This window comes from Armigeres subalbatus, chromosome 2, assembly GCF_024139115.2.
Source record: "Armigeres subalbatus isolate Guangzhou_Male chromosome 2, GZ_Asu_2, whole genome shotgun sequence".
NCBI lineage: Eukaryota > Metazoa > Arthropoda > Insecta > Diptera > Culicidae > Armigeres > Armigeres subalbatus.
In genome coordinates this window covers 111739184-111790632 of record NC_085140.1, presented here as the reverse complement: position 1 = coordinate 111790632, position 51449 = coordinate 111739184, and the positions used below count along the sequence as shown (strand labels likewise).

The 51449-nt window shown below is 39.8% G+C and overlaps 4 protein-coding genes across 5 annotated transcripts; 3 read left to right on the top strand and 1 right to left on the bottom strand.

The window, feature by feature from the left end:
• Positions 1-7168: 7168 nt before the first annotated feature.
• Positions 7169-8509, top strand: LOC134214953 (uncharacterized). Its single transcript, XM_062694226.1, has 2 exons — positions 7169-7317; positions 7378-8509. The coding sequence occupies exons 1-2, from the start codon at positions 7297-7299 to the stop codon at positions 8059-8061; spliced, it is 705 nt and encodes a 234-aa protein (XP_062550210.1). The 5' UTR covers positions 7169-7296; the 3' UTR covers positions 8062-8509.
• Positions 8510-22241: 13732 nt separating this feature from the next.
• LOC134210681 (putative transferase CAF17, mitochondrial) lies at positions 22242-23483 on the top strand. Of its 2 annotated transcripts, none has more exons than XM_062686876.1 (2): positions 22242-22378; positions 22460-23483. In XM_062686876.1, the coding sequence occupies exons 1-2, from the start codon at positions 22375-22377 to the stop codon at positions 23476-23478; spliced, it is 1023 nt and encodes a 340-aa protein (XP_062542860.1). In that variant the 5' UTR covers positions 22242-22374; the 3' UTR covers positions 23479-23483. The 2 variants fall into 2 exon arrangements, with proteins under 2 accessions (XP_062542860.1, XP_062542859.1); XM_062686875.1 differs by having other exon boundaries at positions 22448-23483.
• Positions 23484-24357: 874 nt separating this feature from the next.
• LOC134210682 (U6 snRNA-associated Sm-like protein LSm5) lies at positions 24358-24993 on the bottom strand. Its single transcript, XM_062686877.1, has 3 exons — positions 24822-24993; positions 24562-24758; positions 24358-24459 (listed from the first exon to the last, which is right to left on the bottom strand). Exons 1-3 carry the CDS (start codon positions 24865-24867, stop codon positions 24424-24426), a joined length of 279 nt encoding a protein of 92 aa, XP_062542861.1. The 5' UTR covers positions 24868-24993; the 3' UTR covers positions 24358-24423.
• A 9383-nt stretch (positions 24994-34376) lies between these two features.
• Positions 34377-50268, top strand: LOC134210680 (uncharacterized). The gene is made up of 6 exons (XM_062686874.1): positions 34377-34555; positions 34859-35333; positions 44225-44575; positions 44646-44951; positions 48640-49215; positions 49367-50268. The coding sequence occupies exons 2-6, from the start codon at positions 35256-35258 to the stop codon at positions 50186-50188; spliced, it is 2133 nt and encodes a 710-aa protein (XP_062542858.1). The 5' UTR covers positions 34377-34555; positions 34859-35255; the 3' UTR covers positions 50189-50268.
• The last annotated feature ends 1181 nt before the right edge of the window (positions 50269-51449 follow it).

Below are 51449 nucleotides of genomic sequence, written 5' to 3'. Positions count from 1 at the left end.
TTGATTGATTTGGATTGATTTGGATTGGACCTGGATTGGATTGACTGACCTGGATTGGATCTGGACTGGATCTGGACTGACCTGACTGGATTTGACTGGATTTGGATTGGATTTGATTGGTTTGGATTGATCTGACTGGACCTGACTGATTTGACTGACCTGGATTGATTTGGACTGGATCTGGATTGGATTTGGATTGGATTTGGATTGGATTTGGATTGGATTTGGATTGGATTTGGATTGGATTTGGATTGGATTTGGATTGGATTTGGATTTGATTTGGATTATATTTGGGTTGGATTGGGATTCGGATTGAATTTGGATTAGATTTGGTTTGGATTTAGATTGAATTTGGATTGAATTCCTATTGGATTTGGATTGGATTCGGATTGAGGTTGGACTAGATTTGAATTGGATTTGGATCGTATTTGCATTGAAATCGGATTGCATTTGGATTGTATTTGTCAAGGTATTTGTATTGGGTTTAGATTGGAGCTGGTTTGGATTTGAATTTGATTTAGATTGTACTTTGATTAGAATGAGATTGGATCGAGTTTGCAACAGATGTGTAGTGGATTTGACTGGATTTGGATTGGATATGATTTGGAATTGAATTCTCCAGTAACATTTTGGTTTTATAATGGTTTTAAGGCACACTTGTAGAGTGGAAAATGGACTTCAAGAGCGTTATAAAACTAAAAATGTTACTTGGGATTGCAATTTGATTGGATTTAGATTGGGTTGAATATGGATTGAATTTTTGATTAGGATTGGATTGAATTTTGATAGGGAGTGATTAGGATTTGGATTGGATTTATTTTAGATTTGGATTGGTTTGGATTGACTTTTGATTGGATTTAGATTGAATTTGGATTAGATTTAGATTGGATTTGGATTGTACTGAATTATCGATTGGATTGGATTTTGATGGAAGGTGAATAGGGGTTGGATTGGATTTATATTGGATTTCGATTGAATTTTTTATTGCATATGATTGGGATTTGGATTGGGTTTGAATTTTATTGCATGTGACTAGGATTTGGATTGGATTTGAATTGATTTGGATTGGATTCGGATTTGGATTGGATTTAGGTTAGATTTAGATTGAATTTTAATTGGATTTGGATTCGATTTGGAATGGATTAGATTGAATTTGGTTTGGATTGGATTTGAATAGGATTAGGAATGTATTTGGCTGGAAATGAACTGCTAATGTGTTGGAATCTGGAGATCTTGGAAACACAAGAGTTCGACCGCAAGTGCATTGGATAGATGGATGCGTATATCATGTTAATTTGTTATGCATAAAGGAAGAACTTAACCCTTAAATGCGCAATGTTGTTTTAAAACAACAAACCGAAAATACGTTTAATGTTAATAATTTCAATGGTTATTTACGTTAAAAATATTTCCGACGATTTCTAAAAAAATCGCCTTGCGCCTTTAAGGGTTAAATCATCTAGAGGGTTTACCAAACTTGGAGAATAAGGTTTTGAATGTTTTGAGGATTTAACTAATTTCCGTAATTTTTTAACGAGGCCAGCGGGATAATTGATTTTTCGTACAAGGTTAAAATACTTCAAACTTCCATTTACTTCCGCTATATTCACTTATGTATCAACAGATACGTATTTCGTTTTCTACTTGAAAACTTCTTCAGCGTTTTGTTATTTGTTATGTAGTCGATAACAAAACACTGAAGAAGTTTTCAAGTAGAAAACGAAATACGTATCTGTTGATACATAAGTGAATATAGCGGAAGTAAATGGAAGTTTGAAGTATTTTAACCTTGTAACATTTTCCCCTAAGACGCTCAATATTAATTATTTGATTTTCGTGTCAAAATCACTTCACTCTCGCCACTAGAAAATAAACTGGGACAAAATCCGTGGACCAGATGACCAGGCTATCTTATCCATTAAAGATCCCCAGCTTTAAAAAAAAATCAATAAAACTTAGTTATGACAATAAATAAATTACAAATTTAATTTGTCAGCCTTTGGATAACGCAGAAATCTCCGGAATCTTAGTCGTTTCAATGAACTGAAGTAGGAATGTGGGGATATTAGTGATTTTTATGATCTTGGTACAAAATTAAAAGTGTGCAGCTCCAGAATCTAGAATAAAAATGGGACATCAGATTCCATAGTTTTCTCAAAATGTATGGATTTATCATGGAATGCGGGACGTTTTCCGGGACACCTGGCAATGCGGTAGAGGTAGGCTGAATCCGGAACTATCCCGCACAATCCGAGACGTCTGGTCACCTAACCCCATATATTGTCGGCGTAGCACCAACTAAGAATTCGGAAGTCGGGACTTCCACCCGAAGCCACGAGCCCCGCCCTGTGAGGTTAGCTAGTGGATAAGGAAGTGGGAGGTAAGTTAGAAGGAGTGTAGCCAATAAAATGGTGAAAATCGTTGAAAAGTGCTGGTGAGTTTTTCTTAATTCAAGCGCGAAGATTCCCTGTCCAGCGGTAAACTTACGAAAGTGTGCCGACCCTGAGGCAGTTAATTCAGGGAGTCTGGGAAGTGCTCCCGGTTGGTTAGACCGGCAATTACATGGTACTGGATGGTGGTGGAAGAATTTGTGTATCTTGGAACATTAGCGACGTGCGGTAATGATGTTACCCGCGAGGTGAAAAGGCGTATTGCAGCTGCAAATAGGGCTTATTACGGACTTCGCAACCAGCTTCGTGGAAGGCCGCGTACACGATGGCTTTTTGCAGTTGAAGAGGACCTGAGAGCGCTCAACGTTCAGGGCGACTGGAAGCGATTAGCCCACGATAGAGTCCAGTGGAGAAGGATACTCCATTCGGCGAAAGTTCATTGAAGAGCTGTAGCCCATCAAGTATCAAGTAAGTGAACACAGACTAACAGACATACTTACTCGTGAAATGTTCATCGTTCACTGATTTACTTAAATAATTAATTAAATAATCATTAGTTGGCCAATCGACCACTCGTGGTGTGCACATCGAAATTGCTCGAGTTTTGCGTGTGCTCATTACCGCCATCTAGTTCGCGATTTGCCCAGCTAAGTGAAAACAACAGCTATCGTTAGAGCTTGTACGACGATATATTTGATGTTGAAGTTTGTACGACTAAATATGTATGAATGTGCAATATGTTATGTCTGTTTGCCGACCAACTGGCACAAGCTCATACAACCCTACTCATCGAGCGTAGTTGCTGATGAAGCAAGTGTATAGGAGCCAGACAATACTGAATACTCATCCTACTTGGTTGGCATTGTGCAAAAATACAAACGCTCATTTTTTTCTACTCAATAGTGAGTAGTTTTCTATTGCCATCTCTTTTTTTCCCACAGAAATTTTACTCACTTTTGATAAAAAATGGAACCACTCAAAATTTGAGTAGTTCCACTTTTTTTCAAAAAGTGAGTAAAATTTCTATGGGATAAAAAGAGACGGCAATACAAAACTACTCACCGGTGAGTAGAAAGAAATTTCTGGATGAAATAGTGGAGGAATTCCTAATGAACTTTCGGATGAATTCCTGAAGGAACTTCCGGAGGAGTTCCTGGTGGAGCTTCCGTAGGAACTTATGAGGAATTCCTGGAGAAACTTCCGGAGGAAATCCCGAAGGAACTTCTGGAGACAATCCTGAAGGAACTTTCGGAGGAAATCCTGAAGAAACCTTCTAATGAATCCTTCAAGGAACTTTCTGAGGAATCCTTCATGGAACTTCCGGAAAAATCCACAAGGAACTTTCGTAAGATTTCCTCAAGGAACATGTAGAGACATGTAGAGATGAAAGCTGCGGGGAATTCCTGAAGGAACTTCCGGAGCAAAACGCTGTTATGTCTTCTATGTTGGACTATTCAGAAGGAAATCCTAGCATTAAGGTAGCTTCACACCTCGAGAATTTGATCCACGGATTTTTCCCCCTGTATTTTCATATATGTTTTCAGGTTTTGGGCACGGAAAATCAAAATCCCTGCCCCATTGAAAATTCGGTGGAAAATATTCCCGAGGTGTGAGGCTACCTTTATCAGGAGGGGTGGCGAGGAAAAAAAATAGCGTATCCTGTAGAATTTTTATTACATGCTTCTGAGTGTTTAAAAAAACAAACTTTTGCAGAAATAGTGATTGGAATATCAATATGATTTATTAGATGAATTTTTGTGGAATACAAAATCTCCTTTACATGAATTCTATACGGAATTCTTTGTATAAAAATGTGCACGGCATTATAGAATATAAATAATTAAATACATATATCCGCCGCCCAAAAGTAAATTCCATTATCCGCAAAAACAGTTCACGCACTTGAACATTTTTATTTATCATGATCTGATTAGTCAAGGCCAACGCACTGCTAGTGCACTGGATGTCCTGGATCATATGTTTCAAATCAAAACAAACACGATGCTACGCATACCAACATATCTAATGACAGATGGACCTGAAAATGTTTTTTTATTCAGGGTTCGGGTTGGCACTGACCCAGGTTTAAAAACGAATTCGACATAAGAATCGCTAAAAATCGAGATATTGACCTCCCACCGATTCAAAATTAATCGATTATCACAACGATGAATTGATTAATAGAAGTAATCTATTGATTTACGACAATAAAATTGAATATGTGATAAAATTTCTTTCGAACCATGTGTCGTCTAACTACACTTTAAATGCATATCTTTTTACACTGAGGCTCCCGGAAGGTAATCTCTGTGTTTGCGGGGCATATTATCAGGATATTGATCATGTCGTGTGGGCGATTGAAGAACATCGTGGCCCCAGATTTGCAATAACTGAACATCTCCGGGTCCAAACCAAAGGAAAACAACCAAAGCCTACTGGGGTAGTATTGGGGGCCTTGATCTCGAATACATGTTCCTTGTCCACCATTTTTTGAAAGTTGTCCCTTCCGTATGTCTTTTTCTTGTTTTTATCTCCCAAGAAAAAGTTTGTCCTGTTATATGTGTGAAAAATCTCCAAGAATACATAACATATTAACTCTATGTGAACATCTGCATCGTAATTAATTCTTTTTCTTCTATGGCACTATATTTCAACTGGAGCTTGGCCCGCTTTTCAACTTCTATTATAGTATTTGCTCAGTTATTAATTGAAAGCTTTTCCATGCCCGCGATTGCATGAATATTTATCTTGAGTGGCAAGGCAAGTAAAATGGATACACTATGCCCAGGAAGTCGAGAATATTTCCCATTCGAAAACATACTAAACCGGACCGAGAATCGAACTCACCATCTCCGGATTGGAAATCCTATGCTATCCTATACTCCTCCAGGTTAACTGGTGACCCAGTTACTCGTTATTACTTAAGCACCCTAAATTCTTTTAATTTCTACTGTGATATTGTATTCCCTAAGAGGCTGTCCATATACCACGTGGACAGTTTTGGGAAAATGTATATGAACAACTGTCCACGCTAGGGGAGGGGGTATCTGAAACTGATCAAAACCTGTCCACGTGGTATATGGACAGCCCCTAACCTCGACCAACCGCGACCGCGAGTTTTTCGGCGCCCCAATATTAGCATTACTGCACATAACATATAGGCATCTTTGCCATGGAATGTGGTCCTTCCATGATTTTGAAATGCTAGCGAACCTAGCGGTGGAAGTCAAGCTTTACTGAACAACGCGCATAAGACAGAGCAGCATCGCATGCTTTGCCGCCTCTTTCTACCGCCTTGGATATACGAGAGTGCCGTTCGTCGATTGTTGATACACAAAAAGCCTACTTTGAAACTTGCAGTTTGTTCTATGATATCTATCTGTTTTGTGATTACTGTATAAGAATCATGAAAAATGATATCGAAAACATGATTTCGGCTCCGTAACGCTTCACAGGCAAATGAGCTTTCAAAAAAAACGATAGATTAAAAAAAACTAATCCAGTTCAATCAAGAGCTGATAGAGAAACATAGTGACTAATATAGTTCATACCAATGAAAGTTTAATCTATAGCAGTCAAGAACTCCTCAAACAGTATAATTAATACATCACGAAATACCAATTCCAGGAAATATCGAGAAATTCTTCTTTTACGAAGCAACTCGGAAATTCGTGACAAAAGTTTTTTCTTCAATGGATTCACTTCACAAGCATACTTGTAGCTGTAACGGCTGAAATCATTTCTAATTCATCACCTGTTTCTATCCAAGTTCTATATTGATACTTGTTATACATTGCCGGATGGTTATATATGAAGTTTTCACTACTTGAGAAAAGTTTACATCCTGAATTAGGCAGTAATATCCAAATCTAACTGACTGTGATAGATTACAAAGACCTAAACATGTTAAACACAAATTTCATAATGAGAACATAGGGATATTTATCACATCCGACACTAGCGAATTAACGATATGAAGAACGCAGTTCCACATATTTACAATTCTCCTAAACTTCTCCAAGGAATCAGAAATTGTCTCATATTCGCTTGGTTTCCGATCTAAATAAGGCAGATATGCTTCTATGCACCGTAAAGATGAATAACGGATAGTGGAAATTTTGATTATCGTCTCGCAGAAGTATTGTTTACCTGTGATCGAAGGCCGAGAAAAATAAAATCACTTCGATTCAAGTACTGCTAATAAGTTGGGTAAATATCCTCTGTTCCGCGGTGAAATCATTGAAATGATTTATACGCACCGTGGAATGGCGTGACATGCAATCTACGATCGACCAGTTTGTGAATTTCACAACTCTCCACCGATCAATACAAAATATCACGTGGCAATTGTGTACTGGCAGAACTACACAAAATATAAAACATTGAACAGATGATATGAAAAAAAATATGACACCTAAGTGTGCATCAAAGCAAGCAAGAACAAATGGATAACCTGGCATCTTATCAGAATTATCTTACCTGGAATTGGCCTGAGATTCCCAAGTAACCATTAGCACTATATTACGCCAAACAGCCATGTAGGGCCATTATACAGCTATTTTAAAACTTATAAGCATTAAATTAGCACTATATGGCCGATTTGGCGGAATATAGTGCTTATTGGTTACTTGGGTTAAGAAGTCTGAAAGTATTACCAATCACCCACATAACGGTACTTCTAAATGCATAAACGAGACACATTTCGGTTTGATATCACGGCGCATTTGCGATGTACGATCATGAACCAACAAACTGATTATCACCGGCTAGAGTTTTGCTGGTCAACCCAATCGGTTCAGTTTCATCCTACCGTTGGTAATGTGCAGTTGCTGAGGTTCTATAACACCTTTCCTAAGACGTGATTTCTCCAGAATTTGCAAAATACGTTTAACTAAAAAAAACGAGAATGAATACCCAATTAGTAACGGTGAGATTTATAAAAAAATAGGTAAAATGTTAAAAATAATAAACATCCTTCGATTTGCAGTTAACTTTATATCTATCGGCAATGGCTGTTGGTAGTCCGGTCCCAAATGACTCGATCAATCCGATAATTGCTAGCTTGGATAACTATTTTGGAACCCTTGCACAAAATCTTATCATTCGCCGCGAGGTGAATGAAACAGAAAAATATCAATCTGTGGATGGTCATACGAAGGTGCAAATCCAGCCAGCTGGATCTGCCACTCTGCAAGAGATTCTATTCCATCCAACCAATCAACATCTGGTGGCAACGAATAATACTGAATTGTTCAACAATGGGACCAACAAGGTACACCTGATCAAGGTAGATCTCGTAACAAAGCCCACAGATCATCCGGAAACAGTTGATCCCAAAGCCGAATCACCGGAAACCGCCACAACTCCACAGACCCTGAAGGGCGTCCCATCTTCTGTCGTAACAGGCACCACCGGGTCCAGCACTACAACTGGTTTGGTGTCAGAAACGATTAGCGGTAATAGCGCAGCGGGTTCCGGCAGTGGAACGACACTTAGCACCAAAAATTCGACACCTCTCGTCGAAATTGTCACGCCAGTAGGTGACGCGGCGAGTGCGAACGCTACCGCACCACCCACTACAACGTTGGAGGCCGAATCTGAGTCGAAGGAGATTCGGGACAAGGTAAAGGAGGTGGAAGCTGAACCGGTCATTTTAACTGTTGGTGTATGAAATTCCTAGAAGTGATTGAAATTACGTAATTTATAAAACTATTTGTACTTTATACTCGTGAAGTTAAATTAGAAATATAACAGCAGAAGTCATCTTTAGCTATGTATACGTTTCATAAGACATTTGGACATTTTTTAGCAAATTGTAGATGAAAACCCAATAAAATTATCTTGTAAATTGGAACAGGTCATAAGAACATCACTGTGCTCTATCAGTAAATAATTTTTACATTCATTTTATTTTTGTAGTCTAACAGATACAAATATTTTGTAATTTTAGGTATATTTTAGTTCTTATGTTTAGAACATGGGAAAAACTAAAGTATTTAACTTTCATGTTATTTTAAATTGTTGTGAAATAGGCATCCAAAATGGAAGATCGTAATAGTTCCATAAAGTGCTTAATAAAGATTTGTCGAGATAGGAAATCCGACTCTGATCATCTGTTGATGACTGGTGTAAAATTTGCTTGGATTATCTGAGGGATATGAATAGCCCATGTATTGATGAAATAGGGATATGTGCTGACTATCCAATTCTAGATCATGAAGACATCCGAAGACTTAAACATATTGGAACGAGATATGGTAGTTCAAAAAATCAAATCATTCGATTGTGCCACATGTTCTGAGTATTCTCCGAAAATTTGAGGTGTCGAAGCGTCCATGCACATGCACATCTTTTCAGAGTGGGTCTCTCGAAAGGCAATCTCTGTGTTTGCGGTGAGGATTATCAGGATATTGGTCACGTCATGCGAGGAATATTGTGGCCCTAGATCTGCGCTAAATGAACATCCAACCAGGGATGCCAGTGGATATTTTCAAATGTCTTCACAGTCGAATAAAAATGTCTTCAAATGTCTTCAATATCAAAACTACGATTATCAGCGAAAAAATGTCAAAATCCAATAGGTTTGTAACTTCAATCTTTTCCTTGTTTCATGTATCGTTTATTTTTTAACACTCAAATTGTTAGAATTCAAAAGAATACTCTTTTAAATCTTCATGAGTAAGATTTTCTAATTTGTCTTTAAATATAATGTCAAGACAGACAGCCTGTCTTGGTAAGAGTAGTCACCATGCTACTACCCAAGCCGTTCCTGGGTGGACGTTAGGCAGAATAACAGCGATTTCAACAATGCTGTTCTCACAACTGGCCCTCTACTAAAATTTCAATTTCTGTTCGCTTCATACTCGTCGCTCGCTTGTGACACCTATCCATACTGTTCTTCATTGTTGCGCTCCCTCTTACTTTGAGCTTTAGATGTTGTACTCACCGATAAATGCCAATAAATCAATAATGATTGAATAACTGAAAGGGTTTGCAGTAGAGTTTCTGAAGAAATTTCTTAAGAAACTTCAGGAGGAACTTCTGGATAACTTTTTGGAGGAACTTCCTGAGGTATTGCTGCTGAAATTTCCGAAAGCATTCCTGGATGAGATAACAGAGAAATCCCAGAGGTATTATTGGAGAATCTTTCGGCAACATTATTGGAGCACCATCAAGAGGAATTCCTGGAGAAACTTCCGAAGGGATTCTTGGCGGAATTTTCGTACGAATGCCTGCAGGAGCTTCGAGGGGAATTCCTGGAAGAAATGCTGTAGAAAGTCATGAAAGAAACAAACTAAGGAATTTCTGGAGGACTTAACGACGGAATTCTTGGAGGATCCTACGGAGAAAATTCTGGACGAACTTATGGAGGAGCTCCTAGAGGTACTTTCAAAGGAAATTCTGGAGAAATTTTCTGAAAGATCTCTGAAGGAATTGCTGGACGAGCTTCGTGTGGAATTTCAGAAAGAATTCCAGAGATGGATTTACTGGAGAAATTCTTAAAGGGATTTCCAGTTAAAATACTGGCAGAGTGCCAAAGATATTTCTTGAAAAATACCAAAGGAATTCAAGGAAGAATTCAACAAGAAAGTGTAACGAGTTAACCCTGAACTTTCTACTGAGTCTTTAATAAAACTCTGGCGGATTTGTTTTTGAAACTCCTCTGATTATTTTTCAAAAGATTCTCCTTTCCAAATTAAAAATAATTTACCGTGGCTATTCTGTCGACATTCGTAAGAATTTGCTATGGAAACTAAAGAAAATTTTCTGAGAAAATTGAAAATAATTTCTTGTTGAACTTTCCGTAAAAATGTGGTACATGGAAAATCCGAAGAGGCAACCCTGAAATTTCAAATACACATCTGGAGTACATCTCACGAAAACAGACAAATTTCTTGTGGAAATGAAAATGAATTCTTTGTGGGAGTTCAGATGATTTTCCCGCAAATAAAGATGAATTTCCCGTTTCAATTTTGGGGGAATTCCCTTATTTGCCCATACTGAAATTATTATATATTTCCAAGATAATTTGAAAAGAATTTTCAATTTCAATTCTCTTGAATTTTCATGAGAAATTCCTCAGAATTTTCATGGTTAATTCTTTTTATTTTACACGAATAATTTTTTTAAAACGAATTTTCACTGAAAATTATTTTTAAAATCCAAAGAAAATTCATCGAGTTCTTTAAAATTTATTCTTATTCTCGACGGGTATTCTGGAAATACCGAAAAGATCAGATGAATTATAAAGAAATTAAAAAAAAAATGGTTCTGGCCCAAAAAGTCATAATAGAATTCTATCTTTCTTGCCGTTTGAAATAAATTAGATCGGTCATTGCGTTCTGATACAATGATCGAAATACCTTTTTAACAGACACGTTGAAAACGCCACTGCTACCAAGGAAAATTCAAACGAATGCTGCCATCAGGAATTTTTTTAAGCAGTACATAACTAAAAAAAAGTACGTTTGACGTCTAATGCACTTGTCATGAGACGAGTTTGTACCATCCCATTTTATTCCACCACTTGATTGTACCTTGACTGATACGTATTTCGACCTCAACAGTAAGGTCGAAATACGTATCTGTCAAGGTACAATCAAGTGGTGGAGTTAAATGGGATTGTACAAACTCGTCTTATGACAAGTGAAGACATTTCACTAAAAAGCTCAAAATAATTTTCTTAACAAAGTCTAAAATGCGTTGCAGTTATCAACCTTATCAACCGCCTAGTGTAAATGTGTTTTTACGTTTGGAATTTAAAGCCCGAGGCATTAGTCTATTATGTATAACTTTTGTTATTATCTGCATATAGAAGTCGCAAAATTTATAAGTTAGTACTCAAATTATATTTATTCGCTGACTTATTGATTGTCTACAAGTATTTTTAAATAAGAAGGTAAGTCTTCAAATATTTTAAAAAGTCTTCAAAATGTCTTCATGAAATAAATGTCTTCACAGAGATTCAAATGTCTTCAAATTGAAGACATGTCTTCAAATCTGGCATCCCTGCATCCAACAACATCCAAAGCCTATTAGAGAAGTGTTGGCAAGTCCTGACCTTGAATGCATGACCCTTGTCCACCAATTTTTGAATGTTGCATATCAACTGTAGGGATCCTACATTCAGAGATATGCGAAAGCGGCCATCTTGAGCCAATCGAACATTGAGAGCTGTCAGAAGCTGAGCCAAATGAACATTGTTATTGCTGCGGATTGAAAGGTATTGCGATTAAAAAGGAAAAAAAAATACGAAAAGTTTTGTCGAATAAACAATTTGTTTTACATTGGCAAGATGAAGTCGTCTAGTTTATGCATGGTACTTTGTTCATTTGTATTGTACTTTTATTCTAGTGATAATGCACTGTTGGACGTTAGATAACGAAATCTGAAAATGCCATTATGCGCAAAGTCATGTTCGAGCTCCAACATTTTGCGCCACGGCAAGTGCTGGCAGCGTTTGTTTACGAAAGTAACAGCGTTGCTAAATTGTCTGGAAAAGTATTCGCACATCTCTTAATATAGGATCCCTAATCAACTGTAATCATTGTCCACGCATCTTGTCTGTCAAATCCCATCACGAAAGTCTTCCTCTTGATATTATAGATAGTAGAATCTATAGATGAGCGAAAGCATGGCTGAGTCGATTTTTTTGCCCGTGCACACGCGCATATGACGTCACAGCCCTTAACATTTCCATTGAAATCGTGACGTCATGCTCGTTTGGAGACACGTTTGACAGTTCGTTTGGAGACAGTGGATTTATCTTCGCTCATCTATATATTCCACTATCTATACTTGATATTTATTTCAATATCTGTCGCTACTATAGACACTATAGGTTCCATAGACGAGCGGAGGAACGGTTGGGTCATTTCGATTAAGTGTGTTTTTCCACTTTTTCACTGTGTACCACGTGAATTTGACGTCATACGCTCCGTTGCTTGGATTGCAATCGTGACGTCATGCTCGTTTGGCTACACTAACTGACAGTTCGTTTGGCTACACTCGCCTTCGCCTCAGCTCGTCTATGGAACCTATAGTGTCTATAGTCGCTACCCCTTTCGTATGTGTTCCTCTCGTCGATGTCTCCAAAAAAAAATCAGAAGGGTTATTTACAAGATACGACCGCTCGACGTAAACTACGTAAAACAGATCTTAAGATAATTAATTCGCTTATAGCTTAGAGTGACTGAAATTTTGACTTTTTCGCTCCCCTGTGCTTGAACGATAACATTTGCTGTTTTGATGATCCTCCTTTATTTTCAACTGAATTGTTTGGAAATTAGCTGAGTACGAGCAGTTTGAATTTTGTATGGAAATCGCCCCGAAAGATCGTTTCGTGAGGCAGCCCATTAACTATTTAGAGGGAGATCCCCCCCCGCCGGCACTTCCCAATACCGGACACTTCTTAAAACGGCATTTGCAGAGGTCCCAACTTCACCTTAATAAGTACACGAGGACGCTATTGAAAAAGCTTTAACGGCATGGAATATCAGAACTTTATGTGGTAAACTTTGTACAAAATTTGAAATTGAATAAAAATGCTTAAAATTTTGATGTTTCGCGTTATTTTAGAAGGTTTGAATCAACGATATTAAAATATTTTAAATAATGATCATGATTTGATAGATGTACCATGTAATTGTGGTGCAAATTCAATGTCTGTGTGTAAAGATCGTTTCGTGAGACAGCCCATTAACTCCTCGTTTTCGGAGGAGCAAATCTTGGCGAGTGTCTGTCTCCATGTCAGGATCGGCTCACAACAGCGTCTGTTCTCCATGTTAGGGCGGCAGATCATCGTCCGAGTGCCAGCGTGGGACTCTAAGTGAAACTGTGCACCATGGTCCACCGGGAATAAGGAGGAATGATCCTCCGGAAATTTAGGGGGTTAGGTGTCAGGCCCTGCAAGCCAGCCTGACATAAGCAACAAACAATCAACGAGATAGTACGGACCGGAACCATCGGCGACCACTGCGACGAAAAGGGACTAGCGATTGAAAACTCGGTTCGTGGAACTGCAAATCTCTCAACTTCATCGGGAGCACACGCATACTAGCCGATGTGCTCAATGATCGTGGATTCGGCATCGTAGCGCTGCAGGAGGTTTGTTGGAAGGGATCAATGGTGCGAACGTTTAGAGGTAATCATACCATCTACCAGAGCTGCGGCAACACACACGAGCTGGGAACAGCTTTCATAGTGATGGGCGATATGCAAAGGCGCGTGATCGGGTGGTGGCAGATCAATGAAAGAATATGCAGGTTGAGGATCAAAGGTCGGTTCTTCAACTTCAGCATAATCAACGTCCATAGCCCACACTCCGGATGCACTGATGATGATAAGGATGCATTCTACGCGCAGCTGGAACGTGAGTACGACAGCTGCCCAAGCCACGACGTCAACATCCTCATAGGAGATTTGAACGCTCAGGTTGGCCAAGATGAGGAGTTTAGACCGACTATTGGGAAGTTCAGCGCTCACCGGCTGACGAACGAAAACGGCCTACGACTAATTGATTTCGCCGCCTCCAAGAATATGGCCATTTGCAGCACCTACTTCCATCACAGCCTCCCGTATCGGTACACCTGGAGATCACCACTGCAGACAGAATCACAAATCGACCACGTTCTGATTGATGGACGGCACTTCTCCGACATTATCGACGTCAGGACATATCGTGGCGCTAACATCGACTCTGACCACTATCTGTTGATGGTGAAACTGCGCCCAAAACTATCCGTCATCAACAATGTTTGGTACCGACGACCGCCGCGGTACGACCTAGAGCAACTGAAGCAACCTGATGTCGCCATTGCATACGCGCAATACAGTCAAAGCAACCATTAACGACGCAGCGGAGAACAACGTCGGGTATATGGGACGAAGTCGACGGAACGACGAAGAGTGCAGACAGATTCTGGAGGAGAAGGACGCAGCGCGGGCGGTCGCGCTGCAGCAAGGTACTCGGCAGAACGTTGAACGTTATAGACGGAAGACGGAAGGCAGACCCGCCTTTTGCAGGAGAAGAAACGCCGCCTGGAAAAAGCGGAATGCGAGGAGATGGAACAGCTGTGCCGTTCTCAAGAAACACGCAAGTTCTACCAGAAGCTCAACGCATCCCGCAAAGGCTTTGTGTCACGAGCCGAAATGTGTCGGGATAAGGATGGGAGCATCTTGACGGACGAACGTGTGGTGATCGAAAGGTGAAAGGAGCACTACGAGGAACATTTGAATGGCGCCGAGAGTACAGGCAGTGAAAGTCAAGGCAGCGGAGAAGATGACTACGTCAGTTCAGCGGACAATGGAAGCCAACCAGCCCCCATCTTGAGGGAAGTTAAGGATGCCATCCAACAGCTAAAGACCAATAAAGCAGCTAGTAAGGATGGTATCGGAGCTGAGCTCATCAAGATGGGCCCGGAAAAGCTCCTGCACAAATTGATAGTCAGAATCTGGGAAACTGAACAGCTACCGGAGGAGTGGAAGGAAGGGGTTATATGCTCCATCTACAAGAAAGGCGACTAGCTGGAGTGTGAGAACTTTCGAGCGATCACCATTCTTAATGCCGCCTACAAAGTGATATCCCAGATCATCTTCCGTCGTCTGTCACCATTAGTGAATGAGATCGTAGGAAGTTATCAATCCGGCTTCGTTGACGGCCGCTCGACAACGGACCAGATCTTTACTGTGCGGCAAATCCTTCAAAAATACCGTAAATACCAGGTCCCAACGCACCATCTGTTCGTTGATTTCAAGGCGGCATACGACAGTATAGACCACGTAGAGCTATGGAAAATTATGGAAGAGAACAGCTTCCCTGGGAAGCTTACCAGACTGATCAAAGCAACGGTGGATGGTGTACAAAACTGTGTGAAGATTTCGGGCGAACACTCAAGTTCGTTTGAATCGCGCCGGGGACTAAGACAAGGTGAAGGACTTTCGTGCCTGTTGTTCAACGGTGTTATGCGGAGAGCCGGGTGTAACATTGTCGGCCGAACATTTGCAAAGGTGGCAGAACTGTACACCCGCCTGAAACGCGGAGCAACAAAAGTTGGACTGGTGGTGAATGCGTCAAAGACAAAGTACATGATTGTGGGCGGAACCGAGCGCGACAGGGCCCGCCTGGGAAGCAGTGTTACGATAGACGGAGATACCTTCAAGGTGGTCGAGGAATTCGTCTACCTCGGATCCTTGCTAACGGCTGATAACAATGTTAGTCTTGAAATACGAACGCACATCATCTGTGGAAGTCGGGCCTACTACGGGCTCCAGAAGAAACTGCGGTCAAGAAAGATTCGCCACCGCACCACAGTGTTTTATTTCGTCATTTTCACGATCGAAATTCAAAAACTCGAAAAGTGTTGATTTTGGATATAGAGTTTGTTCACAGAAATTTCAACATATTTAGGAGCGCATCTTTCGATAAAAATAGTTTGATGATTAATCCCCCTAAAAGTGAGTTGAGAAAATTATTTTTCCACCAGAATGAGATAGACACGTAGTGTCTTCCACAAAGTTGTAGTAAATATTAATACGAGCAACTTTGCTGAACATCCAGAGTTTCTATCTCTCATATATAACAAACTTAAGTCGTTTTATGTAAAAACCCCATTAAAATCTTATTTTTTATTCTAACTCTTTCCAATGATTTTTCCCATTTTCCGTCTATTCTACAAAGTTGTTAAACAAGCAAAATTACATGTTTTTGCTGAACATTGTAACATTCCATCTCACATACAACAAAAGTTATCTTTAAATTAAACATATTTTTAGAGGTATTTCCACCTGTGATTACTCCCTTAATTGCAAAAAGTCGCAAATTTCTTCACGATATGCTAAAAATCGCTTATTTCATTTTTATACTGACATTGAAAACTTCACAAACTGAAACATTGAGTCTTCTCGAATGCTGTGTTAAAAATTTGTAAACCTATGAAAAATCATAATATTTGAATAACTTTTGTTTTATAAGAGATAGAAAGTTACAATGTTCAGCAAAAACATGTAATTTTGCTGGTTTGACAACTTTGTAGAAGAGACGGAAAATGTGAAAAATCATTAGAGTTAGTTTAAGTTAAGAGAATGATTTTAAGAGGTTTCCACATAAACCGTGTTAAGTTTGTCGAAGCGTTTCTATTTGATTGAAACAGCAGAAACATCTGCTGCAGGTAATTTTTAGGACAAACGAGGAACTGACGCATCGATCACTGATATCGTTGGATCCCGTTGTATCAAAAGCCAAGAAGTCGAAGGAAGGTGCTTCCAGAAGATACTAAACTATTTTATTGAAAGTGTGAAAACGATGACATATAGAACAACGAATACAAATCCTGTTGAATTTAGAAACAACTTTTCCTTTGGTATTACAAACTATGCATTTCACGTTATAACAAATGCGGCGATGAAGCTTAGTTTCTATATTATTGATATAACAAACTTAACATGGTTTATAAGGAAATCCCCTTAAAATCATTCTTTTAACTTAAACTAACTCTAATGATTTTTCACATTTTCTGTCTCTTCTACAAAGTTGTCAAATCAGCAAAATTACATGTTTTTGCTGAACATTGTAACTTTCTATTTCTTATAAAACAAAAGTTATTCAAATATTATGATTTTGCATAGGTTTTCAAATTTTTAACACAGCATTCGAGAAGACTCTTGTCGACAAAAGTTTTCAATGTCAGTATAAAAATGAAATAAGCGATTTTTAGCGTATCGTGAAGAAATTTGCGACTTTTTGCAATTAAGGGAGTAATCACAGGTGGAAATACCTCTAAAAATATGTTTAATTTAAAGATAACTTTTGTTGTATGTGAGATGGAATGTTACAATGTTCAGCCAAAACATGTAATTTTGCTTGTTTAACAACTTTGTAGAAGAGAAGGAAAATGGGAAAAATCATTGGAAAGAGTTAGAATAAAAAATAAGATTTTAATGGGGTTTTTACATAAAACGACTTAAGTTTGTTATATATGAGAGATAGAAACTCGGGATGTTCAGCAAAGTTGCTCGTATTAATATTTACTACAACTTTGTGGAAGACACTACGTGTCTACATATCTCATTCTGGTGGAAAAATAATTTTCTTAACTCACTTTTAGGGGGATTAATCATCAAACTGTTTTTATCGAAAGATGCGCTTCTAAATATCTTGAAACTTCTGTGAACACTCTGTCAACACTTTTCGAGTTTTCGAATTTCGATCGTGAAAATGACGAAATAAAACACTGTGCGCACCAAATGTGTCAAGTACAAGACGCTAATAAGACCGGTTGTCCTCTACGGACATGAAACATGGGCAATGCTCGAGGAGAACTTGCAAGCACTCGGAGTATTCGAGAGACGGGTGCTTAGGACCATCTTTGGCGGCGTGCAAGAAGGCGGTGTGTGGCGGCGAAGAATGAACCACGAGCTCGCCCAACTCTATGGCGAACCCAGTATCCAGAAGGTAGCTAAAGCCGGAAGGGTACAATGGGCAGGACATGTTGCAAGAATGCCGGACAGCAACTCTGCAAAGATAATGTTCGCTTCCGATCCGGCAGGTACGAGACGGCGTGGAGCGCAGCGAGCGAGATGGGCAGACCAGGTGCAAAACGACTTATCGAGCGTGGGGCGTATTCGAGGATGGAAGGATGCGACCTCGAACCGTGTATTGTGGCGTCAAATTGTTGATTCAGTGTTATCTGTTCAGATGTAGACTAAGGCTTTGGTCCGATTCGTGAATCAAAATCAAATTAAACTTAAAAGTGACAGTTCGGAAATTATGAAATCCCCCGCTCATAAGAATGGCTGGTGCTACCCAGCAAGACCAACAAAACATCTATCAGAAATGATTCAATATCTGTCAAACGTAATCTTGTTCTGCGAGCAGGGTTATTTTTTTTTGTGGTTTAAAATTCTGTTTATTTGTCAGTTCATTAACAGTTAAAAGAGTTTACAAATTTAAAAATTAACGTCCAAGTGAAAGTTCAATGAATTTACATCTACAACATCGTTACTTAAATTAACAAAATTGATGTAATTAATAAACATTCGTAGGATCGCTACTCGTTTTCGTTTGTTGATACCTGCCAGTGCAGGTTTCGCTAAATCTTCGAATGAGAGTCTTCTCCATCCATCCATTAGCCCGGTTAGTCTCTGCTGTAGGACCGTCCACGCCGGGCCGACACGAGCACAAGAGCAAAATTTGTGTTGGAGCGTTTCTTGTTGTTGGTTCCCGCAATGGGTGCAGTTATCATTTGCTACACGCTGCATTGTGTATAGTAGCTTCCGATGTTCGATTTTTCCATTTACAAATAAGTACATTTGTGAACGATGGGCTGAAGACAGCTGTTTGACGGCGATGTTTTGCCATGCGCGTGGCCAGTCGATCATCGGACTGTTTTGTTCCACCTTAGGCCGTTCCGTTTGTTGAACGAAATGTTGGTGGATTTGCACGGCGGAGGAGTTTTGTTGAATTTGTGGGGGGATTTGGGATAAACATGTAAGGATTATTCTGATGTCGGGATGATCTATTGGAATTGCAGGGCGAGGATCAGCGGGGAAGAGGAGGGATCTATAGTACGGAAGGGAATCAATCTCTTTCAAATGTCTGTTCGTGGCCAGACTACGACTTTTAATGGCGGGAATGTGTAGGTTCAAACCACCATGCTCCCTTTTCCTGGTCAACTGCATGATCGGCACGCGAGCGACTATTCCTCTCCACAGGAACGTCCCCATCGTCGCTGTTATCTTCGCCGTGTGTATTCCTAGTGGAGGCAGCACCGACGAGAGGTACCACAATTTGGAAGTGCCGAAGGTGTTCAGCATTATTATCTTCTGGTGCAGCGTCAGCGTACGATGAGACTGCAACCACATTTGTTGAGAAAATTTACCCACGGGTTATTTGCAAATTTTTGAACTGTCATTTTTAAGTTTAATTTGATTTTAATTCTCGAATCGGACCGAAGCCAAAATGAAAAAAAAATGAATGTATTTTTATTAGGTTCTGTCTCATTTGGAGAATTAAACTTAAAAGTGACAGTTCGAAAATTAGAAAATCACCCCGTTATAGGAATGGCTGGTGCTACCCAGCAATTCCAATAGGACATCGATGGAAAATGATTCGATATCTGTCAAAAGTAATCTTGCCCTGCAAGCAGGGTTATTCGATAATTATGGGAATGTCACTTCTAAGTTTAATTTCAGTATATCCAATTGAGACAGACCCTTAAGGCTACCTTAGAGCACCTCCACGGGAGTCCCCATCTGGGTCCCTATCGCTATTTCCGGGCCCCATATAGGGACCCACTTCTACACCGGTAGTATCTAAACGGGAATGTAAAATAAGAACGCAACTCAAAATTAGCCGTGAGTTTCCAAATTTAGCGCCCCACACTGGGTTGCTAAATTTCTATACAGGGTTGCTATTTTGTGAAACGTCACTTTGGTGGGTCTCGTGGCCCAGTTCAACTCTGCCAGTGTTGATATGTTTATTTTGCGTAAAAGCACAGATAACAGATGTTGAGGCTAGCATTCCATATGTGTGTAAACATCCGCAACCGTTAAGCCCCAAACGCAATACAACGGAACGGCGACGGAAACGGCAAATTTGACAGAAAATATATGGGCTAACTGTCAAATTTTCCGTTTCCGTCGTCGTTCCGTTGTATTGCGTTTGGGGCTTTAATTCAAATGTATTTTAAATTGGGACCGCGTTTGGCAATCGATTGGAGATGGCGCAAGAATCATTGTTATTGAAAACGCAGCCCGATTGCGGCTGTCAAATGCATTGGCTGCATTCGACGGTTGTAATTCAGCTGCATCCTTATGTACTGCCGCAATCAGTTGAGTAGATGGCAGTAGTGGGCCAACGTATATCAATTCAAAAGTTTACACAAGATTTTCAATAAAATTTGTTCTAGCTTCAATGTCTGTTATCTGTGGTAAAAGTAATTATACTAATGAACCAGCTACAACGAGGCGCGCACCGGTGCTCGCCAAGGATTTTTGTGAAAGAAAATCCTATTGATTTTGTTTTGCAAGTTATTTCCACAGGAGGATGCCTTCCAGGAATGACTCAGAAAGATTCTTTAACAATTTCCATTATGTTCTCCCAAGAGTTCCTCTAGAAAATGTTCCGCAAGTTTATCTTTTCTTTGGTTTATTTATACAGACTGTTTTTTTTTTAATTTTTTCTACGAATCCCCGAAAGAATTCCCCGGCAAAACTTCCTGAAATGTTTGGGTTCTTTTAAAAACCTTTGCAGAAGTTCCCTCAAGAGTACTGCTATAAGGTTCTGCAGAAGTTCTTCCAAGAATTCCCTCAGAATTATTTAAAAATTTCTTCCAGAAAACACCCGGGAGATGTTAAAGAAAAATTCCGCGGACCACATTCCCGAGGTGTGAGGCTACCCTTAGGCTTTGGTCCGATTCGCGAATTAAAATAAAATTAAACTCAAAAGTGACAGTTCGGAAATTATGAAATCTCCCGCTCATAAGAATGGCTGGTGCTACCCAGCAAGACCAACAAAACATGTATCAAAAATGATTCAATATCTGTCAAAAGTAATCTTGCTCTGCGAGCAGGGTTATTTAACAATTTTTAAACTGTCACTTTTAAGTTTAATTCGATTTTAATTCACGAATCGGACCAAAGCCTTAAGCCCCAAACGCAATACAACGGAACGGCGACGGAAACGGAAAATTTGACGGAAAATAGCCCATATATTTTCTGTCAAATTTGCCGTTTCCGTCGCCGTTCCGTTGTATAGAGATGAGTGACGTTTAACGCTCGCACACTGATGTGCAATTCGGCATGTGTAAATACATGTTTGTTTTCCTTCTGCTCATAACCTCAAAATTGATCGAGTCATCACAATGGTTGCGAAGGAGTCAAAAAATATATGGAAATATACTCATTTTTACCCAAACTTTGCTGAGTAGCACTATAGATAGTGGAATATATAGATGAGCGAAGATAAATCCTCTGTCTCCAAACGAACTGTCAAACGTGTCTCCAAACGAGCATGACGTCACGATTTCAATGGAAACGTTAAGGGCTGTGACGTCATATGCGTGTGCACGGGCAAAAAAATCGACTCAGCCATGCTTTCGCTCATCTATAGATTCTACTATCTATAAGTAGCACCATCTAGGAGTGTTTGTTTTCCTTTTATCGCCACTCACACATTCGGACGTGAGAATCTCAATTGCGTTTGGGGCTTTAGGGTCTGTCTCATTTGGAGAATTAAACTTAAAAGTGACAGTTCGAATATTAGCTAATAACCCGGTAATAAGAATGGCTGGTGCTGCCCAGCAATTACAATAAGACATCGATGCAAAATGATTCGATATCTGTCAAAAGTAATCTTGCTCTGCGAGCAGGGTTATTTGATAATTATTGAAATGTCACTTTTAAGTTTAATTTAAGTTTAATTCTCCAAATGAGACAGACCCTTAGTGTAGAACAACAAACTAATCAGATTAATCCACTCCAAATAATCTAAACGTTGTTTCCACCTGAATTTTCAGGTACATTTTACGTGCACACGTAGCTGCAAATGCTTCAGAAAATTCAGGTGAAACTTACGTGTCCGGTGAATTCTATCCAAAACTCAGGTAGAACTTACCTGATTTTCATGTAGAATGAAATTTCTATCGGAAAATCAGGTAAAAGTTACGTGAATTTCAGGTGGAAAAAATCTACGTGTTTTTTCAGGTGGAAAGAACGTGCAGATTTTTTTGGGTGTCGGCATCTGACGTTTGAAGCTTTTTGAGGATTCGGCGAGGATTCACCTTAAGAGGAAAAACCAAATTAACCCAAATTTGAGTTGTCTCAAACGAGCGTGTTCCATACTGATTTATTGACAGTTTTCCGGCAGCAAAACAAAACAAATTCAAACAAGAGAATTTAATCAGCTGGAAGGTCAAAATCTGGAACAGGAATATTATTTAATCTGTTAAGTGTCTAGTTATCATAAGCTTTATTCATTTACACAGAAATGGGTGAGTACAATAAAAATTATTTACGCTCATACATATAAAATATATAGCCAATCTTCGTCTGACTGTTAGTAACTATGCCAGGGCGCAACAGTATATTGCGAATTCAGCTAATGCTCGCCAGAAATGTTCCGATTCAGAATGTACATCAAAGGCGATGGCTTGGGAGCGTGGTACTCGAACCCTTGAAGAAACGATCCGTTTTGAGCGTACAAGGAAGTGATGCGATCCCCTTCATGCAAGGGTTGATAACCAATGACATGACTCACTTTGCGCGCGGTTCAAACTCAATATATGCAATGTTCCTTAATACTTCCGGCCGTGTTATGTATGATTCTTTAATATATAAAAGCATCAGAGATCCAGACGAACACTTTTTTATAGAATGCGATACGAGTACCGTGGACCAACTTGCAAAGCATTTGAATTTGTTTCGTGTCAGGAAGAAGGTGCAAATATCAAAACCAGATTTGCAACCATGGGTGGCATTTACCAACAGAAAAGAATCACAGGATCAGAGTCTAACAGCTGCATTGACAAAAGGGAACATCGATGGTGCTTTTATTTATAAGGACCCACGCCTAGAGGAACTCGGATATCGTATTCTAGTGGGAAGCAGTACAGGACTTGATGATTTAAAAGCAATGTTTCCCGTAAAAACTGTTTTCCTTGAGAATGGTTCATATGTCCAACACAGGTACGGCCTGGGTATAGGAGAAGGCGTAGAGAATCACCCACCTGGCAAATGTTTTCCCTTGGAAAACAATAGCGACTACTTGCATGGCGTGAGCTTTCACAAGGGCTGCTACATTGGTCAAGAGCTTACCGCTCGGACACACCACACAGGAGTTGTACGGAAACGATTAATGCCCTTGGTTTTTGATCAGCCGGTCCGGGAGGGTCAATTTACGAGCGATGCTGAAATCAAAACCAAGGATGGTCAACCGGTTGGGAAGTTGAGGGGCTATTATCAGACCGTTGGAATAGGTTTACTACGAGTTGAGAAGGTTTTGTCCAATCAATCCCTAATAGTAGGCGATACAGTTCATTGTACGACTAATAAACCGGATTGGTGGCCAACTGAACAACCTAAAAAGCACTGAATCAAGTAATAACATTTTTACATACATTTAGTGACATGGATTATTCTTACAATCTCTTTTTCAGAAAAGCACAACAAACAATCTGACTTGAAAACGTCAACCGGACAGTTTTCCTGTGAGTTGTGCAAGTGGACTGAGACATTCGATTATTATGGCCGAGATCCTCCATTTGTGAGAAACATCGCATTTCACGAGGATTGTTTCATAATGAAAGATCCATTTTCACCGCCACCGTCCGTGGGGCAAACGTCTACCGTAGAACACTTCATCGTAATAGGAGCCAAATGTAAATTATGTTCAAGAGTTGTGTGTAATGACTGTAGTTATCTATATACGAAAACTTATTGCAAGCATTGTAGCTTGATGAATATCAATTTGTTTCCGCTAGATATTCAAAGTAAAATTAAAAGGCAATTTCAAAAATGAAACTGTTGTGCTTATATGATCCGAAATCCGAATACTGTATTCAATAACGGTCGTTAGCTAAATTGGGTGTTATACGTACAGGACTCTATTGTTAACCAGTGTTGTTTAACTGAACAAGAAAATAAACCACCAAAAAATAAAATCAAGGTAGCTAGAGCAATTTGTTTTTTTTTCTCATAATTTTTTGTGTAAACTATAATACAAATTATGAACGATAGCCAATTTGACCTCCCAAATACATAAACCCCGATAGAAAATTGCATTTACGTGGAAAAGAATACCATTTTCTTTTGTTAAACCGATTAAGGTCGCCCCGAAAATTGATGAAATCTGTTCGTGTGATACTGAAATTGTTTTCAGTATTTTTTGTAAGATTGTTTAAAGTTATCCTCATGACTTGCTTGAATATCATAAAGGATATTTCTTTCGATAGTAAAATGTTGAACATGAGTATAAATTACAAAAAATCATACCGTCTTTTCAGTCCATACAATGAAAACAATTCACACTGCTGTACACTCAGTTAGCCTCCGGTAGGTCTCCTCCAGGAACAAGCTACGAGAAGCAAATGAAAATAAATTCCATTAGTACCGCTGTAAGAAAAGAACACAACCAACACGATTGCCGGTGGTTCGTGTCACGGATGAATCTACTCACCATGGTTATGTTGTTGCCGTTCAAAAGAATCTGATCCAGCTTGGTGATTCGTCTTCCCTCGGAGGTGTTCTCGTACTCTGTCACATCCTCCAGCAGCATATTAACGAAATCATCGAACCCAAGCAGCGTGCCGACGATTTCCTTGTCGTTTTTCATAATGATGTGTATCCGAGAACCGATGCATTTGTCCACCAGTTCTAAACGATTCGTTATAACAAAATTATTTAATAATGTAATTTAAAGCAAATATTTGTACTCACCAAGTGGCAACAACGTGGACTGGTTTGGGACGGTAGTTTGAGCCATTTGTATTCACTTTAGCTTTAGTTTTAATGGAAATTTCCAAAATTTAACTCCGGAACTATTAAAAATATTACTTTTGGCGGTGCCCACGATTGTTGTGTTGTTATTTTGAAACAAACTTTGTTTACCTGCATGCTGATCAAATCAAGCTTTTCTTGCAAGAAGGGCATAAAGTACAAAACATTCAACACTGAAAATAATTGAAATTATTTAATCTGTTCACGTATTTAATATTATATTAGATTTTTTTAAAACTCTTCTCAAAAATTCTATTTATTATATATAGGGTGGGTGTACCAATTATCGCCATACATAAGAACAACTATTTTTTTTTAAATAAGTAAAAGGCATGTTAATGCACGCCCGCATAAATCCAAACGATAGCCGAACCATTATTGGAACGGTATACGTTCCAGGTTGAACCATAATGATAATGGTACTTAACCATAACCGTACTGTAGTCTGATAACGTTTTGACCATAGTGACTATGGTTTTCGTAGACCGGACTGTATGAGCAACGGGTTGTTAAGAATGTTAACCGTAAGAGAAAACGATTTTCTTCATACATTTTTGGAGGAAAGATTGTATCAGTACTATATTGATTATGGTTCGTAGACCGTAAACTTCATTTATTAAGGTTGAGATAATTGTTTTACCATGTATATGTATTGTTCGAAGAATTTACTGTTAATGGGTAACGATATCAACTATGTCCATGATATATTTGTAACTGTACGAACAACGGTAAATTTGTATGCGGGGGACTTTATATATCAAGCAAAAGGTTTTACTTCCTGCTGCTTAGAACAGCTGTGAGACGATCCCCACCAGTGCGTAAATAAAGCCAAAATAGCAACATCTATCATAACGCGAACTCGCACCGGTCGTTGGTACAGTAGACGTTCGATAACTGCAAGTCATTTAACTGCAATGCTTTTTAACTGGCTACTACTACGAACGGCTACTGTATTACAAAAGTTGGAGCGCGTTCTGAAAACAAAAAAAAATCCTGATTTTATTTATTTCCGTGTTTGCCTCAATAGAGATGAGTGACGTTTAACGCTCACACACTGATGTGCAATTCGGCATGTGTAAATACATGTTTGTTTTCCTTCTGCTCATAACCTCAAAATTGATCGAGTCATCACAATGGTTGCGAAGGAGTCAAAAAATATATGGAAATATACTCATTTTTACCCAAACTTTGCTGAGTAGCACCACCTAGGAGTGTTTGTTTTCCTTTTATCGCCACTCACACATTCGGACGTGAGAATCTCAATAGCAACCGGATATTCGCGAAGTCGAAGCAAATTCTGCTCTTCCCTCCTATGGGAAATCCCATTGGTATCTGTCAGAGTTTGAATGAAACATGGCCGCCATCTCCTCTTCTCTGTTGCTCTACTGTAAAAACCCATAAAGAACTGTCATTGCTTGTGTGAAGAATTTTGCTTCGACTTCGCGAATTCATCACCGGTGCGAAGCATGATTGCACTTCAACAACCTTGATAGAAACAACCGGAACGAGAACAAGTGTATAATAAAAATATGAACCCATTTCGTTCCTATACTAGACACTCATTTGGATACACATCGGTGGAGATCGTCTGAAAACCACAATAAAATTAGCTTAATCATTAAAATTGATTAATCCATAATAGGAACGCATGCACCAGTTGTGGCACTATTCTTAATTTTGGTTCCTTATTTGGCAAATCCCATTGTTTTCTTATGGGATTGGCCAAAGGAACCAATAGTGCGACAACTGGTGCAAAGGACTTCAAAAATTAAGCAAAATCAATTTTTATAATTATGCTTTGCTTGTTTTGGAGGAGATCAAAGGTTTTATCCGTTTTATCGTATCATGTGAATATGCTTTATCGATATGAACTTGGTTTGCAGTGATTTGATTGGCCATTTGGCATATAAAGCACTAGTGCGACAACTGGTGCTATAGCCACAACTGGTACATCTAGCCTATCATATATACGAATCATATAATTGCAATCCCAAGGTTCCAAAATGCTGTCCACGTTATGTAATTAATTTCTATAGGTTCACTCAAGCATTCACAATTTTTCAAATATTTACTATACATACATATACGTAAATTTCCGATTCCTTAATCTCAATCTACAATAGAGCTAATAAACTAATTTACTACTTCGTGCTACTTCTGTTCAATCTACTCGATTAATTAATTCAAATTTGTTAAATTCATAGATGCATTTTGTAATACAGGTTTGATCATTTAGTAGATTTTTAATATCACTTTTATGGTAAACTTCCTCCGGAAGTTCCTCCGAGAATTGCTCTGGAAGTTCCTCAGAGAATTCCTCCGGAAGTTCCTCCGGGAGTTCCTCCGGAAGTTCCTCCGGGAATTCCTCCGGAAGTTCCTCCGGGAATTCCTCCGGAAGTTCCTCCGGGAATTCCTCCGGAAGTTCCTCCGGGAATTCCTCCGGAAGTTCCTCCGGGAATTCCTCCGGAAGTTCCTCCGGAATTCCTCCGGAAGTTCCTCCGGAATTCCTCCGGAAGTTCCTCCGGAATTCCTCCGGAAGTTCCTCCGGAATTCCTCCGGAAGTTCCTCCGAATTCCTCCGGAAGTTCCTCCGGGAATTCCTCCGGAAGTTCCTCCGAATTCCTCGGAAGTTCCTCCGGAATTCCTCCGGAAGTTCCTCCGGGAATTCCTCCGAAGTTCCTCCGAATTCCTCCGGAAGTTCCTCCGAATTCCTCCGGAAGTTCCTCCGGGAATTCCTCCGGAAGTTCCTCCGGAATTCCTCCGAAGTTCCTCCGGGAATTCCTCCGGAAGTTCCTCCGGGAATTCCTCCGGAAGTTCCTCCGGAATTCCTCCGGAAGTTCCTCCGGAATTCCTCCGAAGTTCCTCCGGGAATTCCTCCGAAGTTCCTCCGGAATTCCTCCGGAAGTTCCTCCGGAATTCCTCCGGAAGTTCCTCCAGGAATTCCTCCGGAAGTTCCTCCGGAATTCCTCCGGAAGTTCCTCCGGGAATTCCTCCGAAGTTCCTCCGAAATTCCTCCGAAGTTCCTCCGAAATTCCTCCGGAAGTTCCTCCGGAAGTTCCTCCGGAATTCCTCCGGAAGTTCCTCCGGAATTCCTCCGAAGTTCCTCCGGGAATTCCTCCGGAAGTTCCTCCGGGAATTCCTCCGGAAGTTCCTCCGGGAATTCCTCCGGAAGTTCCTCCGGGAATTCCTCCGGAAGTTCCTCCGGGAATTCCTCCGGAAGCAGGGGGGTAGTAAGCCTGTCATCCACGAACAAATCAAGCGTACCTAAGATGTATGATCCGGGCCTCGCCGCTTGGGAAAGGCGGGCCACCCTGGGCCACCCCGCTTGGCAAGTGTAACATTTTTCGAACTGGAATCTTGTAGGATATTGGTTAACCTACACTACTGCTGACTAACGAAAAAATTGTGGGATTGTTTATTTACATTTGCTTCATACTACATGCAGAGGAGGCGCGATGCACCGCATATTACCCCCCTGTCCGGAAGTTCCTCCGGGAATTCCTCCGGAAGTTCCTCCGGGAATTCCTCCGGAAGTTCCTCCGGGAATTCCTCCGGAAGTTCCTCCGGGAATTCCTCCGGAAGTTCCTCCGGGAATTCCTCCGGAATTTCCTCCGGGAATTCCTCCGGGAATTCCTCCGGAAGTTCCTCCGGGAATTCCTCCGGAAGTTCCTCCGGGAATTCCTCCGGAAGTTCCTCCGGGAATTCCTCCAGAAGTTCCTCCGGGAATTCCTCCGGAAGTTCCTCCGGGAATTCCTCCGGAAGTTCCTCCGGGAATTCCTCCGGAAGTTCCCCCGGGAATTCTTCCGGGAATTCCTCCGGCAGTTCCTCCGGGAATTCCTCCGGAAGTTCCTCCGGAAATTCCTCCGGAAGTTCCTCCGGGAATTCCTTCGGAAGTTCCTCCGGGAATTCCTCCGGAAGTTCCTCTGGAAATTCCTCCGGAAGTTCCTCCGGGAATTCCTCCGGAAGTTCCTACGGAAGTTCCTCCGAGAATTCCTCCGGAAGTTCCTCCGGGAATTCCTCCGAAAGTTCCTCCGAGAATTCCTCCGAAAGTTCCTCCGGGAATTCCCCCGGAAGTTCCTCCGGGAATTCCGCCGGAAGTTCCTCCGGAAGTTCATCCGGGAATTACTCCAGAAGTTCCTCCGGGAGTTTCTCCGGAAGTTCCTCCGGGAATTCCTTCACGAATTCCTCCGAGAATTCCCCCAGGAATTCTTCCGAGAATTCACCCAGGAATTCCCCCAGGAATTCCTCCGGGAATTCCCTCAGGAATTCCCCCGGGAATTCCCCCAGGAATTCCTCCGGGAATTCCCCCGGGAATACCTCCGTTCTTTGCTCTTTGTTCTTTGTTCTTTGTTCTTTGTTCTTTGTTCTTTGTTCTTTGTTCTTTGTTCTTTGTTCTTTGTTCTTTGTTCTTTGTTCTTTGTTCTTTGTTCTTTGTTCTTTGTTCTTTGTTCTTTGTTCTTTGTTCTTTGTTCTTTGTTCTTTGTTCTTTGTTCTTTGTTCTTTGTTCTTTGTTCTTTGTTCTTTGTTCTTTGTTCTTTGTTCTTTGTTCTTTTGTTCTTTGTTCTTTGTTCTTTGTTCTTTGTTCTTTGTTCTTTGTTCTTTGTTCTTTGTTCTTTGTTCTTTGTTCTTTGTTCTTTGTTCTTTGTTCTTTGTTCTTTGTTCTTTTGTTCTTTGTTCTTTGTTCTTTGTTCTTTGTTCTTTTGTTCTTTGTTCTTTGTTCTTTGTTCTTTGTTCGTTGTTCTTTGTTCTTTGTTCTTTGTTCTTTGTTCTTTGTTCTGTGTTCTTTGTGCTTTGTCCTTTTGTTCTTTGTTCTTTGTTCTTTGTTCTTTGTTCTTTGTTCTTTGTTCTTTGTTCTTTGTTCTTTGTTCTTTTGTTCTTTGTTCTTTGTTCTTTTGTTCTTTGTTCTTTGTTCTTTGTTCTTTGTTCTTTGTTCTTTGTTCTTTTGTTCTTTTGTTCTTTGTTCTTTGTTCTTGTTCTTTGTTCTTTTGTTCTTTGTTCTTTGTTCTTTGTTCTTTGTTCTTTGTTCTTTGTTCTTTTGTTCTTTGTTCTTTGTTCTTTGTTCTTTGTTCTTTGTTCTTTGTTCTTTGTTCTTTGTTCTTTTGTTCTTTGTTCTTTGTTCTTTGTTCTTTGTTCTTTGTTCTTTGTTCTTTGTTCTTTCTTTGTTCTTTTGTTCTTTGTTCTTTGTTCTTTGTTCTTTGTTCTTTTGTTCTTTGTTCTTTGTTCTTTGTTCTTTGTTCTTTGTTCTTTTGTTCTTTGTTCTTTGTTCTTTGTTCTTTTGTTCTTTGTTCTTTGTTCTTTGTTCTTTGTTCTTTGTTCTTTGTTCTTTGTTCTTTGTTCTTTGTTCTTTTGTTCTTTGTTCTTTGTTCTTTGTTCTTTGTTCTTGTTCTTTGTTCTTTGTTCTTTGTTCTTTGTTCTTTTGTTCTTTGTTCTTTGTTCTTTGTTCTTTGTTCTTTTGTTCTTTGTTCTTTGTTCTTTGTTCTTTGTTCTTTTGTTCTTTGTTCTTTGTTCTTTGTTCTTTTGTTCTTTGTTCTTTGTGTTCTTTTGTTCTTTGTTCTTTGTTCTTTGTTCTTTGTTCTTTGTTCTTTTGTTCTTTGTTCTTTGTTCTTTTGTTCTTTGTTCTTTGTTCTTTGTTCTTTGTTCTTTGTTCTTTGTTCTTTTGTTCTTTGTTCTTTGTTCTTTGTTCTTTGTTCTTTTGTTCTTTGTTCTTTGTTCTTTGTTCTTGTTCTTTGTTCTTTGTTCTTTGTTCTTTGGTCTTTGATCTTTGTGCTTTGTTCTTTGTTCTTTATTCTTTGTGCATAGATATTTATTCTGTGTTCTTTGTTCTTTGTTCTTTGTTCTTTGTTCTTTGTTCTTTGTTCTTTGTTCTTTGTTCTTTGTTCTTTGTTCTTTGTTCTTTGTTCTTTGTTCTTTGTTCTTTGTTCTTTGTTCTTTGTTCTTTGTTCTTTGTTCTTTGTTCTTTGTTCTTTGTTCTTTGTTCTTTGTTCTTTGTTCTTTGTTCTTTGTGCTTTGTTCTTTGTTCTTTGTTCTTTGTTCTTTGTTCTTTGTTCTTTGTTCTTTGTTCTTTGTTCTTTGTTCTTTGTTCTTTGTTCTTTGCTTTGAATGATTATGTAAAGTAAATTAGACTGAATCCGACTGGATCCAGCCTTTGCAAAAAATAGTGCTTTCAACTCGATTTTTTCAGTACTCATAGTATTAATCCAAATCGGCAAGCCTCGGTAGATGAACGTACATCTCCTGCTAAAATAATCATCTTTTTGCATAAATTACTATTATGCAACTCGTTTGAGTTTTATAGTGGTAAAGCACTTTCTAGAAACTAGTTACTATTGTCGGAAATAAAAATCTGAAGGGTTATGTACAAGACACGACCGCCCAACGTAAACTACGTAGAACAGTTTGGTGCATTGAGGAATGTAGACATATTTTAAGATAATTCATTCGATTACTTATGTCACTGGTTTAGAACAAAATTACCATAACTTAAAATATAAAAAATTGTTGGATACCGTAGTCAGGGGTGACGTCCGAGCCCTCACCGACAGTCTGGAGGTCGGATAACAAAATCGTTCAAAAAGGTCACTTATAATTCAGTTTTATTGTTCTCAGATACATTAAATCTATTCTACAAGCATTCTATGTAGTTGAAACAATGACCTATTCTCACCCCCATTTGACCCGTTGTCTCACCGACGACGGTACGATAACTTAAAATTTTAACTTTAAAATCCCAAGTGGTAATAATGCTTTTCGCAGATCCAACTGTTGCATTCGACTTAGAGTAAAATTAGTAGGGATTCAGTTTCATTCCAAATTTTCGACCACTATTCTAGTTTATTTGTAGTAATATATAGGTGGAAATAGTGGAGTATGATTATTAAATAATACTATTCTGAAATAAAAATAACTCACTAGCGTTACATGGTTATGATATCACAAGCAGCACACGTTGAGCCAATCTTGTTGCAGTAACCATATTGTGAGAGAATTCGGGCATATATAAGTTACTGTGATCGATGTGCAATATGTTTGTTGCTGGGGGTGTATACTGGTGAATGTGTGTACCACGATTTAGCGATTTTACGACAGATGCGAGACGATACACATCGGCCCTGAACCTTGCAAGAATTTCTGCTCTGGCTACGGACAAACAGCTGCCTCTGTCCAATGGTAGTCAGAGCATCGAGTCATCACTGGTGGAAGAATACGAGCCTTGGACCTTTGGCAGAATTTCCGCCTTCTGATATTTGGAGTGACGAGGAATAGTTGGCAGAGAAGGGATAAGTAGTCGTATTGTTGAGTCCGACAAAGAAGCGCGAGTCGATAAAACCCGGTTGCGCCAACTAGAAATCAACAAATACTAGCTATGTACCGTTTTGACTCAAATTCCGAACTTTAGCCTTTAAATACCCATTTTAACTTTATTCGTGTAATTTTCTCCACAGGAGTTTAAATTCGTTTGTTATCTTGATCCTCAGTGCAGAAAACCAATGACAGTTTTAGTTTTAGGGCGCTAAAACGCCAGTGTTCGGAATATGAGTCATATTGGGGATTTGAGTCAGAACGGTACCAAAAACCAAGCCATTCTGTTGAGATGTGCCAGAGTAGTAAACGCTGCGGACGGGAATAGGGTTTTTGTGCTATTTTATTACAATCTAACTTCCACTATCTGGCAGTGGCATTATGGATAACATATTCGTGCAACCATATTATTAATATGATTGCAAGAATCTTAGATCCGGGAGCTTGAAAGTAATAGTTCTATTGTAAGTTCTATCTCGACTAAGTCGAGTCAAGTACAAGACACTGAAGACGACCACACAGTTGTGGTCGAAATACGTATCTGCAAAGATAACGAAAATTAATTGGTGGAATTAAATGGAGAGTACTTAATTCGTCTTAGACGGTTGAATACATTCCACTAAAAGAGCTTTATATATTTTTCTGAAAAAAAAAATATAATTAACAATTTGCATTTATCATAAAATGGCTAACCATTTTCCTAAGTTATCTTTGAATCGAACATGTTTGTTCATCTGCATTGCGATTATCGCATTATGACATTGCATTGCCGTTGCTAACAATCGATCATCCTATCCTTGCACAAACATGCGCTTGTATGTATATCGCCGACTGCGGTCACTGCTCTGGCTCTACTTTTTTGTGGCAAACTGGTGCGAAGCACCGCACATAAAGAAGAGCCCAAAAACCAACTACACGGCCGCCGGCCGAATGAGACTCACGTTGCGAACGGGAAAAAGAGGTGCTGCCAAAATGGTCCAATACCCTACTTTAACGTTGATAATGAAATGTTTCAATTTAACTGGAAAATTGGTGGAGAGTTTCCGAGTCGATTGATATATAAATCTCAAAAATCCATCGAAAGATGAATGCGCTATTAACGTTCAAAATCTTACATGATTTCGTGACGGTCTCGAATTTGGAAATTTTTATTTGTCACCCTGTATCCGAGTCTTCCCCTTAGACGTAGTTTACGTCAAAAACAAATATTACAGAAGCAATAAGTATAGATGATAAGGTATATCAGAAGAGATGAATAAAATTGGCAGTACTCCCTAGTCTCGGGCGTATTCAATTCGAATTACATGATTTATAGCTGAAGAAATGATCATTTTTGCAATTCCTGATCATAATATCTGGTGTACAGTTCGCCGTTGAGTCATAAAACGGCCTATTTTTCCATACCAACGAAATGGGTGCTTTTATGAACATTATGCAACTCAAATGGGTTGCATAATATTCATTATAACACTCATTTGGGTGCTATAATGAAAAACCAACTTCAGAACAGTAGTTACATGACTACATTTTGCTGAATTAGCTTGGGTAAATGTTCAAATTTCTCTGCGTCGCGTAATAAATGAAATAGTTTGATGGACATGACATCAAAAATTTCCAAAAGCAAGTACATCTATCGCTTCACGGTTTATCGAACTATGCACTGTGGCACGGCAACATGGAATCTCTGCAGCAACATAATTTATTGGCAAGAAGGATTATGTGGAGTAAATTCTGGAAGGAATTAGACAAGTACAAGTATAATTTTGGTACATATTAAAGTCTATTTTTCGTCATTGCAAAAAAAAGCAAAACTTGATTTTTTCAGCACTCGTAGTATTTATCCAACTCGGCAAGCCTCGTATGATAAACGTACGACTCGTGCTGAAAAAATCATCTTTTTGCAACTTGTTGCACAAACTACTATTTTCAAATTTATGCAAAGCCAGCTCGATCAGGATACCAAAATCAAACATCTTCAAAAGCCGGGACATTTGATATGCTTGTACGAAATATGAAGATCGCGCAGTGTTCCATAGTCTCAATAAATGTCTTTGGAGCCACATAGCTAAAGCCGCATAGCAGGAAAGTACCCGGCAAACAACGTTCTACTGAGCCGCTGTAACCGACATAACCCTCGTCAAACAACGTGCACCTGACACATTTCGCACAGGCGCAGATTTTCCCATCTCTCGCGAGAGTTATTAGCAGGTTTACATTTTTGTTGTCATACCTAGGTATGATTTGGAGTCCATCGGCCATAGCTCCCACGTCGTGATAGTGGCCACTCTCTTCCATTGTGTTAGCGACTGTCACGCTGTTCTGTCGTCCAAATCCCGAAGTCCCGTTTCCGCGTAGCGAATCGCGAAATCCCCAAAGGTGCATATAGAGTGGAATCAAGTGAAAAACATGGCGCCCGAAGGTAGACACCAGACACTCTGCTGGTGATTTCGGCTTCCTGGATGTGTTGAAATTTATTTATTTCAATATCTGTTATTCGTACACCATAGAGAAGATTTCGAATGTGTAAATCCTACACAATTAATTAATCAGTATTTCCAACAAGGCTTCCCAGTGTAAATGCAACCTCAATCTCATGTTCTATGAGGCAGATAACGAAGAAAGTCCGCAATATATCTACTACATAGTGAAAAAGAATTAATGCCCTCTGCTTGTCCCTAGATTTTTCGCGAGGTGTAGTAGATCTAAGTAGTGTGTAAACAAGAAAGCAGAAATTCCACTAATTAGCATATTACGAAAGCGTGTGCCATGTGGTTGGAGAGTAGAGTCAAAAGTTAGATTCGCATAGTTCTACTAGCACCTGTGTGCGATATAGTTGCTGTACAGATATCATCAGTGTGGCTAGCAGAGCTAGGAAAAATCGATTCGTTCGGTGTGAGAAGAAAGCAAACACCGACATACAGTGCGATATGTAACGAAAAGATGCAGCAGCAAGTGCGGGATATCGTCGTCGGTGTAGGAAGAAGAAAATTCAACATCCCCTAAGCTACTATCGTGCGGAGGGAGGTTAATCGGTACTCCAGTATAATCCCTGTAGTGAGATTGAACGACTGCTATAATGAATGCCGACCGGAACAAGCGACAGTATCGATCCGGAAACAATCTGTTCAGCGATGACGAGCTGGAATTATCATCGGTAGGTGTTAATTCTGTGAATCTAAATTCTGTGTAGTAAAGATAGATGCAGCTTATAAGGTTTGATAGAATTAACGATGGGCGATATAATCATTTATGAAAGAACTATGAATCACATCAACTGGACGGCTTTGGACAGAATAATAAAGTGTTGAGCTGAGCGCAATTATCATCACAAATAGAATGCCGTTCGTGCATTGTGCGCTGATCGATGTCTGTGTCGGTCGTGCGTTCAGACTAATGTACCTACATATTATTATAGTTGAACGATTTGTATGCAAACAACGTCGATATCTACTTACTCCACACGTCTCAATTTTGGATGTTTTGTGGAGAGGGATGTTTTTATGATGTCATTAATAGGCATTCCCTTTCTCTACCGCAGATTAAATGTCGCTAACAGTTTCGAAGGGCTGTTAAGTGTGCAACGAATGGCTACTTTACTCAAATCTTGGAGAATATGTACTGCCCACAATCGCATAGTTGTCCCATATGAATAGGAAATCCAGCAAACATGGGACTGACAGAACCAAACAGTTATTTAAAAATCATGTATGATTGTAACAAATAATTGTAACAAAATTTCTTCTAAACCCAACCAGCGACTGAAATTGTTAGATTCCTATACAAAAAGTGTAAGCATTGTAAGAAACATTGTAGGAAAAACTTGCAAAATTGTAAGGTTTCATACAATATTTGTGTAAGAATCTGAGGGTGGCTGGGTTCGATTCACGGTGCCGGTCAAGGCAATTTTTAAATTGTAAATTGTCTCGATTTCCCTGGGCATAAAAGTATCATCGTGTTAGCCTCATGATATACGAATGCAAAAATGGTAAACTGGCTTAGAAACCTCGCAGTTAATAACTGTGGAAGTGCTTAATGAACACTAAGCAGCGAGGCGGCTCGTCCCAGTGTGGGGATGTAATGCCAATAAGAAGAAGAAGAAGAAGAAGTTGTATAAGAATCTAGCATTTTCGTATATGCCCAATTCTTATACAGGTAGGTTCTTATACAGAATTATTAGAGAATCTAACAATCACTGGTTGGGTATAGTTTTAACAAAAATATAACTAAATATGCTTTTAATTAAACAAAAAATATTACTCGATGTGTTACTTGGAAAGTGATGAAAATAACTGAAATTATTACAAATTATGTTATTGAAAAGAACAAAGTTATAACTCATGTTATGTCGATCATATAATATTATGTGATACAGTTTTGACCCGATTTTATCACGTCCCGATTTTGTCACGTTTTCGACCCGATTTTGTCACTCCAAAAAATTTTGTCATTCTTTTTATTTTCGTAAATAATACCACAATCAACATTGATATTCATGAAATAAGTTTCACCGCCTGTAGTTTATTACGAACGACTTCTGAGTACCTGGGAAACATTCTATAAGCAATTTCGACAAGAAATAACGGGTACCGTTCACGCATTTAGCCTTTCCAAGACATAAAATGATTCATATTTATGGAATGAATTAAAAAATTGGAAATTTTTTTTTTCCAATTTTGTCACATACCCTGTTTTTATCACCCCAAAATTCACCAGGGGGTGATAAAATCGGGATATTACTGTATTATGTTCTTCATCCGGGACAGAGAATTTATAACAAAATGTTTACAGATATTGTTATTTGAAACACATACATATTGATATAATTATGATATAAGTTTATTATGACTACTTGTCCAAAATTGCCTTCAACCACCGACAGACCCACCAGAGTTGGGTTTTCTTGATCCGAATAGGTCCGATACTGATTCCGCATATTGACCAATTCACTCCGGTAAGTGGAAACAAAAATAAAGAAAAAACTCTCTCCAGAGTTGAATTTTATAAACCCAACTATGTCCAGTAGTTCCTTCAAAACATCGACGATAGATTTAGGCGGTACCAAATCTACAGATCAATTCCAGTATTAAGTTTTACTACCCCAAGTGGATTGTTTTTTATTTGCGTAAATTTATTCAATCTTCCGCAAATTCGTTAAAATTCCCAGAGTTTCTTGGGCACCGCTGAATATTCTTTGTTATTCGATATATTTTAAAACATTTAAATCTTTCCTCTTGTATGTAAGTTCCAAATTGTTCTCTTAATGTGAAATATTGTACATTTTATTTTCCTTGGCAAGAAAAAAGCGCTCAATGGAAGATTTGCCAAGCTGCCGTAATCTGAAAGAGTGACGTATACGCCATTTCCCAAAAATGGTGTTAACGAGTAATACTCATCGAGCTCTTTAACAGAAAAATGGAAAACTTGCATGTTGTAAAATGGCTGTTACGTCACTTTTCCAGATTACGGCAGCAAGGGAGTTGAGAATTCACGCTACGGCTCTGATCAACAATGTTGAAACTCCTCAAAGAACCCAGGGAGTCTTCAGAATTTTCTAATTATTTTTTTCTTCACTCATGTCGTTGTCCACGGTATCAGCTTTTTTCATTTGCTCATTAGGCCAATACAAATATTTTTTTATTTCATCTTCATTTTTTACAAAGATGAAGCTTTTCAAAAATATTGAAGGGGCGAAAACAATTTTTGAATGTTTTTTTGTTTTGCTTTTATCAATTTTGAACATTATGTATCGCTGTTATCTATCTATAAATAAAGAAATACTCATGCAATTGCGGGCATAGAAAGCTTTAAATTAATAACTGAGGAAATGCTAATAGAATTCTTAGTTGAAAAGCAGGCCAAATGATTTTAAAGAGGATGTGGAAATTGAGGTTCATGAAATCCATCCGCTTAAAAAGCAAACCTAGTAGGGGAAATGTTCCGATCTCAATCTCACTGTACATATATCCATCTCATCGCTGAACAAAGAAATACGGCACCAAATTCGTCGCTTCTTTTTGTCAACATGCGTGCTCACTGCTGAAAAAAATCACAAAAATAATAAACAAACCAAATTTCTTCCCATTGCTTTGTTTTTGATGGGATGGAAATAGGAGCTATGGGATGAAGTGGCGAACCGTTCTCCTATACGATCATTACAGTGACTATAATAACAGTGTCGTCAAGTGTCAGAATTGGAACAGAATCGTCTGTCAGTTCCATACAAATGCGCGTTCCAAACGAGCAGGAGACCTGTCAAACGTGGCACATGACGTTACTCTTCTTATAGGACTCTAACGATCATGTATCTATCATGAATATTGACTCTTGCTTACTTATTCCATGTCCACTCCCCCGAAACATGTGCCGACCCACATGGCCACATCCATCCTCGTTCTTTAATACCTATTGCATTTTTGTTATTCAACATAGGTACGAAATTCACCTGCGTGATCTTTGCATGTTTTTAACAGACTAGAACATTGGAATGTTGTCGCGTTATCTTTATTGTTGTTGCATCAACAGGCTACATTTGGCCCCAATGATGTAGAGTATTTGAAAAAAAAGTGAACATTAAAAGAGGTCAAGGGAGTCAAGTGTCAAGGGATGATACAAAATAGGTATAAGCCATTTTATGAGACAGATTCGAACAGCTGATCGAAATTTTGAGTGGACGGATCGGTCTTTGTTTTGGTAAATTTGCATGTAAATCATCATCATTTCGTCATCATCATCATCATTTCATTTTCGCAAATGTTCCTTGTAAAATGTAAATATTAGTATTTGGTCTCCTGTCATTTGAGCTTTCTATAAAATGGCTTATAAAACCAAGGGCCCATACGCCTGTCACTGGCGAACAAAGCTCGTGTACTCTGCATCGAAGCTTAGAACCACTGTTAGGGCGCAATCGTTAATGCGAACATTTTTATATTCGGTTAGTTAAATACTGCAAATAAATTCTATTTCCAGTCCCTTTAATCAAGCAGGTATCTCAAGCATACCACATCGTTATATTGCTGCATGATTGAGTGTTTAATTTTAATAAAATATCGAAAACAAAAGTGTGCATAAAAATTGCCTCGCCATAACAAAAAGGTGGTAGAGAATTAACACTGTTGTTTACATTTTAGAACCAGCACATGTCGGGGCAGGGATTCAGTGCTCCGCCTTCTCCCCCTGTATAAAACATTTTAACAAGCATAGTCATTGTCTTCGTCTGTTTATGTCTACGAAGAACGATAAAAATCGTCGGCGTAACATGCTCCGTGTGCTCCGTGCATATATATTAATCCTGATATTGGGTTGATAGTGAGACCCGTCGGTCAGGTCGCTGAGCCCACTCCGTATAACAGAGCGTCGCAGTGCTAATACAGCGTATCAACATCATCATCATCATCCAAATCGGAGTTAGTCTAGATGCTATACACAGCAACAACCTGCTAGAGCAGCGCATAGTATGGTATACGGTCAATTGCAACCACAACAAGCTTATCGATTACGATGATCAGCGACTAGCCGAATGTGTTCAAACAAAGCTCCGAACGATACGCCTAAAAGACTAGTACCACGCTTCTATGAGGCTGACCACCCCATCTGAAAATCCCTTGCATCACAAGGCGTCACACAGAACCTCGTGATTCAGACAACAGAAAACACGTCCGTAGTCAATGAACAGCAAATTAAGCGACACTTCTAACTTGTCAACCTGCTCTAGGATGATGTGAAGCGGGACAATATATCGCAGAATATTGCTAGAACGTTCGCACAGACAGCATAGGAGACCTAGAGGACATCTTTGGACTTCACGCATGCTTGCTGAAACTTGAAGTAGTTGTTCTACGTGCTCGAACCAACATTCCAACTGTCCAAGTCGGGAGGCGACAGGTGTCGTGAGACATCGCAGAGAAGGCAAAAACCTTCCGATTGCTTCGGCTTCCCACCTTATCCACGCACGCTCGTCTGCAGCAGTGCCAGATCACCCCTCACAGAGATACATATATGTATACATACCACTGACGGGACTCGTATTTTACTGCTCTGGTTCTCCTCGGTCTATCGCAGCCAGTTTGGGGAGCATAGCCCAAACTTACGTCGGGGTGCACCAGAAATCTTACTTACTTACTCGAACTTACTTAAAGCAACAACCGTCGCGCATGAGCCGAAATGTCCTCCATGAGACTTATATTCTTATATTCATAAGATGTGGCCATAGCATCACAAGTACTCTCTGCTGTAGCTGCAATTGTTGTTCAAAATGTCACCCACGCTCCTACTTCGCCGTTTAATTTGCCACCAACGCTGGTCTGATGAACTGCTGTGTTCACCGCATTTCAAATGTCCTCTCTATGAGTTAGTCCGGCCTATCTTAGTCGTATCTATGCTGCGGAAAATTAGCATGATACAAATATTCACCGATTCTCCCTCACCTATTCATTTCGAGCAGTCCGGAGATTGTGCAATCCCGAACCTAGACCTCGTTAATTTAAATCAAATAAAGACTTTTTCGAATGATGTTTAGCAAGAATAGCTTTTTTTAAGCAGAAGTGAACCCCATTGCAGTATTACACGTCCCAAAAAATTCAGGTAAAGTCCTGTCATGAATATCAATTAAATAAAGGAAGCATGTTTGGCCGGGATGGGGTAAGAAACAAATTTTTTCAGGTCAAAGATGTTATCGATCATTTAGTAATCTGGGTTCAATCATTTAGTAGTTTGTCAATAACTCATTCTAGAGGCAGAATTTTAAAATGTGTTGTATAATGCTCTTCTAGTGCTAAGGTTTCCCTACTACTCTGCCTAATAATTTGTTGTTTGAATTCCACTAACAACGAAGTTATAGCGCTAGTTGCAGTAAATGATTGAAATGTTATCATTTAGTAGGATTTAGCCACTAGCGCCTTTAACTTCGTATCAGTGGAATTCAAACAACGAATTGTTGAAGAGTTGTAGGAGAACCTTCACACCATACAAATCATTTTGAAATTAAGATTTTAGAATAAGTTATTGGCAAACCACCAAATGATCGAACGCAAATTACTTAATGATCAAAACATCCTTGGTGTAAGTGATCAATGATCATCGCTGTTATATTAGAATTTTATTTTCAAGCTATTATCATTTCAGTGGAAAACCAAATCATATTCCTTCGTTTGCTGTGTTAATGATCTAGAGGCATGAATTGAACGTTATTATGGGGTCGACCTAGGTATTCTAGGCATTTACCCAAGTAACCAAAAGTTCCTTTAAGAGTACATTTTTCGCTTGAGCAGCTCAGTGAAGCTGATTAAGCGAAAAACGTACTCTTAAAGGAACTTTTGGTTACTTGGGTAATTCCTTCTGAATGTTAGTAGATATACAAAAAACATTTTGGATGAATATTGGCATATGGGTAGATTATCCCTTTTGAATTCAGATAATAGAAAAATATATTATCAAACTAAATGATGCAATGATTAGCGCATCTTTATGCGAATACAGCGCACGACTTCCGAAGATGGGTAACTTGACTGTATCTCGAGAAAAAATCACCCTTTGGTTACATATTTTAATACAATCTTTATGTTAAAATCTTTTGCAATTTTAGCTCATAATAGGGGAACTGTTACGTTTTCCGTCTCACGGCACATATATTCATCTCTTCGCAATACAAAGAAATACACCACCAATCTCGTCGCTTCTTTTTGCTAACACGCGTGCTCACTGGTGAAAAAATCACAAAAATATGAAATTCCTTTTCATTGCTTTGTTTTTGATGGGATGGAAATAGGAGCTATGGGATGAAGCGCCGAACCGTTCCCCTACCTGGTTTACAGTTCGGCTTTCAGTAATAAAACGGCCTACTATTCCATACCAACGAAATGGGTGCTTTAATGAACATTATGCAACTTCAATGAGTTTCATAAAATCCATTATAACATAACACTCAATATAATGAAAAACCAACATCAGAACAGTAGTTACATGACTACATTTTGCTGAATTAGCTTGGGTAAGTAAATATATTCAATTATACATTCTCTGCGTCGCGTAATATATGAAATAGTTTGATGGACTTCTTCTTCTTATTGGCATTACATCCCCACACTGGGACAGAGCCGCCTCGCAGCTTAGTGTTCATTAAGCACTTCCACAGTTATTAACTGCGAGGTTTCTAAGCCAGGTTACCATTTTTGCATTCGTATAACATGAGGCTAACACGATGATACTTTTATGCCCAGGGAAGTCGAGACAATTTCCAATCCGAAAATTGCCTAGACCGGCACCGGGAATCGAACCCAGCCACCCTCAGCATGGTCTTGCTTTGTAGCCGCGCGTCTTACCGCACGGCTAAGGAGGGCACGACATCAAAATTTTCCAAAGGCTAGTTCATCTATCGCTTCATGGCTTATCAAGCTATGCAATGTGGCAAGATAACATGGAATCTGATTGTTCTCTGCAGCAACATAATTTGGATAAGCGTACAACTTGTGCTGAAAAAACCATCTTTATGCAACTAGTTGCACAAACTATTATTTTAGAATTCTGAAAATATTACCATGAAATCATCTGTGGGCAAGAATCATTCCGAATTTAAGTTTTTACATACAATCGTTACAGCTTTAACTAATCTTCAGTCGTAATCCGCATTTCAAACTCATTTTATCTGCCAGTCGCCATCGGTGTGAGATGCGGAAATTGAAATATTTCTCTATTAGTCGACCTCATAACGCCGGATTTTCTACTTCTCCTGCGTATACTCCATTCCGCTTCAGAACGAGATATTGTCTGCCACATGCTCGCTTTTCTTGTTTCGCTTCCGGAGTTTCCCGGCCATCAGTTTATCACCAGAAGTGGTAGGAGTGGAGTGGAGATAGAATGTAAATCGGAATGACGTCGTACGGCCAATAACAGTTTCCATTTTACACCTTATCACCAAGCCCCTTCTGTATAAACACGCCGTAGATTTTTATGCTGCTCACATTGTTTGGATATGCTGCTAGCATGTAACGTTTATCGACCCTTGAGAAACGAGGGTGGTTTTTAAACCTTCTATTATAAAAAAATCTTTCATATTAGTAGGTTTGCCAAATAAATACAGAGAAATAGAAACAGTTTTGGTGGCATGGAATCTAAACTTGATTATAGAGTACCTATATTTTAAATGATTGATCGAAAAGGTGCTCATATTTCTTAATTTTTTTCAGAGCGATTTCAAACTGATCATGATGATTTGATTTGGTTAAACTTAACATAAGGGGCCCTCCTTAGCCTAGCTGTAAGACGTACGGCTACAAAGCAAGACCATGCAGAGGGTGGCTGGATTCGATTCCCGGTGCCGGTCTAGGCAATTTTCGGATTGGAAATTGTCTCGATTTCCCTAGGCATAAAAGTATCATCGTGTTAGCCTCATGATATACGAATGCAAAAATTGTATCTTGGCTTAGAAACCTCGCAGTTAAAAACTGTGGAAGTGCTGAATGAACACTAAGCTGCGAGGTGACAAAGAAGAAGAAGAAGAAACTTAACATAAATCCATAAATCACATTTAGAAGGGGTATGTCGATCGAAGTGCAATCTTTTTTTTTTCCTTGTTGAGTATTTCAATCACTGCGACTTGTTAGATTTATTGTTATATATGCCCGATTTTATATAGCTTTGTCAAGTTGACACATTATTGCTATTCAGAGAAATCGCATCGCCTTGACTGGCAGCCTTTTCTCCATTCGGTATTATGATTCTGATGAATCGTATACGTGCGTGGTGCGAATACTACCGTATTGGGATTTGTTCTCCAAACTTCAGACTGAACTGAAATCTCTTTCAAAAAATTGCCGGACAATGGCAGAAAAAATATTCCGAACAATCTTATTCTTCCACATTCATTGATTTAAAGCTTTTTTATGTACCCATGGGCCATGAATAATGATAATTATAATTATGTATCTTGTGTTGCAAATAAAATGCATACACTTTCTCCAGGGAGCCAACAAATTTTTTCACACCAAAGCACCCTAAACAGGACCTAGTCTAACATTTATCATAAATTTACATTCTTCTTTTTCCTTTCAGTCACAGGTGCTGGAGAAGGTCAAATCCGACCGCATACCGTCGACCAAACCGGACGAAGATCGTCGCCGGCGAACGATCATCGTCGAGAAGAAGAACGGTTCCTATGGGTTTACACTACAGAGCTACGGGATCCATTACAAGAAGGAGCAGGAGGTTGAGATGATCACTTACGTGGACTACGTCGAGTACGATGGGCCGGCCTATCGGGCGGGTATGCGTGAAGGCGACGTGATCCTTTCGATCAACGGATACGACATGGAAAAGGCCGAACATAAGACACTGGTCAATTTCATTAAAAACTGTGATAACCGAATGAGAATGGTGGTGCTGTTTGAGGACTGTTGTCGGAAGGTAGTTTATTCCCCGTCCATATCAAACAATCAGTGACATTATTTTAAGCCTTTTGTATATTACATTCCAGGTTGAGCTACATTTGAAATACATTCACCTTCAGGAGCTGTTAAAAAGTAAAATGAATGATCTCGAGCGGATATGTCTGAAAGAAAGAGAACTGCTGGAAGGGAAATGGAAAACCCATAGTTTACCAGCACGCAAAAAGACCAATCCTGCCACAGAAGACATCGATCCTGGTTCTACGACTGATGTCGAATCGGCATCCGGTTCATCATTTTGCCGCCCAGCTTCCTCGACGGAGGATGTCAAAAAGCTCCTACGACAAAAGACGTACATTGTACCACCGCCCGCCCAGTTCATGCTAGCGTACCATGTGAGTAATGGCCTTTCAAGCCGGATATGGCTATTGCTGTATACAGTAAAATTCTAGGTCTTACAGGTTATTTCAATTCTCCTAAATTTTGTGGATTTTTATATTTCATATTTCAACCAAGTGTTCGCTAATTTTTTTTTCTAAATTTTCACGAATTCCCAGAAATGTTCATGCATTCACTTACTTAGGAGCCTTCGACCTGCGCAACCCACGTTGTTGCTAAGAGCTCACTAATCCAAGATTTCCTGCTATTGCTTTGATCTATTGTCAGATTAGATTGACGTCGCCTTTTTTATTTCATTTTGGAAGATACGTCGTAATGAGGCGCTTGTTATGGTATTAACCCTTCACTTGAGCAGTACTCGATGAGACCGACGATTTTCACAGGAACTCTCTTGCGTATGAAGGTTATTTGGGGGTTACAGGCTGTTAGGTTTTCTAAGATTACCTTCTTGATGAACCACAGCTCCTCCCCGATAACCCTACGCCGAATGTACTCCACTAGACTCAATCCTGGGTCAATCGCTTCCAGTCGCCCTGGACGTTTAGTGCCCTCAGGTCCTCTTGAACTGCAAAAAGCCATAGTGTTCGCGACCTTCCATGAAGCCTACGGCCTCTTCCGGGTTCCGTCATACGAGCAACGTGTCCAGTCCCCCGTAGTCTGCCGTGTTGTATAAGCTTAATATCCAGCCCTTTATACACGTGGTATAACTCATTATTCATACGACGTCGCCAGATGTCGTTCACCGCCAAATATTGCCCGCAGCATCTTACGCTCAAATACTCCAAAAACTCTGAGATCAGCCTCATTTAACGCCATACTTCATAACCATATAAAGCCACCGGAAAAATCAGAGTAGTATACATCGCAAATTTCGTTTTTGATCGCACACTACGGAACTTAAGCTGGTTATGAAGTCCATAATAAGCCCTATTCGCAGCTGCAATGCGCCTTTTTACCTCGTGGTTAACATCATTATCGCATGTCACTAAAGTTCCAAGGTACAGAAATTCTTCTACAACTTCTAATTTTTCACCATCCAGCACCACCTCATTACCACAACCACTTTTTAATGAACCCACGTTGATTGCCAGCGATCATGTACTTCGGTTTGCAGGTATTGAACGTGAATCCAATCCTCGCTGTCTCCCACTCAAAAGAGACAAAAGCCTCTTCCACGGCACGAATAATGACCATAATATCGAGATTAGGGTCTCGCCGACATTTCTCACCAACACGAACGCACGGTTCGTGGTTGCAAACAATGCCATTTGATTTTGCCGTGACAGCTGCTCGTGGTTGCAAACATACTGAGTAAAAGTGTGAGTGAAATGTGCGTGTACATACACACTCGCAGAAATCATTATTGATTTATTGGCATTTATCGGTGAGTACAACATCTAAAGCTCAAAGTAAGAGGGAGCGCAACAATGAAGAACAGTATGGATAGGTGTCACAAGCGAGCGACGAGTATGAAGCGAACAGAAATTGAAATTTTAGTAGAGGGCCAGTTGTGAGAACAGCATTGTTGAAATCGCTGTTATTCTGCCTAACGTCCACCCAGGAACGGCTTGGGTAGTAGCATGGTGACTACTCTTACCAAGACAGGCAAAATAACAGCGATTTCAACCTACTATTATGCTGTTCGGCGCATGAGAACAGTTCTAGCGATCGGTGGCTTGTTCGGAGATTCATACGAAAGTCGCGCTACTTTGCTTCACGCCTCATCCCGCAGCTCTTACTTTGCCCAAGATGATCTTATTCGAACCGCATTTCAATTTTTGCCAATTCGTATTCTAATTGGGAAAGTTTTTTGATCACCGTACATGACTCAATCATTATTGATTTATTGGCATTTATCGGTGAGTACAACATCTAAAGCTCAAAGTAAGAGGGAGCGCAACAATGAAGAACAGTATGGATAGGTGTCACAAGCGAGCGACGAGTATGAAGCGAACAGAAATTGAAATTTTAGTAGAGGGCCAGTTGTGAGAACAGCATTGTTGAAATCGCTAATTTTTCTAAATCGCTAATGCTTGATAAATTCAGGGATTACAAGTTGCAGACACATCTTCTGGTTGTTGGTTTCTAAGCAGCGTACGATTCTGTGAAACGAAATTATAATTATGGCAAATTATGCTAGAAGGTGGTTTTCCGGCGAAACTGATAAGCTGATTCGTGTAACGTTGGCCGTTTCGAAATCAAGTGTAAGGGTTGCGGATGAAATTTCGACATCATTTGTAACCTTAGGGTACGCATTGATGTAGGTAATCATCATGCTGGTAGAACTGACCCTTAGATATAGCTGTCGTTACGTTGATTAGCCGCTGGATACCAGGCAGACGATGTTTGAGCCACACCTCCTGGTGGACAGAGGCTCAAGACGTACTTTCTTACTCTAGCTGATGCCAGAAAGGCAGCAGTGCTCAGGCTACACTACCAGCTAAGCACGCAACCCTTAGCTGGCGGTCTTTTGTCATCGGACGCTCCTTTCTTGTTGTAAACCCACAATTTTGCAGCCCCATAGGAATACTCTATTGTTTAACAATATGGTCTAAACATGATCTTCCGGAACAGAATCCGTTCTGCTGCAGTTGGAGAATCGCATTGATCTTCTCCTGAATCCGGGCTAGGATAACTTTGCATAGGACTTTGAGAATGGTACACAGCAACATAATGCCTCGTCAGTCCTCGCATACAGTCAGGTCACCCTTTTTGGGAACCTTTACTAAGATCCCCTGCATTCAGTCGACCGGGAAAGTTATTACGAAATAAACGATGCAATAGTTTAGTGGAAGTCATAGGGTAAGCTTTGAGCATCTCAGCTGATATACGATCGACCCCTGTGGCTTTGCTCGATTTTATGCTTTGGATGGCCGTTTGAATCTCTAGCTTCGATATTGAGGCGTTTTATAACACAAGTCCTAGGCAGTTCCTCCTAAAGTGGTGGTGGCCTGGTTGGCACTTGGAAAGTTGGTCGAAGTGCCTAAAGCTGGTCAGTTAGGTTGGACAGCCCACAGGCATCGTGGCATTTATCTTCACCCCGCATAACCGTCGTGAGATATCATAGAGAAGGCGAATGTCCTCTCCTTCGTCGACGAGAGAGTCCGCCCACGCTTGCTTGTCTCGCCGACATGAGCTTTTCACTTCCTTCCCCAGAGCCGAGTATCGTTGACGTTGACTTCGCCCTTCTATCTTCCTCCAGGTCTCAACGGTGATGCATTGCTTTCTCTGGGTGCGCAGTTCGCCCAAATTATTCTCACTGGTGACAATGAAGGCATTCTTGATTGCGGTCCATTAGTCTTCCACGCTGTCACCTTCAGGGATATCTGCATCAGTGCATCACGTGTCTACCAGATAGACGCTCGAGACGTATCTTCTCACTCTAGCTTATGTCCGAATGACAACAGTGCCTAGGCTGTTGTCTATATTGGTCGCTCCTACCTTGATGGCAACTCACCATTGTGCAGTCACCGTTTTAGCACTTTTAACCGATTTAACCCTACACTGTCGCAACATTCGATGGGACTAACAATTTTCAGAAGAATTCACTTGCGTATGAGGGTAATCTCAACTCTAAACGGAAATAAATATTGATCAAAATTAATTGATATTTTTTGCATTACATATCAAAACGCTTTTTATTTTTAATGCTTTCAACTTAACTGACATCTTTCTGTATAACAGTGCTTGGACAGCAACTACCGCTACGTAATACACCCATCGACATCGACAGGTGCTACCGGCAACGCCGAATACCCTTCGGGCGCCACATCGTTCAACACCAGCTGTGCTCAAACAACGGCCAAATTGTGTAAAGATCATCAGCACATTATTCGCGGTTCTTCCCTTGACAATAGCAAAGTGGGCAGCGGTCAGCAGCCGAAGTCTACATCACCAACCAAGAGTCTTCACAACTACGACACCAAATCAACGAAGTCATCATCGCGAAGACACCTCCATGGGCACTCGTGCAATCCCTGCATGGGTCACTTCCTTCGCGGTGGCGACAAAGGCAACAAAGCCGACAAGGACAATACCAGCCTTGACGCATACGACCTCGCCAGTCCTTGCTGTGATCCACAATGTGTTCCATCAAGGCGCAAATCTAAACACCACAAAGACCATCACCATAAGCACAAACATCGGGACAAGGAACCAAAAGATAGCGGAAAAGAGCGCATTCCTCGTCCCAAGTCACAGCCACACATTTCACCACAGTCACAGGCTAACTATCTGTATCGCCATAGTAAAGATAAGCACGTAAGTTTCGATGCATAGATATAGATTTCCTCATCATTTCGCTAGATTAGGTACCCAAAAATAACCTAATAGATAATGTATTTTGAATTTTGAATCCTTTCCTTATCGCCATACTTTCTCGCATCTCTCCCTTTGCTACCCTTTTCTCCAGGAACATCACCATGCCAAAGTTTACGACCTAAACGCTAGCTTAACTAGTCATTGTAGTCTTCATTCATGCACATCCAGCGAGTTCAATCCCGCCGCGGAAAATTCGCCAGCCTCCTATAGCACTTCCATAAGCACCGATACGTTGTATTGGGAACCTCACAGCGAATCAACGTCCGCATCGGCCAGTTCGACCCACAAGAAGCCCCCGGTAACGAGCTCAGCTGGTCCGAGCCGACCGCACACCCATCAACACCATTACTATGTACAGAAGTACATCAACCCTCATACCGGCCAAATACAGCCCATTGCCATGTACGCCGGGCCTCCAGTGCATAAGCCCAAGTCCTGGGACAACCTCGCAATGAAAGGATACGGAGGCTATGGATACGGTTACGGTTACCTTGATATGAACAAAACGAACATTCCTGCTGCTCAGACTCGTACACAAACCACCATTACAATACAACACAGAAACTCCATTCCAAAGAAGAACGGCTACGAACGATACTCAGCTTTTGTAGATGTAGAGAACTATGCGCCTCCGCCGACGCAGTTCCTTCAAGAAACAACAACCACAACGACAACCATCACCACCAAATCGACCGAAAACCTGCTTGCAGCGTACAACATCTCGGACCAAAGTTTGGCGTGTGAGTGCATAGAGGGCCCATCAAGTTCTGGAGCAGCCGGTGGCGGAAGTGGAACTGCAATGGAAATACTGCATGACAAGTCCGGTTATTACTCCAGTTTGGGCGGTACATCGGGTAACAGTGCCGGGAACAAAAAACAAATGTCCAACCTGACTGAGATTGCCCGACTCTAGTTTAATTGTTTGTATGTTAAGGATGTTTAAAAGTAAAGGTGTTCAATTCTTGTTTCGGTCAATACATTCTCTATGACTTATTTTCAGGTAATTTTCCCTAAATATCGGTTATTTTTTTTAATCAGTTCTGATTCTTTTCGTCTATATTTTTTATTCTGACGTCATATTTGCTCTCGAGTGCCACTTCCGATGCCAGGAACATGGCTCCCGCTCCTGGACCCAACATATCGAATCCATCACCACAACCTGTACAAACTAAACTTTTCAGGCTCGCGTGAGTCAGTAGTCAGTACTTTTCTAAAATGAAATTCGTTTAGCTTATTCTCAGCTAAAAGTGTGTCTCAGCAAATATAGGAGAGCGTGAGAGTAAATTGTCGATTTCCCCTTTTGGGAAAAAATGTAGCAAAAGGCAGTTTTTTTGAAAACTAAAGCGAAACACAACCAAATGAAGCATCCACCGGTTATAGTTAGGGTAAGACGGTATAATATGCCCCCCCTAAGGCAACTCCTTGATAACTTTTTACTTTTCAATGCAATTTATGCAAACTTTGTCTTATTTTGTAGTCCAGGAAGTCGCAAATGCATTGCCAATGAATAGTCATATAAAAATATTACAGATAACACGTAATAAAGGTTTTTTGAAAAGTCGTGAAAAAATGAATTTCAAATAGTGCCTGGGCAATACGCCCCACCATAAACAAAGACGTTTCATAGCCCTTCATTAGTATTTTATCAATCCCATAATAAAAAGGTTACAAATCCTTATGTGCTTGACATTAAAAAAAACCAACATAAGGTTATTTGAGCAGGTGTGAATTACATTTCAATATTTTCCATATCATTTGGAAGCAATTGCTGCGCTTGTGTCCAGTTGGTAAGGGCATATCGTCCTGCCTACACTGGGGCGTTTTGGCTAGTAAAACATGTTTTCGAAAGTCGTTACATTTTTGAAGATGGAAGCAATTTTATATCGTATTAACCACTCAGAAAAGTTATTTTGTTGCCCAACTGAGTGTTCCAGTGCAAGTTTTGTGGACAGTATGCCAGAGTCGCTAAAGAATGTTGAGCAAACAAACATGAAAAGTTACATCAAAACTGTAACTTTTTGTATTTTGCTATTATTTTCATTGTGTTATACAAAAATACTTCCACATTCACATAGTATGATGATTTTACAAATATTTATAGGTACCCACTGATTTTGACCCTTAGTTAGTTATAGTTTTCTAGAAATCAAGGGGGGCGTTTTGGCCAGGTGGGG

Coding starts and splice junctions, on each gene's coding strand:
- LOC134214953 (XM_062694226.1), top strand. CDS start 7,297: ATGAATACCCAATTAGTAACG. Junction 7,318..7,377: donor TGAATACCCAATTAGTAACG/GTGAGATTTATA, acceptor TTCGATTTGCAG/TTAACTTTATATCTATCGGC.
- LOC134210682 (XM_062686877.1), bottom strand. CDS start 24,867: ATGGCTCAAACTACCGTCCCAAACCAGTCCACGTTGTTGCCACTTG. Junction 24,759..24,821: donor GTCCACGTTGTTGCCACTTG/GTGAGTACAAAT, acceptor CGAATCGTTTAG/AACTGGTGGACAAATGCATC. Junction 24,460..24,561: donor ACGGCAACAACATAACCATG/GTGAGTAGATTC, acceptor TGCTTCTCGTAG/CTTGTTCCTGGAGGAGACCT.
- LOC134210680 (XM_062686874.1), top strand. CDS start 35,256: ATGAATGCCGACCGGAACAAGCGACAGTATCGATCCGGAAACAATCTG. Junction 35,334..44,224: donor ACGAGCTGGAATTATCATCG/GTAGGTGTTAAT, acceptor TTTTCCTTTCAG/TCACAGGTGCTGGAGAAGGT. Junction 44,576..44,645: donor TTGAGGACTGTTGTCGGAAG/GTAGTTTATTCC, acceptor ATTACATTCCAG/GTTGAGCTACATTTGAAATA.